We start from the raw sequence: 72089 nt of genomic DNA on the forward strand, positions 1-72089 counted from the left end.
CCAAGGCTATCTTCAACCTACTCGCCGAGTTGTTCTTCCAACTCGTCGAGTTCCAGGCCATCTTCAAGCAACTCGTCGAGTCGCCCTATGTGACTCGTCGAGTACCACCGGTCTGAATCCATACAGAAGCGTCTCAGGCCATGCAATTGATCCAAAGCATAGATCTAGTCTCCTACCACTCATCCATCACGGAAAGTGGCAAACTTTACGTGAATCCAAAGAGATCTAAGCCGTTTGCACATTGGGGCTAGGGTTTGGGACATGTAAGCTTCACTAAACACTCCAACACAGGGACTTTCATGCTCTCTGATTCTTCTCCCTTCCAGATCTGAGGTAGCAACCTCAGATCTAACCTCTAGACTTCCCATTTCATCCATAGACAATTTCTCACAAACCCCAAAATGAAGAAACAACATAACAACAGGTCAAAAACGAGATATTACCTCTAAGTGATGCCCCAACTGCAATGAAATTCGAATCCAAGCAAAGCCCCTTGCTCCAAGCCTTCAATCTTCCCAAAATTTCTTCAACCATTACTTCTCCAAGCTCCAATCCACTCAACAATGGTGCTTCTCCGTGTTTTAGGGTTTTCTGGGGCTCAAGGGGTGATAAAGAGGCTGGGAGGAAAACATAGTGATACTTATATAAGGCTCAACCCCGAGAATTAGGGTTTTCTCCACTCAGCGCCTACTCGCCGAGTCCATTACACTGACTCGCCGAGTCGGCCACTTAACACGCAACCAAGTCGCGACTCTACTCGCCGAGTCCGCACATGGACTCGCCGAGTCACTCTTTCCCAATTTACTCTTTTAGCCCTTCAACTCTACTCTTGATATTTCGGGATGTTACATTTTGATCTACCATAATTAACTATACAAAGATTACTATAAGACCCTTAAATGATTTATTTTTTCTAATTTTCTATTGGTGCATTCATACACATAATAGTTGCTAGAAACATTTGAATCTCTCTCTCTCTCTCTATATATATATATATATATATATATATATATATATATATGTGTGTGTGTGTGTGTGTGATATCTTGAAAAAATTAAGAATATATACATGTTTGAAACCTTATCTAATCACCAAAGTGATTATACGCAAAAGCCATATCTAATAAATTGTAGTATTTTATTAATCTAATAAAAAAATATTATATTTTATTATTTTATGTTTTTTTCGGATTAAACATCAAATTTATTTTTCATCTGATAAAAACCTTATAGTTTTTCATTTTTTCCGATTTGACCCTCTTAATCAGTTTTTTCCATTTTTTTAATGTGAGGTTTTCCTTTCGAGAAAAACTAAAAATATTACGGTTTGTTTTGAAGCAGTTAGAAGGTCTATGGTTTTTTCAGGAAAAAAAAAAGATAGAGAGAGACAAAGTTGAGGGCTTTTTTCGAAAAAATGAAAAAAATACAAAGTCGACAATAAATAAAGTTGATGATTTTTTTCGAAAAAATATAAAATATAAGATATTTTATGATATTAATCCTATTTTTTGTTATATTTTTTAGACATCACATTCCAAATTTTAAAACATTTCTTTGACGTTCTCCAATTTAAAAACAATGAAATCTCATATGATGTCCACTAATTTTAATTATAGAAGTTTGTTTAAAAAAGTTATGATGATGGTAATGATCAATTTAAGAAAGAAATATTATGCTAATTTGATTAAATTAAAATTTACAATATTAGTTATAGTTTTACACACTAAATATTTTCTAGATATGGTTTGGTCGATTGTAAATGATCATAATTCATGTTTTGATTTTGAATCTCAATATAAGTTTTGAATATTGTAACCTCACTTGTCACAATTGATGAGACTCTACAGTATTTTCTTCTTGAGAAATACGAAGGTTATTGGGCTCAAATTCACACAAAATTATTGGAAAGATAAAATATTATGCAGTCCATCTGCAGTAATTTTGTCTTCGTCAAACAAGTGATAATGTAACACGACTTCCAACAAATTCTTAATTAATCAATGAAAACTGTCAAAAGAACACGATACGAAATACTTATAAGGAGAAGAACATAAACTTCCTTCTCTAATCCTAGGAAATGGAATTATACAACAGGGAAAATGATTCTTAAGGGTAATTAACTTTTGCGTTTGTACTTATTTGGTCTTTTTTTTTTTTTTTTTTTTTTATATTCAATATACCATTGAACTTGTTGTTTGCATTCACCAAAACTCTTTTGACCGGATTTTGACTTGTGATAGCCGGTCAAAGGGTTATGGTGAACACAAACAACAAGTTTGATGGTATATTGAGTACAAATAAAGGAAAGGGACCAAATGAGAACAAATGCAACAGTTGGTTACCCTCCTGATTCATTTTCCTTTTACTCATTTACAGCAAATCCCACGTCATTCCCTACTGATATTAATGACTTTATGAAATTCATTCTTACTTCTCTTCAAAACATAACCCACGAAAGAACATTATTCATAAATGTACAACTTTGTAACGCACTTGAATATTTATTAGGGAAATCTTGACTAAGCAGACGCATTTCATGACTACATTTACATTTCCAATCAAATGATTTATCGTATCATGAATTCTAAACAAGTCTACAAACAAGTGGAATCACAAGTACTATGATTTTTGAGTTTACTTAGCTTTAACATCGAATTCATGGGATAAGATACAACATGAATATGTACAAGATAATGTTGTTTTTGTAGATACATTACCATAATATACCTTGAGATAAATGTTTATGCTCATAAATATACCTTTCATACACAGTCATATCCTTTTGCAGAGATGTGTTGACAGCTAACCACAATAAGCATAACGATAGACCATGTTTTAACAAGTTTACCCCTTTGAAAAGCTCTTTATATACGTTATACCCAAAGAAGGTTGCAATCTTTGATAATTTTGCAACTTTAATTTCATTTAAATTTTCGGAAAAAACGACTCAGGAGTGTAACCAACTGTTGAGTTCGTCTCATTTGGTCCCTTTCCTTTTTTTTGTACTCAATATACCATGTAACTTGTTCTTTGTGTTCACCATAACCCTTTGACCGGCTATCACATGTCAAAAGGTTTATGGTGAACGCAATCAATAAGTTCGATAGTATATTGAATAAAAATAAAAAATAATAAAAAAAAAAAAAAAAAAAACTAAATAAGTACAAACATAAAAGTTAATTACCCCATAATCATTTTCCCTTATACAAAATGTAAGTTAAGTTTTGTCTTTACAAACATTGTAGCTAATAATACTATATATAAGGCACATTTTACAACTATTATGCACTTCTATTTATTTCTTTGTTATTTTGCATCTGTATAATAACTGAAATGCCCCATAACGTTTAATATTTATTACAAAACTGGTCCCTAAACTTTTTCCACTTATTGACAAACCATCTTCAAATCCAGATTGTTTCCTTTAAACATTTTTAAGAATTAGATATTTATAACTTTAACACAAGACTTTTATTGTTTATGTGTCGTTCAAATTAATTTACTGCACATATTATTATTTTTTTTATGTATGTGTTGGTATAAATTTAAGTTTATTTAAGTTTCGATATAAATTTGTGTATGTTTACATGTTTTTTTTTTATCTAAGTTGAAGTGGCAGCGCACTTCTTTTCTCAAACATTAGTCCATATGTTTTGATTGTTACATTTTTAGTCTTAATTTTTATACCATTGTATTTTGGTCAATGTAATTGTCTATATTCTTATGAATTATTCAAGAACCATCTAACATATAAAAATAGTCCATAAACGCTTTCTTAACATTTGATAAATCATCTAACGTTTAGTCCATAAACGCTTCTTAACATTTGATAAATCATCCAACGTTTTTTTTTTGTTTTTTTTATTTTTATTTTTAATGTTTTTGAAAGATATGATATGTTATACTAGTTTAATCAATTTTTATGTCAAATACGCATTAAAAACACGTAAGAGCCCGCAACAAAGCTTGAGCTCAAATACTAGTTCTCTACATCAAACATAAAAAATAAAGTTTTTGAAAATTAAAAACAGAAAAACATCATTTTAAGATCTAAATAATCCCGCATGACCGAAAAAATTCATACATCATCGCAAAGCATGGTCAATGTCCCGTTGCACATAACATATACAAATTTCTTCCGATTATGAGTTTGTCGCATCACTACGACAAATTTTCTGAAGATTTCATCACACTTCTATTTATATTAGTGTTATATAATCATGTCATGTATTAGCACTTGTAACCCCTAATCATTTTGTACATTTATATTTTACTTGATATTGTTATTTATGATAAATATTTTTCGAATATATCAAACTATATTCGGATGGCAAACAATTTTATTATTTATGATAAATCTATCAAATCTACATAAATATTTATTGATTTATTTACCTATTCAACTTTGTTTGTTGTATTGTACTGGTTTCAATGTAATTATTAATAATATGATTTCCACAAAGTAGTTGAATGAAATGTTCAATAAATATATTTTTTTATTATATTCCTTTAGCAACAGTGATTTTTTTTTTTTTTTTTTTTTTATCTTTAGACTTTGGCAACATTATTTATTTATTTATTTATTTTTTACAATTTTAGTCTTTATGGACATTTATTTTGCACCTCAACTTTGCTTCTTATTTTTTTAGTCATTTTGACATTTTTGGTTATTTCAATTAGAATTTTTATATTTTTTTAGGAACATTTTAATATTTAAAGTTTGGTCACAAAGCTTTAAATAATTGACAACTTTGGTATATTTTCTAAAAACTTGCTAATTCCAACATTTTATAGTAAACTTGCATTTTTTTGTCAACTTTGGTCATCTTTTTTGGGAGAATTTCATATATACCCTTCTTAAACATCAAAATATCATATTTACCCAACATAATTTCTAAATATCATATTTACCTTTTATAAACTTTCTAAATATCATATTTACCCTTCATAAAATTTCAAAATATCATATATGTCCTTTTTAAACATTAAAATATCATATATGTCCTTCTTAAATATCAAAATATCGTATATGTATTTTTTAAACATCAAAATATCAATGATAATATCTAAAATATCCTCTATCTACAAAATGATAATAATAAAAAACAACAAAAACTAAACAATCAAAATATATATTCCATAGAAAGGGTTAAAGATGAATCTTTTTGTCTGTCAAGAGGCCGACATTCCAACAATTTACAAGTTCACATTCCATTATTATAGACGTAAGGATAATATTGTTAAATTTCTTAATTATTATAATAATTCTAAGGTATAAAAATGATTATAAAATATTAAAAACATTATAAAAAATGATTTGGGCAAATATGATATTTTGAAGGTTTATGAAGGGTAAATATGATATTGAGAAATTAAACTGGGCAAATATGATATTTTAAAGTTTAAGATGGGCATATATGAAATTCTCCCTTCTTTTTTACCCATTTGACACTTTTGGTCATTGGAATAAAAAAAAAATTATTTTGTAGGAACCTTTTAATATTCAAAGTTTGACCACAAAACCTTAAGAAATTGACAACTTTTGCACCTTTTCTAAAAACTTGCTAATTCCAACCCTTTTAATTTTTAATCATTTTGACACTTTTGATTTTGATACTTTTGGTCATTGGAATCAAAATTTTTACATTTTTTAGAAACTTTTTAATATTCGAATTTTGGCTACAAAAATAATTAGCCATTTTGACACTTTTGGTCATTTCAACTAAAAATTTTATATTTTTTAGGAACCTTTTAATATTAAAGTCTTGCCAAAAAACTTAAAAGAATTGACAACTTTAGTCTCTTTTCTAAAAACTTTTTAATTTCAACCAATTTAATTATTTAGCAATTTTAACACTTTTGGCCCTTACAATCAAAACTTTTATATTTTTTCATAAAAACACAAAAAATGATCCGGGGTGAAGCCCAGGTTTTTTCCGTTAGTTAAATTTAAATTATAAGCACGTACGTATTAGAAAACAAAAATAAATTTTTATTAATAAAATTAACTCATAAAACACATTAGGAAATACACAGCTACATCAACAAATCAAACAATCAACTCCTTTATTCATTATGATTTGAAAATACAAGTCTCACTAATATATATATATATATATATATATATATATATATATATATATATATATATATATATATATATATATATATATATATATAGAAAAGCTTGCTAGAGAACAATATGTGTGTTTTAATAGTAATAATCATTGTTCGCCATCTCATAAGCACATTATTATTCGATAACACTCAAAACACTAAGATTGTTTAAAACGTTCTTTTGACTTTCATCTCTCAACGAGATGGTGCTAATTATGTATATGATTATATCGGGATAAAAACCGTGATCAAGGAAGATCCTATGTAATTATTGTTATGAACATCCTATAGTCATGTAAGGTGATGCTTAATTTTACTTTATTTAATTTCCTTAATAATCATTTTAAGCTACTTGTTGATCATTTCTTGCTTACAAATTTATAAAAAAATGCCAAAAATGATGAATTCAATTCAATCTATTGAAACTAATCTATCAATTAACATGTCAGCATGTGTTCTTACGTCCTGTTAATACTGGTCTAGAGAAAATTTGGTGAAAAGAAGCATTGATATTCATTTTATGTTATGTATTATGTGTTCCCTTCAAAGTGAAGATTGTAGTCTTTTGTTTATGAAGTGCGAAATAGCTAATCCGATTTGGGGTAAGGTTTTTAAGTGGCTAGATCTTCCATTCCCCTTGTTTAATCATGTGTTGGAGTTGTTTATTTGGATTGATTAATAGTAATAATCATTGTTCACCATCTCATAAGGACATTATTATTCGATAATACTCAAAACACTAAGACTGCTTAAAACGTTCGTTTGACTTTCATGTCTCAACGTGATGTTACCAATTATGTATATGATTATATTGTTAGGATGAAAATTGTGATTAATGAAGATCATGTGTAATTATTGTTATGAACATCATATAGTCATGTAAGGTGATGCTCAATTCTACTTGATTTTCTTTAATTGTCCTTTTAAGCTACTCGTTGACCATTTCTTGCTTAAGAAATTAAAAAAAAAAAAAAAAAGAAAGCCAAAAGTGATGAATTCAATTCAATCTTTCGAAAAAAAATCTATCAATTAACATGTCCAAATGTGTTCCTACGTCCTGTTCATATCGGTCTAGAGAAAATTTGGTGAAAAGAAGCGTTGATATCCATTCTATGTTATGCTCTATGTGCTCTCTTCAGAATTAAGATTGTAGTCATTTGTTTATGAAGTGTGAAATAGCTAATCATATTTGGGGTGAGGTTTTTAAATGGTTGGATCTTACATTCCAGTGGTTTAATGAGGTGTTGGAGTTGTTTATTTGGATTGATTCGTTGAGAATAAAATAGAAAAAGAAGAATGTTGTAGAGATTATTTGTATCACGGTTATTTGGTTGTGGCAATATTGGAACAGTGTTGTGTTTCAAACGTTCAAAATGAATAAGAATCATATTTTTGAAAGTATAATTATTCATACTTTTAATTGGTTCTCTAAGATATAAAATTTCTTGGATTCAATGGATGAAAAATCCTCTTATATAAGACACTTTGTTATTGTTTTTTCTTGCCAGCGTCTTGCTAGTGTTTTTTTATAAAATTTAGTTATTCAAAAAAAAATATCGATCTAGTTGGCTCCTTGTTAGATGTATGTTTTAATTAATCTCAATATCTTTTATATTCTACACAATACATCACTTAACACAACATCTGATTAATTCGTTAAATATGTTCTTCTTATATCAAGTGTTTTATCTTCTTTCAATATTATATTGGGTATTAGATTGTAGACCTCTTATTTCATTTGGCACAAGACCATAAATTTGTAGTGCAGCGGGACACAAATTGTTAAGACTGAGCTTACAGTGTTTAAGTTTCGTTTTTGGTCAAAACAAACCGTAGAGCTTGGTTTTTGTTTTGTTTTTAAAGTTGGTTTTTCACTATGATATATTTCTTATTTTTCTATATGGTTCAGTTTGTTTCATTTTGGTTCGAGGTTAGAAACAAAATAATTAGGTTAGGTTTTTCGTTAGGATCATTTTTAAAACCGAAAAACTTTAACATATAGACGTAGTCATGAGCATGTGTTGTCATTTTCTTCTGCCTACACATTTGATCAATAAAATAATATTATTCATATTTATGTATATATAACGAATTCCATCACCAAAATAAAATGTGAGCTTAATGATGATAATAATTTGTAGTAATTAGTGACGGAGTAATCAAGCCAAGAACTAAATAAATATGTTTTGTCAACCTTTGTCGTTTAAGTTAAACATGGTTATTATTCTCACATTGATTCTTTTGAGTGACAAAACATCAATTTGAGAATTAAAAAAATGATAAAAATATATTAATATCAATGTTTCAATATGGCACCGAATATATATATATATATATATATATATATATATATATATATATATATATATATATATATATATATATATATATATATATATATGGTTAGGTTATATTGTTTCTAGTAATTATTGTGTGCCAGAATGCATAGATCTGGACTACTGGATAAATAGAATCAACAGCTATGATATGAAGGTCTATGATATTATCATAGGGTAGCATATATCATATAATCACACAAATTTCAGCAAAAAAATATTTTGGTCAATTAATCTATTTTAAAAAAGGAAATTCTCAGATTTTAAGGATCATTAATTCCTTTATTTTTTAAAAATCTGAATTTTTTAAATTAATTCTAATTAAGTTTTAATATTATTTTTAATAATAACCAATTTTATTCAGTCAAAATGACAAAAAGTCAACAATAAATTAGTAAATATATTTGCGGTTTTATTCTTGCAGAATATTATTTCATTCAATATACTTTTTATATTAAACATGTTTAAAGAATTATACAACATATTATCAAGAATAACATTTTTTTGATAATAACAATATTCTGAAAGAATAATAAATGTAAATCTTAAAAAATAACAATATTCTTAAACAATGAGTGTAATCATTCTTTAATTGATTCTTCAAGTCTTTCCCATCAGGTTTTCAAGCCATTTCTATCACATATTCATTGTCAAATATTTTGTAGTGATACACTTGTAACAACTGCACATTAAACATATAAATGATTAACTACAATTGTATCAAAATACAACAATAATATTCTTTACAGAATAAACTATTCTTACATAATTGTTTTGAATATTCGTAAAGAATTTGTATTAACAAGAATATATCCAACGAACAAAACATTTGAAATATAAATACATGAAAAGATCATGTTAACACAAAATGTGACTAAAAAAATAACATTTTTTTTGCTGAATATTCAAACAGAATAATATACTTGTTGCATAATATTCTTAACATTATTTGTTGAATATTCTAACAGAATAGTATACTTGTTGCATAATATTCAGAATCCACAAAAACTTAGATTTCATATATGAAAAAGATAAAAAGATTGCTTAATTTGTTGATTTTCACATTTGTTCATTTTCCAAAAAGGATGGTATGCAGTAAATGCAAGTTCTCATCAACCTTCCTCTTGGACAACTTGTAAGCCACTGAATCAACGTGTAAATTGAGATTTGCATAAACAATATAAAGATATATAAATATTCTTTTTTGAATTGTCTAACAGAATAATATACTTGTTGCATAATATTCTTAACATTCTTTATTGAATATTCTAACATAATAATCAATATGAAAAAACATATCAAACTTGCCTCTTTTACACAAAAACTTTCCTTTTTGACATTATATCAAACACTTGGAAGGCATGTTTTATTATCAAACACTTAGATAGCTTGTAAGCCACTGAAACAACATGTGAATTGAGATTTGCATAAACAACACAAAGATATACAAATATTATTTGATTAATATTCTAACAGAATAATATAATTCTTCCCTCTTTTACACAAAAAAACTTTCTCTTTTGACATTATTGTTGCGTTTTGAGCATTCTAACACTCCTAAGTGTACATGCAGCCCTAAATACATTGGATCTATATTTTCTCTATTATACATGCAAATTAGATCTTTCCAAGGCTTTAATACTAACTAGCGTATTATGAAGTTCTTATACTACAAAGTACTAGTTAAATGACATACCTTTTGATGTAGCTTGATGTCTTCAAGCTTTAAGAGCCTAGCCCCAATAGTGTGGAAGCCTTAAGTGGAATCACAAATCACCAAAACACCTTGGAAGACTTTAGAGAATATGGATACTTGGTTCTCTCTAGTGAAATCGGCTAGCCCTTCATAGTGTACCCACACTAGTGCCAATTTCACCAACCAAGGACATCTTTATATAGTATGGAGACTAGTGTTAAACCCATAACCTTTCATTTCATATGATCCATGGGTTAAAGACTCGATGGACTATCCATGAAAGCATAGCCCAACCTAAATGAACTTGGCCCATTCCATATATATAAGAGTCCATATTTAATTAGTTCATTTTGATCACTTAATTAATTCTAAATTAAGTCTTGATCAATACTAATTGAATAATATGATTCCTTATTAATATATTAAAACTTATAATATACTAATATAAGTCATAAATATACTATTCTCAAAAGACTATCCATATAAATTGTGTCGGTGAAGTGCAACCCAAATGGAACATGCTGGGTCGGGTCAAGTACATACCAAATATAGTTATGGACTTAGACATTAATCCAACAATTATATCAAACACTTAGAAGGCACGTTTTATTATCAAACACTTGGATAAGACAGGTCCAATTCGATTATTGAATTCTCAATCAATGAAATCCAATTATTTTCAAACAAAGACAACAAGGAAATCAAACCAAGGGAGAATCATACCTGACAGCTTGAAGACGGTTAGTTGGAGTAAAACACCATGGTTGTTTGTGATTGTTCATGCTCCATGGTATGAATAATTAGATGAGATTATCATACTTGGTTCAAAAAACAGAGCAAAAAAAGAATTCCATAAATAAACATGCACAAGAAAACTCCTTGAAAGCCCTGATACTCGCCCATCGTGACCCATGAAAATGATGGGTTTTGAGCACTACATCAATCCGATGGTGTACATGCAAACCCTAATGCTTTGGATCTAGTTTGTCTAATGAACATGCAATTGAATACCTAAAGCTATAAACCCTAGATCTAACATATTATAAACTGAATTAGGGTTTAGAGAATACCTTTGATTGTTATCTAGAAATGACAATCTATTCATTTGCTTCGGAAAGCTTAGTGCCTCAAGTGTTGCACCTCTAATGGAGTCACAAACACCATGAGCAACAAGGATGAAGAGGAGAAGAGAGAAGGCAACCAAAAATGTCTAGACACCCTAAAGGAAGTCTAAGCCACGTTTTTGGGGCCATAGGGGTCCTTTATATATGTAGGCTATTAGGGTTTGCAACTAGGAAACCCTAATATGACTGCTTAAGCCCTAAGCAGCCCATGGACTCCTTTAGAATACCTCTTGGACGAATTCTTTATGGGCTTCCCATAGAATTCGTCCAACCTTTATTCCAAGGCGATCCATAGCCCAATTATAATTATCTTATAATTACAAATCCAGTCCCCTAAGTTTAATTATTCTCTTTTAGCCACAAAATTAATTCTTAATTAATTCTTGACTAATATTAATTAAACAATATAATTTCTCCTTTACTATATTATACTTATAATATATTAATAAATCATAATTAAACCTTTCTTTTTCCATAATTCATCCTACAAGTTGCTATGGTGAAGGCAACCCAAAAGGACCATGCTCATAATCAGGTCAAGTACATACAAAAATAGTTACGGACTTAGACACTAATCCAACAGTCTCCCACTTGGATAAGTCTAATAGCTATTTTGCATTACTTCAGAACCTAATCAGCAATCTTAGCTTTCAAAAGCCGTTGTCATCTCTGATCTTATCAGATACGCGTGTCCTTTAGATAAGGGAGCATATATTTCTCCATTCTACAAGATATCGTATAGACACGAGACATGGATTTAAATCATTCTCTCTGTCCATGTATTGTTTCCCAACTTCTGATTTATGACGACTGACAACAGACTACAATTGAACACATCAACTTAGTCCCGACTTGGCCAAGCGCGTAGGGTGTCATCACTAAATCATCTAGGGGCCATAAATATCGCTTTTATCCGACTTTGGGTAAAAGGAATGGATAAACTTAGGTTCAAATGCTCACTTGCTTTTACTCATCAAATCAAACATAAAATATGTTTTATAACACCAAGTTACTGGTGCGTTTACATATTATCAATGTGCAACTGAATCATAATTACAATTCACATGTCTCGGTTTCAAGAATATACAATATTATCGTCTCACAATCACTCATGATAAATCAATGAAGTGATTCAAGAGAGTGTGGGTTTAATCCAATACTCTAATCTTATTAAAGCACTCATGAAATCTGCAGCAAACTTGTGCTATGTCTAAACACTTTAGACAATCTACAGACAGATTCATGATAGTCTTCCTTCATACCTACTTCCAACGTATGACCGACTGTGGAGGTTCGAATAACCAAGTTATTCTGGAAGTCAAAACATGCAAAGTGAAACACAATAATAATACTTAATCCTATATGGCCTCAAAACTTTTGAGTATAAAGAAGACACCTGTTATTTAGTCACCATATTGATTGCTCATTATTTATTATATAATGTTTCAGATAATCAACCTAACACTTGAATTATAACAACAGTTGTCCCATTCCCCAAGCATGCACACTTTGTTTACCTATGGTCCATACTTTGTGAAATAGATCAATTAAAAAACTTTTCCAATGATGCTCATTTCACAATTCCTAATCCTTATTACAAGTGTAAGAATACCAAATTCGTGCCACTATCAGAATATGTGAGATTCTAACATTTTATGCAACTATCATTTCATAATGTCGTAGTACAAAAGCCACCAAGACTCGGCCAATGAAATTACAAAGTGCTTGAAGTATCACATTCAAAGTACAATCTTTTAAACATCCTTCTTTCATAAAAGTTTCTAATCTAAACATAGATTCTTAATCTCCAACTCCCATTTATGGAAACATTTCCATTTTCACCATATGACAACTCATTCCAAATACAATCTTATCTATTCATAATAATGTCGATATGGTCCTTCCAATACTATACTTCCAACTACTCACAAGCAACCAACTGTAACGACCCAATATTCACGTCCAAAAATTTCGTTTTTAAAACATTACTTAGAAAATGTTAATGCATAAAAACATTGTTTGACCAGACTACATCACAACATAACCATGTTCAAAAGTCAAGTCATACAACCAATCGAAACATCAGAGTATAAATCCCAAGGAAATCTAATAAATGCGGAACCCAATGTGTGTGCATGATGTGCCGCTACCGAGCCAGCTCCTTCCCCTTCGATGAAGAGGTACCTGAAACCAAAATTGTAAACTGTAAGCACAAAGCTTAGTGAGTTCCCCCATTGTACCACAAACCATACAATCACATAACATACATAAATTTTCAGGCATATCTGGGTGCCCGACCTACCCCTTCGGTCCTCTCGACCGGATACTACCTAACATATCTGGGTGCTGGCCTCCCCTTCGGTAGTCTCGATCGGATACCGCCTAGCATATCTGGGTGCTGCCCCCCCCCCCCTTTCAGTCCTCTCGACCGGGTACCGGGGACTATTTCACCCCCTTACTACTACCACATAGCACATATATCACATATCATACAACCACATAAACATAACATAGGTAGTAGCAACCCTAGATGAATATCACAGAGACAATCATCTAATCATACATCTCCTATTAGTGGGCCGGCATTGTGGCCTTAGACCCACCGCTACTGGACGGTAACTCACCTCGGAGTAGCTGCTGATCTTCGTGGGAATAGTCTGACTGCTGCTGCTGCTGTTCCGGAAATCCTCCGGCTGTATTCCCACAATCACTTAGTCAAAAACTGCTAACTGGCCTTTGGTTAAAATGACCATTTTACCCCTAATCATGGCCTAAGTCAAAGTCAGAGTCAACTTCCAGTTGACCCGACTCGCCGAGTTGGCTCGCTAACTCGCCGAGTCCATGTCCAAACGACTGACGTGAATTCCATTTTTACTCGTCGAGTTAGGCGTCTACTCGACGAGTTCTCCTTCCAAACTGATGTTCAAGTCCTTCATCCCACTCGCCGAGTTGTATGAACAACTCGCCGAGTTCATCTTCATCCGATGAACTAGTTATACTGTGACTCGCCGAGTTGTATGAACAACTCGTCGAGTCTGATCTTGATCTAAGGAGATTGCCTTGAACTCGCCGAGTCTGGGCATCGACTCACCGAGTTCCACTATGGGTGAGTTTTGGCTTCCAACTCACCGAGTCCCTCCTAGACTCACCACACGACTCGACATAACAAAAAGGGGACAAACCCGGAGACTCGCGACTGGACTCGCCGAGTCAGATGAGCGACTCGCCGAGTCCGCTCCATGCAAGAGCTAAAAATGCGATTTTGCTCGAATCCAATCCATGTCATTCGTAGATCTGGGCTCCTAGAGCATGAATAACACGTAAAGTTTCCAACTTTATGTGTAGATATCCATCTATGGGGTTTTTAGGGTTTAAAATGCACCAAAAGAGTAGATCTAAGGTTTATATGCAATATGGGCTCATAAAGGTAGTGGATCTGAGCTCCTGGAGCTCAACTATGCTTGGATCTAGAGACCAATCAACTTATTTCGAATTATCATGCACATACAAGCTTGGAAATGAGCCAAGAATGTCTTAAATGAAGCCTTAAGCATAGAAACATGGGAAAAATGGGATATACCTCAAAGGAACTGCTGAGAGAACACAATGGTGCTTGGATGGCTTCCCTTCTTCTGGATCTACTTCCATTTTTCTTCAAAACCTTCAAGAACACACAACAATTGCTTCAACCCTTCAAAGAACAAGCTTAAACGAGGGTTGGGAGCTCTAGGGGGTGAATGGGGGCTGGCCTGGGGCGGAAAGGGGGATTAAATTGGGTGCAAACCCTAGAAACTTAGGGTTTCATCCAACAGCGGTGACTCGCCGAGTCGCCAACTTAAACGCGTCCCGGGGTCCCGTCCCTACTCGGCGAGTCGGACCTATGACTCACCGAGTCCAAGGCTTAAAAAGGAAAATACTCAATTAAGATTTACATACCAGAAACTAGGTGCTACAAATCTCCCCCACTTATTTTAGACTTCGTCCTCGAAGTCTGCTGCTCAATCCTGGAACAGCTCGGGGTAATGCTCCATCATCTCATCCACCGGCTCCCAAGTCCACTCCGAACCCTTGCGGTGCTACCATTGCACCTTCACTAACTCCACCCTTTTGTTTCTCAAATCCTTCAACTTCCTGTCGAGGATTGCAACTGGGCGCTCAATGTAATTTAGGTTGTCATCAACCTGAATATCCTCCAAAGGCACTACTACTGAATCATCCACTAAGCACTTCCGTAGCTGAGAGACATGGAAAGTGCTGTGGATCTAGTTGAGCTCGTCCGGAAGATCCAACCTATACGCCACCTTGCCCACCCGGGCTACAACCCTGAATGGTCCAATAAATCTCGGGCCTAATTTGCCCCGCTTCCTGAATCGAATGACGCCTTTCCAAGGCGAAACCTTCAGGAGAACCATATCCCCGACTTGGAACTCCAAGTCGGGTCGACGCTTGTCGGCGTAACTTTTCTACCGACTCTGAGCAGTCTGAAGCCTGCTCCGAACCTGCTGGATCCTCTCGTTCGTCTCGAGCACCACCTCGGTGCTCCCCATGACCCTCTGGCCAACTTCACCCCAACATATCGGGGTCCTGCACCTCCGTCCGTACAACATCTCGAATGGGGGACGGCCGATTCTCGCGTGGTAGCTGTTGTTGTATGAGAACTCAGCCAAGGGAAGGTAGGTATCCTAGCTACCACCGAAATCTAACACGCATGCCCGCAACATATTCTCCAAAGTCTGGGAAGCTTTGTGATAAAATCCATCATGATGTCTTCTTATTTCCACAATGGGATGTCCAACGCTGCATCTTCCCATGCGGTCTCTGATGTTCGGCCTTGACCTTCCTGCAGGTCAAGCACCACTCGACGTACCATGCCACATCCCGTTTCATGTAGGGCCACCAATAATCTAGACGAAGATCCCTATACATCTTCGTCGCCCCGGGATGAATAGAGAATCAGGACTTGTGCGCCTCCTCCATCAAGATCTGACGCACGCCTCCATGATACGACACCCACACCCTGCGGTGTAGTGTCAATAGTCCTCGACTATCATAATCGAAGGAGGAAACCTGATCCACCACATGTTCGCTCTTCCGATGTTCCTCCTTGATAGCCTCCTGTTGAGCCTCCCGAATTTGCTCCAACAGGGGAGTTAACACAGTCATCCTCATGCAAATATCCCTGATCGGTGCCGCCTTGCGGCTAAGCGCATCGGCCACCACGTTGGCCTTTCCCGGGTGGTAAAGGATCTCACAATCATAATCCTTCACCACGTTCAACCATCGACGCTGCCTCATGTTCCGATTGGGGTGATCCATGAGGTACCTCAAACTCTTGTGGTCCGTGTAAATGGTACACCAAACCCCGTAGAGGTAATGCCGCCAAATCTTGAGGGCGAAAACCACCGCCCCCAACTCCAAATCATGCGTCGGGTAGTTCGCCTCGTGAGGCTTGAGCTGCCTTGAAGCGTAGGCAATGACATGCCCTCTCTGCATCAATACCGCGCCCAACCCTGAAATAGACGCGTCACAATAAACCACAAAATCCTCTATGCCCTCTGACAGGGCTAAGATCGGCGCCTCGCACAATCTCTGTCTCAGTGTCTCAAATGCTGTCTGTTGCTTGGGTCCCCACCGAAAGACCACGACTTTCTTTGTCAACCGAGTCAGGGGTACAAATATCTTGGAGAAATCCTGAATGAACCTCCAATAATAGCCTACAAATCCAAGGAAACTTCGAATCTCAGATGGAGACTTCGGAACCTCCCATCTCATCACGGCCTCGACCTTGGCCGGAGCGACCAGAATCCCGTTCTGGTTGATAAGGTGTCCGAGAAATTGCACCTCGCGCAACCAAAACTCACACTTGGAGAACTTGGCATACATGCTCTCCCTCCTCAGGGTCTCCAAAACCTCTCTCAGATGCTCCTCATGCTCCTCCTGCGTCTTGGAATAAACCAAGATGTCATCGATAAAGACTATCACAGACCGATCCAACATTGGTGAGCCCAAACGGCATCACCACGAACTCATAGTGGCCATAGCGCATCCGAAACGTGGTCTTCTGCGCATCCTCTTCCCTGACCCTCATCTGATGATAACCCGAACGCAAATCAATCTTGGAGAACCAAGCTGCTCCCTGGAGCTGATCAAAGAGATCATCAATCCTCAGGAGTGGGTAACGGTTCTTCACCATTACCTTATTCAACTCCCGATAGTCTATACACATCCGGTGCGACCCGTCCTTCTTCTTCACAAACAGAATCGGGGCTCCCCAGGGTGAACTGCTCGGTCTAATGAATCCCTTGTCAAGCAGCTCTTGCAGCTGCGTAGACAACTCCTGCATCTCGGGAGAAGCCAGCCGATATGGTGCCTTGGCTATCGGGGCCACACCAGGAACGAGGTCAATCCTGAACTCCACCTGTCGCTCAGGAGGTATCCCAGGAAGCTCCTCTGGGAAAACATCTGCGAAATCTTGCACCACTGGAACCTCGCTCACGGTCGCATTACTCGCCTCCCGAGTATCCATCACGTACGCGACATATCCTGCGCATCCCTGTTGAAGGTAACGTCTAGCCCTCGCTCCTGAACATACAGCGGGTCCGCACTGTGGCCTCTCGCCGTGGATCACTAACTCTCCCCCACCTGGGGGTCCTGACTCGCACTAGTTGTTGCGCGCAATCTAGCACCGCCCCATTAGGGCTCAACCAGTCCATGCCTATGATCATCTTGTTCCCACACAACAGAATGGGAACCAAATCCACCAAGTAGCGCTCCTTGAACAAACGCAATACGCAGTCTCGAAATACCATCGATGCTCGCACCGATTGATCATCAGCAATCTCTACTTCCAAAGGACAATCCAGCATGCCCGAAGACTCATGAAACTTCTTGCTAAGCGCAAGGGACACAAACGATCGGGATGCACCCGAGTCGAACAACACCTGGACTGGGATACCATTCACATGGAACGATCCTAACACATATACATATACCGTGCACATATCAATATCATAACATCATATAAATAAACGAGAGATAAAAGAATCATACCCGTCACCACATTGGGTGCTGCACGTGCCTCCTCGGTGGTCAGTTGGAATGCTCGGCTCCTCACCACTGGAGCCTCTGCCTTGCCGTGTCGGCCATCAGTGATCCGCAGGGTCGCTGGAGCTGGCGCCTTTACCTGCGCTGAACCTGTCAACTGGGGGCAATTGGCCTTCTTGTGGCTCTTCTGGTTGCAGTGGAAACACAAGAACTCCGATGTCTGAATAACTACTGCCGGAGTAGTGCAATCCCTGCTAGAGTGCCCAAACTTACCGCACTTGTAGCAGCCTGATGATCCCAACCTGCACGCCCCCTCGTGCGTCTTGCCACATTTCCTGCAGCGACCCTGTCCCTGTTGGCCTTTTGGCCCCATATATGATCCCTTGGGCTTCTTCCCTAAAGCCCCTCCTAGCTGCCCCTCCTCCGCTTTCCGTTTCCGGATGTGCTCCAAATCTATCTCCCTCTCCCTTGCCCTGGCAATCATGGAGTCCAAGGTGGGGCAAGCTGGAAAACTAACATGCTCTCGGATGTCAGCCCGAAGCATATCATGATAATGGGTCCGCCTCATATACTCATCACCTGCATACTGGGGCACCAAGAAAGCCCTCTCCCGGAATTTGGCGGTGATTTCCGCCACAGTCTCAGTCGTCTGCCTCATATCCAAAAACTCCCTGGCCAGCTGCTAAAGCTCGACAGCTAGCGCAAACTCTGCCCTAAACCTGGTCACAAAGTCCGACCAGGTCATAGCCTCAATAGCTGAGGCTCCCAAAGAATCACCCACTGACTCCCACCAATCTCGAGCTCGGTCTCGTAAACACCCTGCTGCATACCTCACCTTCGACCCCTCAGGGCAGAAGCTAGTCAACTGTGCAGACTTGATGTCTATAATCCACCGCCTGGCAACAATGGGGTCCTTCACCCCATGGAAGTCCGGCGCACCGCTGCCCCTGAAATCCTTAAAGGATAGCGTGCGAGATCCCGACTGGACAGATCCCATGTCGCTCCTGAATGCCCTGAGGCGATCCTCCATCATCTCGATGATCCCTTCCTTGATCGACTCGAAGATAATGGGGGTCTACTCAAGGACACCTCTGGTGATCTCTGACGCGATGAACTCGCGTAGCCTCTCATCTACTGGCTCGGAACCTGATCCCGAACCCGATCCCTCTCCTGAACTGCCAACTGCTGGTCTCGGGCGTAGTACCACCATTCTGAAATACAAAGAAATAACAACTGTTAGCGATACTGATACCCCTGGAGGGATCCCACCCACTACTAGTTCCCTAGTCTTATCTTAGCCTTCCTCGGTTCGGGTACGGATCCTCTGCTTTCAGTAGTACGGGCCCATACTACCTTCTACATCTATCCATACCTTCCCCAAAGACTGCCTCGACTCGACCAGGTCCCTTCCCCTACTGCTGATCACCGCTACTCATTATCCTAGGCTTACCTTAGGAAACCTCTAACTCCACCCATCCCAGCCCTCAGCTGTTGAAGGCCTCTTGGTGATGCCAATTAACTATTACCTGAATACAATCACATGCGCTGAGGCTCGAATAACCCTTCGAGAAGGGGACTCATCTCTACAACGATTAAGACTTAAACAAGAGCTACGCAATAGAGTCAAATCTAACACTCTGAGATTATTCAACCCTGATCACATGTAACGTAAACGTATTCACCTAACAGTTAACTCCCATCACTTCAAGGCCCACATAGCACAAAGCAAGCAGCATTTGGACGTAAGAAAACGACCTCAAGCAACTTTATCCTCAAAGAGAGAACTGAACTAGCATACAATGCTAAACTCGTACTATCAGGAATAACCTAAACATGCTACCCTACTGCTGTCTACTCAGCTCTAGCATGCAGCTCTTTCATATACAGAAGCACATAAAGCAGGCACATAAGGCATCACTCCTAGATCCTTAGTCCTATTCTAGCATGTTGTTCTACAGAAACTGATAAACATAAATAACTTGTATGGGTACATTGGGGAATACTTACTTGAGCTTGGCCAGTTGCGCACATCACATACATTATTCTTTCTTAAAACCCTTTTTGAAAACATTTTCTCTTTCCAAAATCTTTTAATCCCTCGTTTTGAGTTCGAGCACCCCCGAAGGTGTGTCCGAATCCCTCAAACCAGGGCTCTGATACCAACTTGTAACGACCCAATTTTCACGTCCAAAAATTTCGTTTTTAAAACATTACTTAGAAAATATTAATAGATAAAAACATTGTTTGACCAGACTACATCACAACATAACCATGTCAAAAGTCAAGTCATACAACCAATTGAAACATCAAAGTATAAATCCCAAGGAAATCTAATAAATACGGAACCCAATGTGTGTGCATGATGTGCCGCTACCGAGCCAGCTCCTTCCCCTTCAATGAAGAGGTACCTGAAACCAAAACTGTAAACTGTAAGCACAAAGCTTAGTGAGTTCCCCCATTGTACCACAAACCATACAATCACATAACGTATATAAATTATCAGGCATATCTGGGTGCCCGACCTACCCCTTCGGTCCTCTCGACCGGATACTGCCTAACATATCTAGGTGCTGGCCTCCCCTTCGGTACTCTCGACCAGATACCGCCTAGCATATCTGGGTGCTGCCCCCCCCCCCTTCGGTCCTCTCAACCGGGTACCGGGGACTATTTCACCCCCTTACTACTACCACATAGCACATATATCACATATCATACAACCACATAAACATAACACAGGTAATAGCAACCCTAGATGAATATCAAAGAGACAATCATCTAATCATACATCTCCTACTGGTGGGCCGACATTGTGGCCTTAGACACACCGCTACTGGAAGGTAACTCACCTCGGAGTAGCTGCTGATCTTCGTGGGAATAGTCTGACTGCTGCTACTGCTGTTCCGGAAATCCCCCGGCTCTATTCCCACAATCACTTAGTCAAAAACTGCTAACTGACCTTTGGGTAAAATGACCATTTTACCCCTAATCATGCCCTAAGTCAAAGTCAGAGTCAACTTCCAGTTGACCCGACTCGCCGAGTTGGCTCGCCAACTCGCCGAGTCCATGTCCAAACGACTGACCTGAATTCTGTTTTTACTCGTCGAGTTAGGCATCTACTCGACGAGTTCTCCTTCCAAACTGATGTTCAAGTCCTTCATCCCACTCGCCGAGTTGTATGAACAACTCACCGAGTTCATCTTCATCCGATGAACAACTTATACTGTGACTCGCCGAGTTGTATGAAAAACTCGCCGAGTCTGATCTTGATCTAAGGAGATTGCCTTGAACTCGCCGAGTCTGGGCATCGACTCGTTGAGTTCCACTATGGGTGAGTTTTGTCTTCCAACTCACCGAGTCCCTCCTAGACTCACCACACGACTCGACATAACAAAAAGGGGACAAACCCGGAGACTCGCGACTGGACTCGCCGAGTCAGATGAGCGACTCGCCGAGTCCGCTCCATGCAAGAGCTAAAAATGTGATTTTGCTCGAATCCAATCCATGTCATTCGTAGATCTGGGCTCCTAGAGCATGAATAACACGTAAAGTTTCCAACTTTACGTGTAGATATCCATCTATGGGGTTTTTAGGGTTCAAAATGCACCAAAAGAGTAGATCTAAGGTTTATATGCAATATGGGCTCATAAAGGTAGTGGATCTGAGCTCCTGGAGCTCAACTATGCTTGGATCTAGAGACCAATCAACTTATTTCGAATTATCATGCACATACAAGCTTGGAAATGAGCCAAGAATGTCTTAAATGAAGCCTTAAGCATAGAAACATGGGGAAAATGGGATATACCTCAAAGGAACTGCTGAGAGAACACAATGGTGCTTGGATGGCTTCCCTTCTTCTGGATCTACTTCCCTTTTTCTTCAAAACCTTCAAGAACACACAACAATTGCTTCAACCCTTCAAAGAACAAGCTTAAACGAGGGTTAGGAGCTCTAGGGGGTGAATGGGGGCTGGCCTGGGGTGAAAAGGGGGATTAAATAGGGTGCAAACCCCAGAAACTTAGGGTTTCATCCAACAACGGTGACTCGCCGAGTCCAGGATATGGACTCGTCGAGTCGCCAACTTAAACGTGTCCCGGGGTCCCGTCCCTACTCGGCGAGTCGGACCTATGACTCGCCGAGTCCAAGGCTTAAAAAGGAAAATACTCAATTAAGATTTACATACTAGAAACCAGGTGCTACACCATTCATCAACGAACTTTGGATCGTCCTTTGATAGTTGTTTAATTATTTTAGTCAAAACCGATTCTAGTCCATTTTCCCTCTTAATGCACTAGGCATTTGGAAAATTTTAGAATGGTCAAATATTATAGCATATGCAATTGATCCTATACCCGAAGTGTATGGGACGTGATGTATAATGTCTTACATAAAGATATGATACTTTATCAATCTTCTACCATAACATTTTATGTGTCATGTTCTCACAATTCGAACTATGAAAAGGGATGTCGTAATCATAACCGAATATTGAGAATGCACTGTGTATCCTTCATTAAATTTATTAACATTTCTCAATCTAAGCTTTAGATTTTGAAACGAAGTATAATATTCTCTCCCTTAATTATAGCAAAACAACTTTTCAACCCCTATAACTTTGCAAAGGGAATCTTTGTTCCCTATAATTAATATTGCTAACTTGCAATACTTACCATCATAATCACACTCCCAGTAACATGTTGATTATTTTCTTACCGACATAACACTTATGCTCCCACTAGCTTTGATATGTATTTAGAAAACAGTTGAACTTCCAAAAAACAATGCTTATTGAATTCCTTGAGTTCATATTTTTAATACATGATGCTTTGATAAGTCTTTATCTAAGTTTCTTAAACTCATACACCTTTGCCTTAGAAGATTCACATGTGTATCTACAAAAATTCAGAACTTATGTTACTAAGTCCCAAATGTTCAGACTAATTGCCAAATCTCATAATTTGAATTATAAAAAGGGATGTCGTAATCATAATCGAATTTGAGATTACAATTATCACAATTGCTTTCTTCTTAAAATCTTTCTTAATGAAAGCATGTCCTCACAATCATTTTAATGAAGAAGAGAAACCTTATGACACTTAGATTTTATGGTGTATGTGTTCCTATCCATGTGAATTTGCAAAAACCAAGGTTTGCGACAAATCCAAACTCATATGGACTGAACTTGTTCAATCTTTATTTCTCGCCTCATGGTAGCACGAATGCCCACCATTGCTTCCAGGTTGTCAAGAAGCTCACCCTTACCTATCAATGTACTTTCATTGATCAGGATGCCTTGCGTCTATGCAATCCAATTGAGAACTCATAGAACTCATATGCATAGATGACTTAAACTGGAATGGTACAGAGAACAAACTTGTGTCAACACAATAGGTTGTAAACCTCAATTCGCGTGCTAGTGATGATTGATAAGGTTTATTCTTGATTTATTCTCGAAACTTTTTCAAAATCATTAAAACTCCCACTGACCTCTTGACATATATGATTCTCTTATCAAGAAACATTCCTTGACAAAACAAATATTTAGGAGTTAGTGTAGTTCTTATCAAGACAAAACACTTCACATAATTGGTCTTAGTTGGTCTTTGTCTTATCCAAGACATCACAACTTACCAATTTCAAATGCGCAAGAATAATAAAACCCTTTTCCAAATTACTCATTTGATGAGTGTTATAAACCTTCTTAAGACATGTCACTCAATTCACAATCTTGGAGTATAACTCTAAGACTCAATATTGGCACGAAGTATAATTGACTTCTTGATTTAACTATTTCCATAATTCTCGATTCCTCTTTTTAGACATACAAATGCACTAAGACTCACTTAAAGAATCAATTGAGAAATGGTTCTTAATCATTAAGACTTATCATAAAGCACAATAAAATGTACTCTCCCTTCTTCTTTGAATGGAGAAACTTTTATCTTTCTGCCATATTAATTCTTCTTATTCGTTCTGCCATTCATTGAAACTCTTTCAATCAACTTAGAATTACACTTAATCTTATAAGTATAACCATATTTACTAACCCTTAGTAAATCATGACGAATATTTTATATTTCTTTATGGTGGACTTGACCAGCGCACAAACAAGTGTATCTGATCTCCTAGTCCTTCACTTGACTCTTAGTCAAGGAATTAGTCTTAATTTGCCAAATATGAAAGTTGTTCATCCATCATACAATGCATGTTGCATGATTCCAAGTTTCTGTTCAATTGAAACTTGGCAATGAGAAACTCTCCCTATTTGGTAAACTTTTGACATTTGTTAGAGTTTAGATGCTGTAATATGTCGAAGTGTTAGTTGTTACGAAGGGTCTTTAGTCTTCGTATGAAGATTCTTCAGAAGTAATGTTATTTTTACTAAGGCATTATAATGAATAGCCTTAATGTCTAGTCCTAAGTATTTTTATTATGCTTTTGTACTCCTATAAATAGGGGTCTGTACTAAGTGAATAGGAACTTTTCACTAAGACTTTACAGAATATTCTTTGTACTCTGTAAAATCTAGAGCATAATATGAGTTGAACCAAGATTATATTTACTCTCGTGTTCATCGTTTTTCTTCTTTCTGAATTCTTACATGAATTGATCTTTAAACTCGTTTACAAATCTCATCAATTGGTATCAGAGCAGGAATCCTTTCTGTGATCTGATTTTCATATGATCAAAAAGGTTTTTGAATCTACTGTTTGATTCAAAAAGTTTCCGTCCTTTTTGAATTGAAAATTTCTTCCTGATCTCAATCTAGGATTTGATTCTGCAAAAATATTTCTAAATCGAGTGTTCGTTGTGTGATTCTGAATTGAATTATACAATTTGATTTCAATTTTCTCAAAAGTTTTTGTATCATCTTGAAGTTTTTGTCCGTACAACAATGGCATCATTCAATTTGAATTCGATGACATCATTTTCTCATTTGCTTGGATCATCCACAAAAATTCCAATGCTTATTCCAGAATATTATGATCAGTGGGCAGATAGGATGGAAGATTACTTGAATGGATTGGATGAAGAATTATGGAAATGCATCACAGGAGAAGTCAATCGACCTGCACAAGTTCAGTCAATCGGAATGTCTTCAAGTAGTTCAGAAGTTGATAATCAAACCAATCGTCTAAAACGACTGGAGAAGAAATGCATGAGGGAATTAAGAGGTGCGTTGCCTCCTGTTGTGTACAATTATGTTAGAACATGCAAAGCAGCTAAAGAAATCTGGAACAATCTCAAAGACAAATTTCAAGGAAGTGAAAAGACGAAGATCACATCTGTGAAACAATGCCTGGTGGAACTCAAAGATTTCAGACAAAAAGAAAATGAGTCTATTGAAACATACTATGATAGGTTCAACGAGCTAATCTATCGTTGTAACCGTTATAGTATAATCAGGTCACCAGTGGAGTACAATTTGATATTTGTAATGGGACTTCGAAAGGAGTGGAGAAGTGTGAGTATGATGGTGAAAAATCAACAGAGCTTTGATACTTCGACTTTGAATGACTTGTACAATCAATTAAAATCTCATGAAAATGAAGTTAATGAAATAGCTGAGGAAGCAAAAGCAAGTCTTGGTGGACCATTGGCACTAGTTTCGAAGGTCTCAGAAAGAGAGAATGAAAAATTGAAGTCTGATGAAGAAGAAGGTTTTCTAATGAATTCTGATGATGAGGCTGTTGCATTTTACTCAAACAACAAAGTAAAGAAATTTTTTAAGAAACCTTTTAATCCAAAGAAGTCATCAGATTCGAAGGGTAGTTTTGAGAACAAAAACAAAATGGATGAAAAGAAGAAAGAAATGAAGACAGATTCGAAGAATGAAATGGAGCAAATGAAGATGATGTTGAAAGGTGATACAAGGATTAATTGCCATTATTGCTATGGAGCAAATCATTTGGCAGCAAATTGCTTGTTAAGGAAGAAGGAAGAAAAGAAAAATAAAACAAAAGATGAAGCATACTACACTGAGAAACTGGAGGAAGTAAAGAAGAAAACAAAGGATTTATCATTGATGGCTGATAGAGAAACTGAATCAGATGGCACATATCAAATATGGTCTTCGGGTTCAGATGATGAAGAGATGAAAAATCCAACTCATGGAGCTATGTATGCAAAGATGGAAGAGGATTCAGATGATGAACAGACTGACGAAGTGTGTGGGCAATGCTTCGTTTCGAAGTCTACTGACAGGTCGCCCATGACTACCAAGGTACGTAACATTCTTGAATCTTTTAACATTCCAGTTTCTGCATATAATTCTGAGTTAGTATCTTTTGATGAAACTGTTACTTACTTTGATTCAATCGTTGTGTCTGCTAGCAATGAAGCGAAAAAGTTAAGTGATCATTTACTAGAGACAAGAAAAATGTTGGATTCAAAAGTCACTAGAATTGATTACTTAGAATTGCAAGTTTCAAATATTATGGAGGATAGAGAAAAATTAGCAAAAGAAGTAAATTTGTTGTTAGCACAAAGAAATATTTTCTGTAATTCAACAAAAAGATTGTATGGAAAATTAACTGACTTACATCATTCGTGTGAGATAAGTAAGGAACAACATAGAAAATTACTACCATATTTAGCTTATGATAGAGCTAAGGTTGATAGTATTTCATATGATTGTGAAAAAGAAATTTCTGATTTCAACAAAATTCCAGATGATAGGTTTAGATATGGTATTGCTAAAGTCGAAGACTATCTTGATGCTAATGATTTAGTAAAAATTGTAAATGAAACCTTATCTAAATCAGAACAACTTCGAATTTTGAAAAAGACTGAGAATTCTACGTCTAATTGGGAAACTAATATTGCTGATATTGAAAATAATTATGATAATATTAGTGAAATTAGTGATTTAGAAGATGTAGATTGTTCTCAATTGTCTGTCATAAATGTAGCAAATTCATTTAAAGGGAAAGACAAATGTGAAGATTTATTAATAAAAATTGAAACTGATAAACCCTCAACTTCGAAAGTTTGTGATATGGAATTTGTGGAAATACATGAAAGTTAAACTGATGATAGTGACAATGAGGAAGAAAATACAAATTCGAAGCCTATTCAAAAGGTCGGAAGAAATTGAAATTCCTCGAGTTGTTGTTGATCAAGTCTATTTGAATACACAAGAATTTGAGAAAATTCTTAATGAAAAAGGTGCTCATTATCTTGAATCGAATACTGTTGTTTATCCAATTTTCAAATGCACTGATGATGTTGTCTTCCCAAATCAAGTCTTCGTAACAACAGGTAATGTTGAAAACATAAAGCCTGAATTCAAAAAGATGATTGAGGAAGATAATATGCAAACATAAAATGAAGGATTCTTTTCAAATCAAAGTATAGTTGAAAACAATCTTACAAAGAATTCATATAAATTTCAACATCAAAAATCAAAAAGAGTATGGGTTGAAAAATCAAAAGTTGAAAATGTGTTTAAAAAACACGAAGGTGTTAAAACAGAAGTTAAAGCAATCAACAAAGCAATAAAATTGAATTCAAAGGAATTTAAAGTTCAAGTTGAAATTTTTTCAAAAGAAAATAATATTTCGAAACGTCAAGCGAGAAAAACAATTTTTTGGCAAACTGTTGAGCCATCAAAAATGAGATCAACAAATTTTTCAAAAAGACGAAAAGTTTTTAAAGAAAAATCAGAGTCTCAAAATTTTGAAAAGAAAAATGCTTCGTTTTCAAATAATGAATCAAAAGTATCAAATGAAACAAAAACTACAATACCAAGGATTTTTTTTCAGAAAAAGGCTGCAACACAAAATTCAAAGTCACAAATTAAAACATCTTATCATGAATCATATCTTTCGAAACCAAAAGTTGATTATATTCCAAATTCAGCAAACTGTTATAATCCTTTGAAGAAACAAGCTGACAAAGTCTCATATGCAAAGGGAATAACAACAAAGAGAAATATTGATCATTGGTTGGAAGGAAAAGGAAAAATATACCAATCAAGTAAGTTTTCGAAAGAACAGATACATGAAGCATATGATAAATATGCCAATCCTTCAACGAATGGTAGTTCATCGTCCAAAGAGTCACATATATCAATTAAAGCTTGGCAGCCGGTCATAAAAGCAAAAAGTGAAAAATAACAAACTCAAGAAGAGAACGGTGTAATTAGTGAAATTTTGAAAATAATAAAAACTCATATATCTAACCCTTCGAATGAAAATGTTAACTTTATTGACAGTTTCAAAACCAAAGTTTGTGATTGGGTTAATGGTTGTACATTACAATTGAAACACAAACCTAATATGAATGGACCCAATAAAGATTGGGTACCTAAATTTTTCCAATGATCGCAGGTACTTTGTGACGAGCAATATGATAACAAATGGTATATTGATAGCGGTTGCTTACGTCACATGACTGGGAAGAAGGAAAACTTGCGTGATTTTCGAAGTCTAGAAAATGGAGGAGTGGTTAAGTTTGGCAATAATCACAAATGCAAAGTCAAGGGTTATGGAAAGATAACAAATGGAAATTTCACTATCAACAGAGTTGCATTTGTTGAAGGTTTACAACACAATTTGATAAGTGTTTCACAACTTGTTGTGGGCACTGGAAATCAAGTTCTTTTTAATGAAGAAGGAAGTGTCATTTCGAATGTTAAGAAAAAGGAAGTTTTACTTAAGTCAAAAAGAAAAGGTGATATGTTTACATTGGATATTGTTCCTATTATAGGCAAACATGATGTGTGTTTACTTTCGAAGACTGTTGCCGATGTTAGCTGGTTATGGCACAAGAGATTATCACATCTCAATTTTTGAAACATCAACAAACTTGTCATATAAGATCTGGTAAGAGGTTTACCCATTCTTAAATATGATAATGACAGTTTGTGTGCAACTTGTGAAGTAGGAAAACAACAAAAACAAGGTCATCCTATCACAATAGATTCGAAGATTGTTGAACCCCTCGAACTTTTGCATATTGATTTATGTGGTCCTTCAACAGTTGCTACTCTTAACAAGAAAAGGTACATTTTGGTAATTGTAGATGATTTTTCAAGATTTACGTGGGTTTATTTTCTCAGGTTAAAATCTGAAGTTCCACAAATAATGATTGATTTTATCAAGAAAATGGAAGTTTCATTGAAAAAGACAGTTCGAAAAATTAAAAGTGATCATGGAACTGAATTCAAAAATCATGTCTTTGATTCATTTCTGGTGGAAAAAGGAATTTCGCATAATTTTTTATCTCCTTATACACCACAACAAAATGGTGTAGTTGAGAGAAGAAATCGATCATTATGTGAAGCCGCAAGATCAATGTTGGCTTATTCGAATTTACCTCAATATCTTTGGGCTGAAGCTGTTTCAACTGCTTGTATTACTCAAAATCGATCATTGATTCATAGACGGTTTGATGTTACTCCTTATGAAATCATCAATAATCGAAAACCTAATCTCAATTTTTTTTTCATGTTTTTGGATGCAGGTGTTTCATAATGAATCTTAAGGATAATATTTCGAAGTTTCAAACAAAAGCAGGTGAAGGAATTTTCTTGGGATATTCACACAATTCAATTGCTTATAGAGTGTTAAATAAGAGAACTCGCAAAGTGGAAGAAACTTTTAATTTGACATTTGATGATCATTACATTAAAAAGTCTAATCATAAATTTGCGAATTATCCTATTTTGCAAAATTCTTCAAATATAGATGATTTAATTGAAATGGATGATGTTAATTATGATTCGATTTTTGGTATTTCAGATCAAGCAATTGATGTAGAAAGAAATGCAACTGATAATCAAACATCATAATATTCGAAGAATAACAATGATTCAATTTCGAATTTGAATCTAAACCCAAATGAACAAGCTGATGATCTAGTGGAGGGGGAGCACTTGGATTCAAATAGTTTTGTTGAGGGGGAGCATTATAGTGAAAGAGATAACATGTAAACAAATGTTAATGTCGAAGAGGAGCCAATTCTTGAAGAAGAGTCGATCAATGAACCAGAGCAAAATATCGAAACGGAGTCAATCATTGAGGGGGAGCCTATACTTGAGAATGATCAAAATCATGAAGAAGAAAATTTTGATGATGCTGATGATTCAATTTCCATAATTGGATCAGAAACAGATGTAATGTTCGAAGATGCACTTTTGGATTTTGATCCTAATTATCCACCATTGGATAAATGGACAAGAAATCATCCAAAAGATCAAATTCTTGGAGATCCACAAGCAGGTATAATGACAAGGGCATAACTTCATGCACGAAATGAGGTACTGAATAATCATCAAGAGTTATGCATGTTTAATGTTTTTATTTCCAAAATCGAACAAAAGACAATTAAGGTTGCAATGGAACACTTTGATTGGGTTGTTGCTATGCAAGCTGAATTGTCTGAATTCGAAAGAAACAAGGTTTGGAGATTAATTCCAAAACCTGTTAATGTGTCAATTGTTGGACTCAAATAGATTTATAAAAACAAAACTGACAAAGATGGAAACATTATTCGAAATAAGGCTAGACTTGTTGTTAAAGGATATTCTCAACAAGAAGGAATTGATTACGAAGAAACATTTGCCCCTGTTGCAAGACTCGTGGTTGTTCGTATTTTTCTGGCTTTTGCAGCTCATAAAGATTTTGATGTCTATCAAATGGATGTAAAATGTGCATTCTTAAATGGAGAACTCGAAGAACTTGTTTATGTTGAACAACCTCCAGGTTTTATAAACACAGAACATCCTGATCATGTTTATATTTTAGATAAAGCTGTATATGGGTTAAAACAAGCACCAAGAGCATGGTATGAAACTTTAACATCCTTTTTGAAACAATCTAAATTTAAACAAGGATCAGTTGATCCCACTTTATTTCAAAAAAAAATTGGGAATCATCTGATGCTTGTTCAAATTTATGTTGATGATATAATTTTTGGCTCAACTGACCCTGCTTTATCTAAAGAATTCGAAGATCTGATGAAAAGCAAATTTGAAATGAGTATGATGGACAAAATTAATAACTTTTTGGGTTTGAATATTCGTCAAAACAGGGAAGGCATCTTCATTAATCAGGAGAAATATACGAAGAATTTGTTAGAAAAGTTTGGAATGACGAATAGCACAAGGTTACGAATACCAATGGCAACGGGCATAAAGCTAACTCCTTCGTTAGATAAATCAGCTGTTGATATTACTTTGTATCGAAGCATGATTGGGTCTTTATTGTATTTAACTGCAAGTAGACCTGATATTATGTATTCTGTTTGTAATTGTGCAAGGTATCAATCAAATCCACGTGAACCACATCTCACTGCAGTAAAGAATATTTTCCGATATTTGAAAGGCACTACTTCGTTAGGATTGTGGTATCCTTCGAAAACAGGGTTCTGTGTACAAGCCTATTCGGATGCGGATCTTGGAGGATGCAGTCTTGATCGTAAAAGCACAAATGGTGGATGTCAATTGCTAGATCGAAAGTTGGTCAGTTGGCAAACAAAGAAACAAACATGTGTTTCCATTTCAACTGCTGAAGCTGAATATGTTGCTGCAGCTGCGTGCACATCACAAATAATTTGGATTCAAAGTCAATTAAGAGATTATGCAATTAATATGAAAAAGATTCCTTTATATTGTGATTCACAAAGTGCAATAAGAATTTGTCATAATCCTGTGCAGCATTCGAAGACCAAGCACATTGCTCTTCGATATCATTTCATCAAAGATCATGTTGAAGAAGGAAATATTGAAGTTCATTTTGTAAAAACAATGGAACAATTGGCAAATATTTTTACAAAAGCTTTGGATGAAAAATCGTTTCTTCGTATCTTAGATGGATTGGGAATGATTGATGGAAATTCACTTCAATCTGATAAAAGCGAAGAGTGATGGGTCTAAATCATTTGGTGTATGGACGGAAAAGGAGATTCAGTGTTCAGAGGTTACTGTTCATGGTCAATGCTTTGAACGCTTCGCATTCGGAAGTTTTTGAAATAAATATTCAGAGGTTATTGTTCAAGTCAATGGGTTGCATGCTTCGTATTGGTACACATTTCAACTAAGGTTAGATTTGTAGTTTGTTTATTTTTTTTATTTTTGAAAAACCTGAAAAATCAAAAATATTTTCTTTTATTGAAAAATTAAAAATCCAAAAAGATTTTGTTTCAATTTGTCCTTAATTTTTTGAAAAATTACAAAAATATCAAAAATATTTTTCATTTTTTAGTTTTAACATGTGTATTGTGAGTTTTGTCAAGTTTCAAATACGAAGGATTCATGCGTCTGGTTTTGAAGGAAAGGTATGATCTCGATACATTTTGGATTAGTTAGGATGTCCCTAGAAGCATGCTGTTGCATGTTGTCTCAAGCCTCGAATGATTCTATGTATGAGAGATGAAAGCCTTGATGAAATTATCTCATGAAAATTTCTACCCAACAAGGCTTGTATTTGCATAAATCAACAAGAGCTACCTTACTCTTCTCAAATGAGTTAAGAGTTTTCTGTTTTGTCCAATATAACAGAGGTACCCTTCAATTCTTAACCAATTTTTTAAACCAAACAATTCTTACATTACAAATATTCGAAGATTTGTCCTTGAGGTCTTTGATCAAACCAATCAAAACCTAGACAAATCACAAATCTGTGTTTATGATCTAATATCATGAGTCCGTGATAGTAGTGAAACCCAAAATATCATAAACCTTAAGGAATTGACGGGGAACAATGTTCCAGATCTTACGAAACATTTGTTTCAGTACCTTTTATACTCCAAATCATATTCATTTCTTTTGAGTGATCTTAATCAAACATTCGAAAACTACGATGTTTGTTCCCAACAAGATCAAGCATAAATGTTTTTTTTTTATGAATATGATTTCCGTGTGAGTATATTTTCAAAATACTAGTTACTCTGAACATCATTCGCAACCAAGTTGTCACTGACTACACTGGTTATACAACTAATTTTGTTTACAATTTCTCACCTTATTTTAAGGTTGATATGTAACGAAATTTTCGGAACCACCCGTTTAACCTATAAAAGAAACCCTTCGAAACTTCTCTACAAGTTATCGATTGTAATTCACGGTAAACCAAACAAGCTGTTAATTATCTCTCTTGGTATTTTCGAAGATATCTTTGACTGGGATAGAAGTGTTTTTGTGTCAAAAAGAAATTGTTGACATCACAAGTTTTCAAAAAAATAATTCCTTGTTTCTCATCTAATTTTTTTTGGAACACAGCACACACGAAATCCTTGAGGTTTGAGTGACACCAACTTAAACTGATGATTTCGAAATTCTGGCAAATGACTTCGCTTTTTTAAACCTCAAAGTGAAAGAGCCTGACCTCTATTTCGAAGGCATCCGACGGTTACAATTCTTTTGGGGAATACCAAACAGTCCTATCTCTTGATGACGCATGGTGTATGCTAAGCGTGAACGGCGTGTTGACAGTTACGATTGTTACTTTTTGATGAGTACATTCCGTTTTTCAAGGTGCCATGTCAGCAAGCATTTAATGCATCCCGCGTCAAATTCAAAATTCTAGGGTTACATATAAAAGGGCAAATCAGAACTCATTCACACTTTACGCAATTAAACTCTCTGAAATACAAAATTCTCTGTGCAATTCATCCTCTTCATAAGTTCTTTACTCAAATCATCATCAATGGTGACTACTTCATCACCAACTACAGACGAGATAATCAGTGTTCCGATTCTAAAGATCCAGGGTTCCAACTATCAAGTCGAATCGGATTTGTCAAAATATCCAGAAGAACTTCACATGCTTGTGGTTGCTTTACAGAATTCAGTTCTGTCTAAATCAATGTTTGATTCATTTGCTGCTCTGATGTCCTGGTTGTCAAAGGCGGGTTCTACTGCATCATACAACAAGGAGACAGGTTGTGTGGAATTCACAATGGTTAATGATACAAGAATTAGGGTCTCCAAGCGGTTATTTTGCAAGATTTTGGGAATTCTGAATTCTGGTCCTTATGATGAAATTTCTTCTTCACAAGTGGTGTTCATGTTCAACGAGATGGGTCATCAACCTCCATTGAAGCGAATCAGTGATTTCAAGAAGTCGGGGTTACCAACAATCTGGAATTTTTTATTTGGCATCTTTCTTCGATGTCTTACTGGAAGAACTGTGGGACTTGATAAAGGACGGATGGAGGTGTATGCAATGATAGCTGGGTTGTACTATGATTTGCAAGTCGATTACTCTGAACAAGTATGGACAGAGTTCTTAACAAGCATTTCGAAGACGAGTGCTAAGCAGGGGATTTCTTGTGCAAGATATTGGAGTCTGATAGTCCAATATGTCTATCAGAAAGAAAAAATCAAAGTTCCGGAATACGAATACAAAGCAGTTTTCCACATGTATGGTAGTCCGAAGGAGGTGCATGATGATCCGGCTATCTTTACCACAATTGCTCGCATTCCGTATGCGATGCTCAAGAAGGTGGATCCCACGAATAATATGTTGGTGTCATATTTACAATCTATTGACACAACCGTTGTTACTGGGATGTTACAACAAGAAGAGAAGAAGAAGTCGAAGAAATCAAAGAAGACAGATGGTGAGTCTTCGGAAAAAGGGGTGAAAGCAGAACAAAAGAAGCAAGCGCTAATAGTTACATCTAGAACTGTCGAAGAGGTGTCTCCTGCTTTAACTTCAGTGGCTGATACACCGGTTATTGAAGCCTCTCCATCAAAAGACACGATTCCTTCGAAGACGGGGGTTTTTCGAAGACTAAAAATCAAGAGCAAATCTCAGTTGGTGAAGAAAACACAGGTTACTCATCAAGGGGTTACTGTTCGAGAAATTCCAGCTCCAGTGTCTCCATCTTCTAAGAAACGAAGGGCTGCAGATATGGCAAAATTTTTAAAGAAAACCCAACGTATAGAAGAAGTGGAACAAGTTCCTGAGACTCCTGAAGATGAAATTCCTAAAGAAGTAGAGATTCTTCAGTCTACTGAAATTTCGAAGCGTGATGATATAAAGCTCATTGAACCAACATCTTTACCTCAGGTTACTTCCACAACTGATTCTCGGACATTCCAATCTATTATGGATCAACCTTTCACCACTATATTCTCAACACAATCAACCGATCCACCAAATTCATCATCACCTGTTGCTGAAACCATGGCTGTTGATGAGGAAACTGATAACGAAGGATTTGGAGGAACATTTGAAGCTTTTTCCTTTGATAAAGCTGAAGAAGATTTCCCTGATCATATGCTAATGACGATGAAGCAGTTCAAGACATTGAATTCAAAATTAAATTCTATCTTACAATCTCAAGCAGATATGGGAAGTGCTGGAATCACTATCATGGAAGTTGATTCCATAATGAAGGAAATGGAAAGTAGGATGATTTCAAAGGCATCAGGGTTAATACGTGATTCTGAAAGCCGCATTCTTGAGAAAACTGATCAGAATGATAGTTCTACAGAGTATAGAATCAATTCTCTAAGATTTGATTTTCTGAAGGAAGTGAAGGATTTGAAGACTGTTACGAAGGAGCGTCATGTGCTCTTCGTACAGGACATTAAGAAGGTTCGAGAAGACGTTAATATGCAAATTCGTGAACTTCGTGAAACAATGACGAAGGAGGTTCAGCCTATTCAACAAGGGTATGAATCAGTACATCAGAAGATCGACTATATTTGTGATGCGGTTGTTCAGTGTGTTCAGATGTTCGAACAAGTCAATCCTCAGATGATCTCTCTTTCAGCCACAGAAGAACAACATTTTGGAGAGTTGGTGAAACTGCTGAAAGAACTCCAAGAAATATCTTCGAAAGTTTCTTCACCAATTATTTCTCAAGAATTTCTTTCTCAAAAATTCATTCATTTCGAAGCCATTCTACAAAAACATCTTGCTCCATTGCTTCAAATTTCAAGCCTTTTGCCAAATGTATCAGATGCCCCACCAGTTGTCACATGGGTGCAAGAGGGAGAAAAGGTAGGTCAAACAATGGCTGGTGAACATGAGAAGAAAACTGAAGATATGAAGGTGGTAGGAAAGGTTTATCCTTCGAAAGTTGTTGTTAAGCCAACAATTGTTTCAGCTGCTCCAGTTATTTCAACTGTGACTACAACTGTTCCAATTTCAAGACCTATTGCAAAAGGGATTGTAATTGTGAATCAAAGTGATGTCTCTTCATCAAAGAATGTAGCTCCTCTGAATGATAAAGACAAGGGAAAAGGAGTTTTGGTTGAGAAGTCTAATAAAGAGAAGAAAGCTGAGGTGGCAACTGAAATTGAAAGAATGAGGCAAGTTCAAAGTATAATGAGACAAAGAGCTCTAGAAGGTTCAAATGTTGATAAGGGGGATCCTTCAAAATTGTACAATTACGAAACAATAGAATCCAGGGTGATGTTAGATCACATGTATTCTTTTGAAAAGATTCCGAAGAAGAGATTTGTGGTGACAAATACTGATTTTGGTCAACTTGATTTTCCAATCAACGAAATGATGTTCATTATGCCACAGTTCAAGGCTGAAACAAAGTCTATGGATACCGAAGAGGGAAAGAAGTTGAAGATACGTTTTCATGCAGTATTAGCAAAGGCTCAAGAAGAAGTTTGGTTCTTGGAGAAAATTAAGAAGGTGATATCTATAAAAATGGACGTCATTTTCGAAGATAAGTTTCAAAATGTAAAATATGTTGTGGCAAGGGCGAGTGGAAAGATACAAGAGTTTACAGTGGCGGACTTTCCATTGATGAACACTTATGATATTATCAATGTTGCCCTGATACTTAAAGACAAGTCATTCTCTTTTCTCCAAGATACAGAACCAGATGTTTTCAGTCTTGTGTGTAGGCATATAAAAACATTCTTGGAGAATTATTTTGAGTGCTTAGCTCAAACTGATGTTGAACTTGCTACTGTTAAAGGCTTTGAAATAACTGCACCAATGGCTCCTACGAAGAAGCAGGTTGAGTTGAAAAAATACGAAGATGGTGAAATTTGTTTAAAGCCATTGGGGATTATCTTTGCAGGAAAGGATAAAGCTGGAAAAGCTAAAAGATTTTTGTTTCAAACTTCTGAAGTGGAGAGATATACAAATTCACAATATACGAACTTAATTGTCTGTATGAATCATTGCAAGAAGAACTCAGAAGGAGACAAGAAGGAGATAAAGAAAGTTATATCCTGGTATACGGAAATCCGAAGAGTGTTGATGTATGTCGTTCAATTACTAACTTCATGAAGACTTCGACCTTTATTCCAAAGAGGGGGATTGTTAGAGTTTAGATGTTGTAATATGTCGAAGTGTTAGTTGTTACGAAGGGTCTTTAGTCTTCGTATGAAGATTCTTCAGAAGTAATGTTATTTTTACTAAGGCATTATAATGAATAGCCTTAATGTCTAGTCCTTAGTATTTTTGTTATGCTTTTGTACTCCTATAAATAGGGGCCCATACTAAGTGAATAGGAACTTTTCACTAAGACTTTACAGAATATTCTTTGTACTCTGTAAAATCTAGAGCATAATATGAGCTGAACCAAGATTATATTTACTCTCGTGTTCATCGTTTTTCTTCTTTCTGAATTCTTACATGAATTGATCTTTAAACTCGTTTACAAATCTCATCAACATTACCACATTTAGCAAAAAAAAAACTAAGAATCATATCCAATTTAACATTGCTAAAATTAGAAATACACAAACATCCATTTTCACACATGCCATTGCAAGGATAAATAAATTAGATAAAACTGAAGATTTATTTTATTGCGGAAAAACTTGTCCTTATAATACAAATCAAATGAAAAATATGTTATTACATATCTATAAGCAATCTATTCTAACTCTAAAGTAGCGGCTAAAAAATCTGATGTTTGAATCCACGCGATCGAAATCCATTTCTTCATGATCAGATTCAACACACTTCTTCCTTAAGTTTCCTTTCTTTTCCTCGATCCTGCAAAACATCAACATGTAATCTTATCACATCATGTGTTAAGAATCAAAAAATAGGAACTTATATGGTCAGTTAATGGATTTACCTGAAGTAGAGCCATACGTCTTGACTCTCCCATCTCTTAGATCTCTCAGGTAAATAGGGTAGCTTCGTCTCCAATGCCCTTTCTCTTGGAACTAGAAGCAAATGGACTTTTTTTGGAATAGTACAAGGAGCTATCTCATACTTAGTCCTTTCTGGACTTCCAATGTTGCCAGTGTCCAATGAAGTTTGGGAGTTTGATTTACCAGACAAGTTTGCTCTATCAGCACGCCAAATCATTGATGATTCAACAACTATAAGCAAATAGGTGATATCAATGAGCGTCACGTCGTGGTCCATCATATAGTACTCTCTTAAGAACTCACTATATGATTCAAGAAGCAACTGAAGAACCCAGTCAATAGCCAACTCACTTGAAATTTTGACACCCAACATCCTTAACCTGTTAATGTGTGACTTTATCTCTAAGACGTATGCACATACATGTTTCCCATCTTCGTGTTTACTTACCAAAAGGGCTTGAGTGAGCTTAAACTTTTCAAGCCTTCGAACTTGTGGGTTAGGGAGAACAATTGGAGGAGGTGGAGGAAGTAAAGCATGATCTCTTGTTCCTCGATCATATCGTGGAATATCATCTTCAAAAGATTCAGGAAGACCATGATTGTCAGAACCAGAGATCTAAAAAATGGGAGAAAATTCAAGTCAAGTTGAATGAGTCCTTAATAAACACCCAAATGAGTCATTAAGGCTAGGATCCAACACAATACTATACAACCTATAAGATGGATGCCGTAATCTAGTTGCAAAATATTTGAAGGTAGGAAATGATGATTTTCCAATTTCCACCATGAAAAATGAAAATGAAGTTTAAGTTTTAAATGAATTGAAACTCCTAGATCTTTTAAGATTCATAGAACTTTTCAATGACATGTTTAAATCTTGATTATGCCCTTCAGGTTTGCGACTGGGATGTCGAGGATCACAAACAAGATGTGAATAACCATGCAAATCATGTAGTGCACCCAATGCTACTATCACCTAATCAATGTGTCGGTTAGCTACACACGCTCCATTGATCTATGATAAACATCAAGCCACCATTCACTACCAATGTCAACCCCAAATTAGTGTGCCGATTAACCATACACGCTCCACTAACGTTTGACAAGGGTATGAAGTGTAATTCCATGGATTAGCATACAAGTTCACATTTTGCCTAACGTAACTATGATTTAGGAATTTGTAAAAGCATTTAGTTACTTTGTACTTCATTATAATTATAATGAAAGGTTTCGTCGTATCCTACCCGTTTGGAAAACGACCCTCCACTAGTCAAGAGTACGGTAGGTAAGAGTGGATACTCATTCAATCTCCATTTTATAGGCAATTTCCTTAAACACCCCTTATACACCAGCTTCATGAATGAGGCCTACTAACGATAAGACTGACAGTTTACTCATATATATATATATATATATATATATATATATATATATATATATATATATATATATATATATATAATATTAGACTTTTAATGTTATATATAATATAAGGTGTATTTTAAACTTTTAAAATACTAGATTATCTAATTTAATTAATTATACTTTTAATTTAATTAAATGTAAACCAAACTTTATGAATTTATTAAATCTCTTTTAATTATACACTTTAATTAATTAACAAAACCATAAGCGTGTAATTTGAACTTTTCAAAATACTAGGGTTTTAGAATTTAATATTTTAAAATTAAACTTTTAATCAAATTTTAAATTCCAAAACTTGAGGGAAAGTTTTTGAAACTTTTCCAAAACTATATCAAGAATATTCTAGATCAAAAAATTCAAATAATGCAACTAACAATTAATTGATAATTATCTAATTGTGACCTAATGCAATTTCTTGCAACATAATTCATCAAATAACTCAAATAATTAAATCTTATCTTATAAGGCAACAATAATTTGATTAATTGGTAATTATCAACTATTTTGGTAAGGATAAACACCCAAAATAAATGAAAATCAGATTTTATTAATTAAAAACGTTTTTGGTAATTATCCTAAGCCAAAACAACAAGAAAATCACGAAAATACGCTGCCAGACTCGCTGACTCGTCGAGTACCCAGTGAACTCGGCAAATTTAGTCATTGCCTCAGCGAGTCCAACCCCAAAAAGTCAAAATTTTCAATTTTCAGGCAATATTCGATCAAATAAGCATCAAATTCAATAACAAACAGCCCTAGGCTCTGATACCACTAATGGGTTTTGAGCACTACATCAACCCTATGGTGTACATGCAAAGCCTAATGCTTTGGATCTAGTTTGTCTAATGAACATGCAATTGAATATCCAAAGCTATAAACCCTAGATCTAACATATTATAAATTGAATTAGGGTTTAAAGAATACATTTGATTGTTATGTAGAAATAACAATCTATTCCTTGGCTTCAGAAAGCTTAGTGTCTCAAATGTTGCACCTCTAATGGAGTCACTAACACTATGAGCAACAAGGATGAAGAGGAGAAGAGCGGATACATCCAAAAACATCTAGAAACCCTAAAGGAAGTCTAAGCCACGTTTTTGGGGCCATAGGGGTCCTTTATATATGTAGGCTATTAGGGTTTTCAATTAAGAAACCCTAATCTAACTACTTAAACCCTATGCAGCCCATAGACTCCTTTAGAATACCTCTTTGATGAATTCCTTATGGGCTTCCCATAGAATTCGTCCAACCTATATTCCAAGGTGATCCATAGCCCAATTGTAATTATCTTATAATTACAAATCTAGTCCCCTAAGTTTAATTAATCTCTTTTAGCTACAAAATTAATTCTTAATTAATTCTCGACTAATATTAATTAAACAATATGATTTCTCCTTTAATATATTATACTTCTAATATATTAATAAATCATAACTAAACCTTTCTATTTCCATAATTCATCCTACAAGTTGCTATGGTGAAAACAACCCAAAAGGACCATGCTCATAATCGGGTCAAGTACATACCAAAATAGTTATGAACTTAGACACTAATCCAACAGAATACTCCTAAAAAAACCCAAACTTTGGATGGGAAGTTTGAGACTAGCTTATGTGTGTGTGGGTACTGTATGAGATGAAGAGGGAGCGTAAAACCCTAATCTGTTGGGGTGAGGGTTTCCGAAGTCTTTTCCGCGGCGGTTTTTAGAGAAAGACGAGGAAAGGGTGGTGGTGTAATCGGTTACAGTTATGGCTGTATATGGGATTCTGCTTCACCTGATCGTAGATTTTGAGAGATCATTGTCGGTAACAAAAAGAAAAGAAGGAGACACATATCGACAAAAGAAACATGACAGAAACGAAAATGAGGGATACAATATGCGAATGGTCAATGGTTATAAAGAAGAAATATTAGGTCAACCTATATTAATTTTGTTTCCTTAATTGCAAGTGTAAGAAACTAGAAATGCCCTTTTTGATTTAATTAAATATTTAATTATTTGTTAATTTGTGATTAGTACATTTAGGAACACAATAGTTGCTAAGAACATTTGAACCTAGATCTTTCTTTCTCTCTCTCCCCCCCCCCCCCCTCTCTCTCTCTCTCTTTATATATATATATATATATATATATATATATATATATATATATATATATATATATATATATATATATATATATATATATAAACTCACACTCATCTATATATACAAAGATAGATAATATGCAACCAAAATACAACACACAAGAACACATACATATGAAGTTTATAGGTGAATCAACTTAATTAGTTACATACAAAAGTACTCATTATTTGTATTTTATAAATTCTACCACAATCACAAATTATTAAGGCAAACTAATTACAAATTTTGTACAAAAGTTTTATTATATAAAAATAACAAAATAATTAGACGGAGTGATTTTGGCATCGTCTTACAAAAGCGAAAAAAAAAAATTAAATAGCTAATATTTACACTGATTTTTGTTTTGAATTTAAATTTTAAATTTTTTTTGTTCCAGTTGGTTTTTTATTCAATCTTACAAATTATTTTTTTAACTGATAATCTAAATATATGTAAATATAAAATGTCACTCAATAAAATATAATCAAACCACAAACTACAAAAGTTTTTGATTTTACCAGCAACAATATAACGTTTTATTCATCACAACGACCTCTACTTTATAAACAAGTCTCGTTTGACCATTTATTCATACTTTGTAAGTATATGTAAACAAGCAAAATTTTAGGGAATAAAAAACATACGCTGGAATTATATTCAAAACATATGCAACCCAATGTACAACAAAATATTGAACTTTAACTGAGAAAATGTCTTCTGTTAAAAATTGCAATTAATAATTAACAGATATATTTTTTTTCCTTTTTAGTTACCAAATATTTTTATTAAAAAGCAAAATACACTTGTTAACACGAGGACATGGCTATGATTAATATACAAACATTAGTAAAAAGTACGACAATGAAGATGAAAAACAAGAACTCTTTAGAACCATCGATACGATTTTGGATTTTGTAAGACGGTTTTTTATTCCACCAAAACATTGAAAGATGGAATTTTGAGCTCTACCTGAGATTCTTATAGGAAAGAGTATTGAAATGGTTAGAATAAAGCAGTTGGTTAATAATAATAATTAAATTACGAATATGTGTATACCACCTCATTTTTGTTTCTACTTGTTGCATGCAATGATATGGTAGTCTTGTGACATTGTAGTGATTGACTATATATAAGTCAGTTATAGGAAGGAGAGAGTAATTAATGGTAGAGGAGATGAGACACATGAAGCAAAGTTTCGTTGATGCATTGCTTAATTGTTTGATTTTGATTAGGTCATAGATCGAGCCTATGATTTATATGATAATGTAAGGGGGATTTGGGATCTAAAACATGGGTTCAAAATTTCATAATTAATCCCCATAATTACCTCCAATTCATGATATCCGATTTTAGTAAAGACTAATTAGTGGTCTATTTATGTCTATTTATGTCTAGTGGAGCTGTATACCAAGCTTAATATTCATTTTTTAGAATTGATTTACATAATCATGTTCTGAATTCATGGTGTTCGTTGCATTTGGTAAAGATTAATAGCTTCATTTTCTCCAAATAAAGAGTAGTGGTATTTACATTAGATTATGGTACTTGTTGTTGTAAATATTGTACTTCTTAAATTTTTCAAAAAAAAAATTCAATATACTTAATAATATAGTAAAGATTATCGAAGTAACTATTTTTGTTTTATCGATTATCGTGCCACATAGGATCTTATGTGGATTTGTCACAACTATGTCATCTAGGGTTTTGAATTTGTGGACCCTATTTGGTGCTTGAAACCTGTTAAACAGATCAAGTCACGAAATTAACCAGAAAAAATAGAGTTCATTCCCTTAGAACGTAGGAAAAAAACAATATGAGGGACCTTTTAAATAAAAAACCAATAATTCATAAGGTTTTAATGATATTATCTCTTTTGTTAAATATTAAGCAAACTAATATCAACATAATACATATGCAAATAATACTTACAATAAATTTTCAACAAATTTAACATAATTAAAAACATTTTTTTTAACATGGAGACCAACTTAGGGTCTGTTTAATTTCCCTTTTAATTAGGTCTAAAGGGTGGACTGGGACCAAAAAACTCAATTGGAATGTTTGAACATCTTCTTAAATTTTGGACTCGGTCCAAAGAAATATGTTGATTCGGTCCCTTATTTTAGAGTGAATGAATGGGACATATCGGCTCCAAAATAATCAATTCCTGTTATGGCCTAAACAATCGTCTACAAAGAAGCACAAATCGGAAGTAGAAAGTGATTCCACAGCCTCCGTCGTATTCCTCCACAACCTCCGTCCTCTTTCTCTGTCGGTTTCCTCCGATCACGTAGCCTCCGACCACCCTTCCTCCAACTCAGGTGCCTGCTCTTTCTCCTATGTTTTTTATTATCGATCACCTTCATTGTTTCCCAGATAAGTTTTTATTCAACAACGGTTTTGAATTAACCATGTTTATGTTCTTATGAAATCATTGGTGATTATGAAAGCTTTTGGAGTGAATGTGAATTGCAGGGAAGTAATGAAATGAGAAAAGGGTACATGTGTAAAACAAGAAGTAAATATGGGCATTTTGTTTTCTATTAAATGTATGAGAAATGTGTAATAGTAATATACATCTACCATAAAGTTATTGGGTTGGTTTCAAACTTTCTTGAATATGGAGTTTATATAAAATTGCATAAATGGTTAATTGCATAAGTGGTCCGATGAAATTAAGATTCAAGTATTTTCAGCATCTTTCAGCCTAATGTCATCAAGATTTAAGCATCTTTGATCAACATTTTGGAAAAAAAAAAAAAAGGGGGAAATAGAATATGCATATTTTTCTAGAATCAAGAATAAAATCCATTGCAATTTTTGGTGCAATATAAAGTTTTCCATCAAGGGGTAATATGGTTATTTTTCATCCTTTTTAATGTCTTTATAAAAAAAAATATAATGTTATAATTAAATGGTATATCATAAAGGAATTTTTATAAAAAAAATGTTGTTTGAGGGTAATATAGTCATTTTGCAATGTGTGTTAGATGCAAAATCAAACAACAAGTTTAAATAAGAAGTTAATTTAATCAGAATTTCTAATCCGGTCAGCTTCTAACCCAATTAGCAACTATCAAACGACCCCTTAGTATATTTTCAATCACATATCCTTAGTTTTCTAGCATTTTAATATGAATTTGAGTTAAAAATTCTATTACAAATAGATTACAATAACTTAAATTATTTCACCACTACAACATGAACTTTACAAAAAAAAAGTTATTTTGAAAGTCTTAGTGCATTGGTAGTCGGCAACTATATGTAACATCAATTGGTGTCGCCTCACATGCCACATCACTAATGGTATTATAACACCAAGTAACGAAATGATTTTCATGTTTTAACAAAATGTAACACTAACTTTTTTCCATGTCATTTTCTTTTTTGTATTTTTTTTGAGTTTGTTTTTTTGTTTTTTGTTTTTTTTTTTGTTTGTCTTTTTTTTTTTAATTAATTAAAGAAATATATATTGATAAAATATAATATTTAAAAAACAAAAAAAGACATAATTTCAAAAGATAACATTTTTTTCCACGTCCTAATTAACACAAATAATATTTAAATTAGATCTAAAACCATAACGTTTTAACAATAACATTGTTTTCCTAATTTTATCATTCATTGCTTGTAGTACTGCTAGATCTTCAGGCGCCAAACTCTCCTCACTAGTCCGAAGAATTGACAATTAATGTGTCATTAGTTCTCTCTCTTTTTTGCTCCTACTTCTTTCGTACTTGCCTTTTTAGGAACTCCAAGTGATGACGTTTCAAGTTATTTTTTTTATTAATAAATTGTGTTCATCGAATTTCGCTCTCATTTCTGCTGCCACTTTTGCTTTCACCTCAACCACCTTTGCATGTCATGCAGTGCGCCTCGCTTTTTCGCGTCTAGGCGGTCGTCATGGTGGGATATCTCCTTGATATCATCCGGGATGTCATTAGCGTCGACTTTTAGGTTGATGTGAGTCCGTGCATCCGACACGTCGACCGAGCTCGAATTGGGAGACCTTTTGGATTGAACCCCCGACGATGTAGGAGTTTTATTCCACTTTAGATCCGCTCTCAACAACTCCCATAATTTATCGAACTCGAAAACATGTCCCATTTCAACCCGATATTGTTCTTTTGCATATTTGAACAAATCGAAGTCGTTGGTTCCACTTTGATATTGCACCTCAAGCCGATTGTAAATACCGTTGAATTTGTTGCACCGCTTACTTATTTCACTCCATTTGTTGCTTAACATGTCATTATTATGATACGGTTTTTTCTTCAACATAGTGCGTAATTTTTTGCACACCGCGCCCTAATAAGCACCTTTATTCATTCCATTTTTGTGGAGTTTGTCTTTTGAAGCAGTACACCATGCCACGTCAAAGCATATTCCTCCTTCGTTGTCTGCCATTGTGGAACGTTTGCATTTTCCGTTTCAACCACTATCGATTTCCCTTTAATTTTTCCTTTCCCTTTCCCTCTGCTACTAGCTCCCACTTCCAGTTCAATCTATGGTTGTGTTGGAGGTGGTGGTTGGGTGGTTATTTGTTGCATCGAAGCAAAACTAAGGAAAGATTTTTTTGTAAATTTGAGTTTTGACCAATAGATTTTGTTGAAGGTACAGTGAGTTGGGAAATTGCAGTGATGATGAAGCAGGATTGAAAGCGGTGCCTTGGTATGAGAGGCAAGGTTGTGTTTGATTGTGTGTTTGTGTAACCCGTAAATCTGTAAATCTGAGAGGCAAGGTTGTGTTTGATTGTGTGTTTGTGTTTGATGATGGAGGGGGTGTGTTTGGGTTTTGCTCCTTTTTTTTTATTGAGAAGAAAGTATAAAATGTAGAAAGAATGAGAGAAAGGTGAAAAAATTAGGTTAAAATGTGTATTTATATAGAAGATAAAGGGTAAAAGTTTTTTTTAATTTAAATGTTGCCCGTTGCAAACAGTCCATTACACAACATCCCTTTGTCGCCTTTCAATTTGTGGTAACGAGCACGAGATTCGCCATAAAGAGAAGCAACAAGAAGCGAGGGGGGTGTTCCCCCCGTTACAACGCTGTTATGGCGTGTCTACATCACCCATAACGAGCAATTCCTGATCAATACCTCATTATCTTATAACTTCAAATAAGTAAGGAATTGTTAGAGTTGAAGTATGTTATAAGTTGTCGAAGGTTATTTTGTATTTGATGGTGATGTAATGTTATTATAAAGGCATAGTTATTTCAAAGCTGTAATGTTTTAGTCCTTTGAATTTTTTGTGTGCTTTCTACTTTTCCTATAAATAGGATAGGATACATAAGATAGAAAGAACTTTTGATATTCTTCTGTCTGAAAAATCTTTGTATCGTGAAACCATAATAGAGCTGAAACCAGATTATCTGTGTGTTCTTATTTCATTTCGATTCTGATCTCATTTCATAACTCGATTAAATAACTAATTCAATTGGTATCAGAGCAGGAATCATACTGCAATGATCTGATTTTCATCTTGTATCGATCGTAGTTTGAGTCTCGTTTTGGATTCAAAAGTTTCCGCACTTTTGATACTGAAAATCATCTTTGATCTTCAGTTGTGATTCGATTCTACAACTAGTTTGTTTAATCGAGTGTTCTGTTGACTTTTTCTGGAGAATTCAGTCATTAATTCTTAAATTTCAGAAGCTTTTTGAAGAAATTATCCGCACATCAGTGACGAGTTTTAATATGAACACGATGACACCTTTTCTCATTTTATAGGATCTTCAACAAAGATTCCTATGTTTATTCCAGAATATTATCATCAATGGGCTAATCGCATAAAACACTACTTGAATGGACTGGATGAAGAGCTTTGGGATTGTATTAGTGGAAACATTCTTCCTCCAATGAATGTTCAAAATATTGGTTCATCTGCTTCATCTCAAAGTGTTTCTGATCAAACTGCAAGATTGAAGAAGAATGAGAAGAGGTGTATGAGAGAGCTTCGTGGTGATCTACCTCCAGTTGTTTATAACTTCATTCGTAGTTGTAAATTAACAAAGGAAATCTGGAATACTCTCAAAGAGATGTTTCAAGGGAGTGAAAAGATGGAAATCAATTCTGTGAAGCATTGTTTGGTTGAATTGAAAGAGTTTAAACAAAAGGAAGGTGAATCTATTGAACTTTATTACGATCGCTTGAATGAACTCATCTACAAATGCAATTGTAATGGAATTACAAGGTCAACAATGGAGTTTAATATCACCTTTATTATGGTACTAAGAAAAGAATGGTGAAATGTTAGTGTAATGGTGAAAACTCAACATATTTTTGATACTTCAACTCTAAATGATATTTACAACTTGCTGAAAACTCATGAGCCAAAAGTTCTTGAAATGGCTGAAGAATCGAAGATAAGCTTAGGAGGACCACTTGCTTTAGTTTCGAAAGTATATGAGAAAGAAGTTAATGAAAAAGGTAGTTATGATAATGAAGGTCTGATTGTAAACTCAGATGACGAAGCCATTGCTTTCTACTTGAACAAAAAAGTGAAGAAATTTTATAAAAAGCCATTTAATTCGAAAGTAAGGACTGGAGAAACAAAAGTAAGTTTTGCTGGAAAAGTGAATGAGGAGAAGAAGTTTGAAAAGAAAGAATCAAAGTCTAAAGATTCGAAAGTTGAAAAGAAGCTCAAAGGAGACTCTAGAGTCGACTGTCACTACTATCATGGTGCAAACCACTTAGTGAGTGATTGTATGCTTCGAAAGAAATAAAAGAAGAAGAGTAAGATCAAAGACGAAGCTTACTATGTCAAACGTTTGGAAGAGGTGAGAGCAAAAGCAAAAGGGTTGTCATTAGTGGAGAGGGGAGAAGAGAATGAAGATGGGACTTATCAGATATGGTCCTCAGGTTCAAATGATCAAGAGATGCGTAATCCTATGCATGGAGCGATGTATGCAAAGTTTGAGGAAGAAGATGAGGGGAGCATGACTGGTCGTTGTTTTGTGACAACCAAAGGAGATAAATCACCAATGACCACAAAGGTATGTTTTATACTCCAGTCTTTCAATATTCCTTTGAATGATTATGATTCTGAATTAACTGCTTTTGATGATACTATTGCTTATTTTGATAATTTGGTTATTTTTGCTAGCAATGAGGCTACGAAATCTAGTACACAATTACTAGAGATTCAGAAGCAGTTGGATTCGAAGAAAATGAAAGTAGAATATCTATAATTGCAAATAACCAATCTTATGTATGATAGGGACAGTTTGAATAGTGATGTTAAAATGTTGTTAGCACAAAGAAACATATATTATAATTCGGCAAAAATATTGTATGCTAAGTTGACTGCTTTACATCACTCTTATGACATAAGAAAAGAACAACATAGGAAGTTATTACCATTCTTAGTTTTTGAAAGAGAAAAGATTGATTATATGTCCTATGATTGTGAAAAGACTGTAACTGAATTTGATAGAGTTCCTGATAATAGGTTTGCTTATGGAATTGTGAAAATAGGTGAATATTTGGATGTAAATGAATTAGTTGACGTTGTGAATGATACTTTGACCAAAAGTGAACAAATCAAGATTTTGAAAAGAACTGAGAATTTGAAATCTGACTCTCAATCTAATTTTGCTGATCTCGAAGATAATTATGATAATATTAGCGAAATCAGTGAAATTGAGGAAGACGAAGTTATCAATTGTTCTCAGTTGTCTATCATTAATGTCACTTCAATGGTTAAAGGTAAAGAAAAATGTAAAGATTCTGAGGTTAAAATTGACATTGATCAACCTTCAATTTCGAAAGCTTGTAATCATGACTCTGTTACTGTCGAAGATAGTCAAACAGACTGTGATGATGATGATGATGAAGCTCCAACAGAAACAAATGTTCCTAAAGTTTCGAAAGAAAAAGCCATACCTCGAATAGTTGAAGATCAAGTGTATGGAGAAACAGACAAATTCGATAAAGTGATGAAAGAAAAGGTTCTCATTTTCTCGAAAAAAATAAGGCTGTGTATCCAAATTTTAAATGCACAGATGATGTCATCTTCCTGAATCAGGTGTTGTCACATCTGGGAATGTTGATAACATTAAACCCGAATTTAACAAATTAGTTGAAGAAGATAACAAGCACACATCAAATAAAGGGTTCTTTTCGAATCAAAGCACAGTTAAAAATAACCTTACCAAAAATTCTTACACCTTTCAACATCAAAAACCAAGTCAAAACTGGTCTGAAAAACCAACAAATGTCAAAGTAACTGAAACGTCTGAAAAATCAAAACAAGTTTAGGTTGAAAATCTAAAAAAGTAAAAGATGTTTCTAAGTAAAATGAAGTTGTTTCTCAAAATGTCAAACTCAATTCTCAAGAGTTTAAAGATCAAGTTGAAAAAGTTTCGAAAGATAACAACAATTCAAAGAGGCAAGCTCGAAAGAAAATGTTTTGGAATAACATTAAGTCTCGAAAGAAACAAAGTGTTCTGCTTAACAAATCTTCTGAACATAAAATGTCTAAAAGTGTTGAGACCTCTTTTGAAATGTAACAAATAAATAAGCCAAATCAAAAATCAACATCAAAGAATTTGTTAATTCAAACATCCCGAAAAGAGTCTTTTATCAACAACAAACATGGTTCAAAATCAACCTCAAATTTTAATGTTCACACATCTTTTCATGAGAATTATGTGAAAAACAACCAAACCAAGAATTTTCATAAGAATTCATCAACTCAAACGTTTTCTCCAAATAACTTTCACCAAAATGTTTTTCACTCAAATGCACAAATGATTTTTCCTAAAGTTTCTCATCCAAAACAATTCGTGAAACCTCAGTCTATTTTACAAAGAAATAATGTTGGTTATCATAATCATTTTCAAAATCGTTTTACAACCCATATCTCAACATGAAAACCAAGAAGAAACTTTGAGAAGTTATAAGTTTAAGGAAGGAAGTTGGAATCTTTTAAGCCTACTCCAAGTTCTTTTCCAAATCCACCTTCGAAACAACCTGTCAAATCTTCATTTGTTAAAAGGAAAACGAATGTGAAGAACATCAATATTGGTTGGAAGTAAAAGGAAAGAAATTTAAATCTTCGAAAATTTCACAAGAAATGATTAAGGAAGAGTACGAGAAGTATTTTAATGACTCATAGAAAGCAAGTTCATCTTCACAAGAGTCGAATATTTCTGTCAAACAATGGAAAGCTCTACCAAAGGCATCGGTTATTATAAAACAAGCTAAGAAGCACAAGGAAAAGGTCAATGAAGATTTTAAATCAAAGGATATTTACTTTTCTGTGCCTTTGACTGATGAAGTAGACTTAGTTGATAATCTCAAGTCTAAAGTTTGTAAATGGATTAAAGGATCTTCGTTTCACAATATTTTTCAAACTAATAACCAAGGACCCAAACAGTCTTGGGGACCTAAATTCTTTCATTAATTGCAGGTTTTGTGTGATGAGCAATATGATAATCAATGGTATATCGATAGTGGTTTCTCTCGTCACATGACAGGACGAAAGGAAAATCTTCGTGATTATAATTCTTTAGAGAATGTTGGGGTCGTGAAGTTTGGGAACAAAAACAAATGTCATGTTCGATGATATGGGAAAATCACTAATGGGAATTCCATAGTCAACAGAGTGGCATATGTCGAAGGTCTTCAACATTACTTGGTAAGTGTTTCGAAACTTGTTGTGGGCACTGGCAATCAAGTGATGTTAACAAAGAAGGCAATGTGATTTCGAACATTCAGACGAAGGAAATCTTGCTCAAATCAAAATGAAAAGGCGATATGTTTACTCTCGACATCAATCCCATTGTTGGGAAACCTTCGGTGTGCTTACTCTCGAAAGTTTCGTCAGATGTTAGCTGGCTATAGCATCGAAGGCTTTCTCATTTGAATTTTCAAAATATTAACAAATTAGTGGTTCAAGATCTGGTAAGAGGTTTACCTGTGTTAAAATTTGATAATGATACTTTGTGTGCAGCTTGGGAACAAGGGAAGCAGCATAGACAAGGTCATCCTATTATCATTGGTTCAAACATTGTAGAACCATTGGAACTTCTTCATATTGATCTTTGTGAACCATCAACTATTTAAACTCTCAACAAGAAATGGTACATTCTAGTTATTGTTGATGATTTTTCTCGATTCACTTGGGTTTATTTTCTCAGGTTAAAATTTGAAGTTGCTCAAGTAATGATTGATTTTATTAAGAAAATTGAAACAATTTTGAAGAAGAAAGTTCGAAAAATCAAAACTGAAAATGGTTCAGAATTTTGCAAAATTTCTCTTCAACATATACACCTCAGCAGAATGGTGTTGTCGAAACGAGAAATCGTTCTCTTTGCAAAGCAGCAAGGACAATGCTCACATATGCGAATCTACCTCAATATCTTTGGGCCGCACCAGTATCTACTACATGTTTTATGCAAAATCGAACGATCAATTATCGTCAATTCAACATTACTCCTTATGAAATAATCAATAACCGAAAACCTAATGTCAATTTTTTTCATGTTTTTGGTTGCAGGTGTTTTATCATGAATCTTGTGACAACCCGAAACTTCTTTTTGTACGAGACGTTTAAAAATCAATCAATTCATAATTTATTTCTGCTCGTTAGCATTATTTTGGGTCTAATTGGGTGATCTAAACTTAGTACAATCAAGGTTCAGGTCCAAGAACATGTTTTCCTTAGTCATATCATAGCATTTGGGCCGAACACCCCTTCGAGAGGAGTGTACGACCCCAAACTCGAGTTTACGGCCGTACACCCCCACCCACCCCCATGGTCGAAAACTCCTTCCTATAAATGGAGTGCTTGGCCTTCATTTCACACTTTACTCACTTCAAAGGCTTTCTCTCTCTACTCTCTCTGTCTCTCTCTCTCTCTCTCTCTCTCATCCATCGGTTTTACTCAAGGATCTTCAAAAATGTAAGTGATTCTCCATCTTGATTGTGTTTAAATCTCTTATCTAGTGATGAATCCATTTTCCTACCTCATTTATCTCATCTTTGTCAAGATCTTCTCTCTCACCAAGAACACACACTAGTTCTTAGTGGCTAAAAACCCCATTCCAAGTTTCCTTATAGTAAGTAACTTCTTTTTGTGCTTGTTATCTACTAGAAATGCTTTTTTTCACCTGAAAATCAACCCAAAAGACATGATCATGGAGGTTTTATGGCCGTAAACCCATGTGTATGGCCGTAAACCCCTCATTGGCCACAAACCCTAGTGGTTGGTCTATTGTTAGCTTTAAACTCATCCTAAAGCTAAGTATGGGATGTAGAACACTTCCAAGGGACTAGAAAGGACCTTAAAATGCTACAAATCGCACCCCTCATCATGAGTGTATGGCCGCAAACTTCTTGGCCATACACCCATTGGGCCGTAAACCATGGGCCGTAAACCCATGGGTCGTAACTCAGTTGGGCCAAAAACTCATGATTGTACACCCTTTTTATCGCCACAAACTCCCCTCTTTAAATCACATGTGATTCTAACACTTAGTTACAAGTGTTTCCTTGTCCCTAAGGTGGTTTCATTCCACATCTGATAGTGTTACATCCTAATCTAATACATATATGTGCTATTATATGTTAAATAGGATACAGTTGTGTCCGAGGCATCATTTGACACTCAGCATCCCTATCGACATGACATTCGAATCACACAAGCAAACAGTGAGTTCATACCCCTATGCTTTTAAGGTTTTTAAAGGTTTTCAGGGGGATACAAGCCAAACAGAAAAGGATTTTTGTGAACTAAAACAGAAATGTTATCAACATGTTAAAACTTATGCAATTAATACGATCCAACGCGTTTCATAAAACATATGGACATTTACTCCCTTTTGTATTATGCGAAGCATAAGGGACGTTCAGAAAACATAACTGCATAGTTTTCAGAATAGTACATGAACATAACATATCAGTCAAACTATAATAGGTATAGTTTGGGGAATTCATTACCAGGTTTACAGATTCAAACTACGTACACGGTCGAACATATAAACTATGATAGATTTAGTTTATCCATTTCTACATACAGATAACAAGAGTATTATACTAAATAATTATTTTGCATATGATTATTTATACTCTACACAATACACAAATGATTTCAAACATGAGAACAACATATCAACATGTAAACTGGTTAATACAGGATTGTAGGACATCTCTTCATTGTACCCTTCGGGGTACTGGTAAATCCTATATATTTAGTATAGCCAGAGTCTCCTAGAGGGAGTGCGTGAGATTTGTGAATAGATCTATTCAGGACCGACAATCCCACACCTGAATTGTTAGCAGCAATTAGGTAGGCGTGCCTGGGGTGACAAATTTCGTAACATACGACGCGTGAAGAAACGTCGTGGAGGTCATCAGTCATATTAGCATGGTATACGAACTTAAAATTGTATAAACTAACTTTTGTTTATGGGATTATCATTCATCAATAGTTTTATTTTAATTAATAAGACTACCTACATACTACACTGGACGGTATTCCAAGGATACATCATTTGGTTTTATTTTAAGTAATAAGACTACTTTACATACTGGTGGTAACCCGGGTTTTCAAACACGAACATACATACTGGTGGTAGCCAGGGTTTTCATACAAGAACATACATACAGGTGGTGTAACACCCGTTTATTTATTAGTTAAATAAATAAATTAATGAATAAATGGTAGTCCTAAAATAAATAATTATGTATGAAAGGATGGTCTCGAGGAGCTAATTGTAAAGATTTTAGAAGATAGGGATTGTTTGGTAAAATATGGGACTTAATTTGAAAGGGGTTTTCGAGTTCAACGTTTAAATGGTAACTATGGGGGTTTATTTTGAAAGAAAAGGGAATGGAGGGACTAAACATGGTATTATGGAAAGTAGCTAAGGGGACCGGGTATATAAACCCGTCACCCATTCTTGAACCCTAAACCTAATCGTTTCTTCACCAGCCGCCATCCTTATGACCCCTTAGCCGGCGCCGCTACACCTCCCGTCGACCGAATGGTGTGCCACCAGAGATGTTTCCCCCCTGACGACTGCCGACGAACCCAAAGCATGCCAATGACCAATTGACTACCTCGTAGCCATGGTCGGAGTCGCGATCCAACTACCAAGCAACCTCAACTGTCGCCGCCGGTGGGTGTAATGATCAACGAGGTCGTAATCTTGCTTTCCTCCGGTGCCACCGTGGTTGATGAGGTTGCCAATCAACCGCCACAGCCGTTGTAACTGTTCTAAATCGCTGCTATTGTTCTTCTTCTGCTATTCATCTTGTCGCCGGCCGCCTTGTGGGTGGAGGGACTCATGGCGTTTCCTGTTATCACCGGTGAGTGATGGGTTAGTTCAAGGCTCGTGTGCGATGTGGGTGCGCTGTGGGGGAAGTCCTGTCGAGTTGAGTCATGGAGAACCACCATGGCAACCGGCCATGGTGGCTGTCATCGCAATATGCCGCCTGTTTTCTGTGTTGTTGCCATCGCCACCAACCACAGGTGGGTGTTGGGTGTATGTGTCCGAGCAAAAGGATGTGGGGGCGTGATTCTGCTTCAAGATCTGTGTGGTTTGCGTGTCTACTTGACTGAGAAACAAAAGAGATCACCACCACCACCGTGAGGTGGTGGATACTGTCCCAAAAGCTGTTGTTGTCGCCGCTGTGAGCCACCAGGTGGGTGGCTGGGGTGCATCTCGCAATCTGAAGCATGCATGTGTGTTGTGTATGGTGTTTGTTTGGGTGGAAAATCTAGTATAACCACCATGTGCCGCCGCCGGCCGCCATTAGGTTGTTGTCTATATGTGATTGTAATAGTGTGTGTGTGTGTATGTTTATTTGAGATTTAGCATTGTAAAGTGTAATTACAAATTGGAATAATGAAAAGAAACTCAAACCACCACCGTAGGGTAGTGGCTGCCGCCACTGGCTGCCGTGTCGGGTGGCGGTGTGCTTGTCTTGTGAGTTGACTCCATTGGGGATGCTTGAAACCCTAATGGGCCTTGTCAGCCTAATGGGCCCAATAAAACCCAAATGGGCTTGATGATATTCTAGTGGGCTTGATAGGCCCAATAAAGCCTTAATGGACCTAAAATCCCAACAAATTGATAAATGGACTAATATTTGGGTTGGAAAAGCCATAATGCCAATAAAACCCTAATTTGTGGAAATTACTTAGGATACACACGAGAATTAATTATTAAATCTGAAATAGTAATTAATAATCATTGGCAAACTAGCATAAGGCATAATGGACTTAATGGATTAAGTCCTTAAATGGTTAAGAAAGAAACACTAAACCTTAATCATCATTTCATGTAAAAACTCTAATTTGGGATTATGGGCTTGGACTTATCGAGATCCACATTTGGGCCATTGGAATGGAATTGTGTGATTAAGCCCAGTCACACCATACGACTTATTTTGAAGAATGATGGACTTAATGGATTAAGTCCTTAGAGGAATAATTCCTTAATGGGTTAAGTAGGAAACTTAACCCTAATCGGCATTTTATGTGAAACCCTAACTTCACTTGGGCTTATTGTTGGGCCTTTCTATTGGGCCTTAATGATTGGATTATTAATGGGACATCCAAGAATAATTATATGGGCTAAAATAATTTAATGGGCCTAGGGTAAGTCCCATGTAAGGGGTTGGGCCCAATTTGGAAAATTGGGCCATAGATGGACCATAGTTGGGCCTTAATGATTGTATTATGTTGGGTCATAAGACCACATATAGGATTGGGCCCAATTTGGAAAATTGGGCCATATGCTGGTATTTGATTCCTAGTTCTCTTTGGGCCTATGGTTTGGGCCTTGTGCTTAAATAAAGCCAATCTTAGGGTAATGTAGTAATTATTCAAGTATGTATTTATGGTTATGTGTTGGGACCCAATTATTAATTGGGTGTTATTTTGGTGTTGATAGTTCGGGATTCTGTCATCTAGCAGTTGGGGTTGAGTCTGCGAGACTTCAGCAGTGTGGGGTTGTGTCTACGGGACTTCAGCAGTATGAGGTGAGTTACTTTCTAGTAGCAGTGGTCTAAGGCCACAATGTCGGCCCACCAGTAGGAGATGTATGATAGATGATTGTCTTTGTGATATCATCTAGGTTTGCTACTACCTGATATGTTATATGCTAGCATGATATGTTGTATGTGATAGTAGTAGAGTTCGGTTGTTAGGACCGAAGGGTAGTCAGACACCCCAGATACGTCTGACAGTATGTGATGATATGTTGCATGCTAGCTTGTTATGTTTTATTCGATAGAGGTAGTAGGAGTGGACTAGTCCCTGAGGTTCGGTTGTTAGGACCGAAGGGTAGTTGAGATATCCCAGATATGTCTGATAATATGTTTATGTTATGTTATATGTGATAGTAGTAGTAGGGGTGAAATAGTCCCCGAGGTTCGGTTGTTAGGACCGAAGGGTAGTCAGCGCCCCAGAATGGCTCGACATGGGTAGTCAGCACCCCAGAATGGCTGGACGTGGGTAGTCAGCACCCCAAAATGGCTTGACACGGGTAGGTCGGCACCCCAGAAAGGCCGTACCGGGTAGGTCGGGCACCCCAGAAATGCCTAGCAGTATGTATGTTATGTGATTGTGTGGTATGTGGTATGATGGGGGAACTCACTAAGCTTTGTGCTTACGATTTTCAGTTTTGGTTTCAGGTACTTAGTGTTTAAAGGAAAGGAGCCGGCTTGATCGCAGCGCATCACACTATGGTTTTCCGCACAAGAGATCTTTGGGATTACACTCTGATATTGTTTTATGATAACATGTTTGATTATTTCTACTTTGTTTTTGACATGACATAATATTACAGATGTTTTATTACACTGTTGGTTTTAAAATGACATAATTAAAAATGAAAATTTTGGCCTGTATTTTTGGGATGTTACAAGTTGGTATCAGAGCCTTGGTTTGAGGGATTCGGACATACTATCGGGTGTGTCTGAACTCAAACTAAAGGCTTGGTATGAAAATTTTCAAAAGTAAAACCATTTTATAAAAAGGAGTTTGAAAAGAATCTGAAAAGAGAATAGAACTTTGAGAAGAACAAAGTGTGTGATGCGTGCAATCAACTAAGCTCAAGTAAGTTTTCCCCAAAATACCCATACATGATATGATATGATATGATTATGAGAATTGCATGGTAGCTTAGGGCTAAGGATCTAGGAGGATGCCTTATATGCCTGTTGTATGTGCTTGTAGACTTGGATGCTAGTACTGATCAGTCAGTGATAGGATAGCATGTTTAGGTTATGCCTAATTGTATGAGCCTTTGAATTGCATGTACAGATTCCTGATTAGAGGATAGAATGATCGTATTGGAATATGATGGTTAGATTTCCCATTTTCTGAATGCTGCTTGCTCTGTGCTTTGTGGGACTCTTAGTAATGCGAGTTAACTATTAAGTGAATATGCTAGGTCACATGGGACACAGGCTAGATAATCTCAGAGTGCGAGACTTGATCCTACTGCGCAAATCTTCTTTGAGTCCAACCGTTCTAGGGATGGGTCTTTTACTCAAAGGATTATCTGATCTCTGTTGCATGTGGCTATATTCATGAGGTAGCTAGTTGACATTACTGGGAATCTTTCAGCAGCTGAGGACTGGGTGAGTTCGGGAACCTAGGGAAACCTAGGATATATTTCAGTGAGTTAATAGTGAGGCTCAGTTAGACTTGGGTGTACCAGTTGAGGAAGTGACTTGGAGGATCTGGGAGGATTGCTGAGGAAAGTATGGATAGGTGTGGAAGGTAGTATTGGGCCCGTACTACTGAAAGCACAGGATCCATACTCGAATCAGTGAGAGTCTTGGAGAATCTAAGAAGCTTTAGGGAAGAGTTTGTGACCCAGTTTGGGGACAGAGGATGTTCCAGTAGTTGCAGCTTAGCCATTGGCAAGCGAGCTAGTGAGCGTGACAGGGTGTCAGACCCTGAAGGATATGATTTCCAAGAGTTGCAGATGCGGGATCGATTTGGGAGCACCCTGGAAAGAGAGGTGTGTGCCAGGTGCGTATAGTAGGGGTCTCGGGAAGAGACCCATGATTTCTGATCATCAGGTAAGGGGCCAGCAGGGCCAGAGTCAGTGCAGCACGTATAGGACAGTGTACAAGGGAGTTTGTCGCTCCGAGGATTTAGGCTACTACAGGGCAGCGGGGTTGGTCATGTCAGCAGAAGGTGATTAGTATTCCTTCAGATGTTGCGGGTATGTCATCTTCTATTGCTATTAGATGGATGTTGGGGATACGAATCGCGTTGGAGTTATTACTAAGTTCGGATAAGTTAGATCTCGGGTCGGTTTCCTGCTAGTGTTTGGGTTATCAAGGATCATATATGCCATCCTACAAGCCGAAAAGTCATTGATGAACCCACAAAGGGATGCATCTTGTGGAGCGGGTTCCGCGTGTACCGTTATCATTCCGGATCTTTGTTGAGATCAATGCAGGAGTATTGTTTGAGAAGATCCTCGGTCAGGGTTAGAGTAATAGTTCTACAGTGAAGTCAGCGTTCAGGGGTTCTATCATTGTTCAGGTATGGACGGTAATTGTCTATGGGTGAACTTTAGAGTACAAGGCATTACCGTTGCTAGGTCAGTACTGGTGACAGGAAGAGGGTAGTGTCAGTCACGGGGGTTAGATTCATAAGTGGTTGGTCACTGGATGTTCAAGAGAATTGTGTTTTCGCATGGGTTGTGCTCGATTAGAGTTCAGTGGTACTGCAAGATTGGCAGTAGGAACGAGGATTCGTTAGATAGAGTGAAGATTAAGGTCTTCAATTGATAGCATGTTAAATGGATTGAGGTGTCAGATTAGATCATATTTCAAGAGTACTCATCGAGACTTCTGAGGATGGGAGATCTCATAGTTTAATCGGCGATTAAACGTAAGCATTCGCAGGCACAGGTTGTCATCAGTGGGATATTAAAAAGCGAGAAGGATTGGGAATCCTTAAATCATCAAGTAATGTGAAGACTTAGTCGAATCTAAGTGGGGGAGAGACTTTTTATAAAGTTCTCCAAATGTGAGTTCTGGTTGCGCGAGGTGCAATCTCTTGGCACCTTGTCAACCAGAAGGGTATTCTAGTTGATTCGTCCAAGAGAGAGGTCGTAATGCAGTGGGAGGTTCCGAGGTCTCCATCTGAGATTCAAAATTCCCTGGGTCTAGTAGGTTATTACCAGAGGTTTATGCGGGACTTCTTCGAGATTGAGGTTTCCTTTAACCCGGCTGACCAGGAAGTCGGTGACCTTTCGTTGGGGGCCTGAGCAGCAGGCAGCCTTCGATACTCTTAGGCAACGGTTGTGCGAGGCACCGATTCTCACCCTGCCAGAGGGTGTAGATGATTTTGTGGTTTACCGTGATGCTTTGATCACGGGCATGGGTACCATATTGATATAGTGGGGTCATGTGATAGCAGTTTTCGGGAACTAGGATAGAGTTTCGGTTAGGATTCAAGCTCAATTGTGTGTTAAGTCGAGTGCATGTTTGACTGGTATGGAAAGTGTTGTAAGACTGCGGGGGTAGCCATAGCATTCACTAGCGATCAGATAGTTTGGAAAGTGTTGTAAGACTACGGGGGTAGTCGTAGCATTCACTAGCAGCCAGATAGCGATAGAGTGTTGTGAGTCTGCGGGGCTAGCCGTAGCATTCACTAGGTTGGTAGATAGCATGAGTGCGTTGTTAGGACGCGAAAGGAACAGTAGTACCCACCCATTCGGGTGTAGCAGTGAGAATATGGGAACCCACTTATTGGATTTCGGATTTACCCAAATGGATTAGATCTGGTTAAGCCAGTAATAAGACTGTAGGGACGTCACTACAGTTATGAGATCAGAGAAGCAATGGACTGCTTCAGGACGTGTGAGGTAAGGCTACCATTGGTCAGGTAGCAATCACTTATAGTTTTTGATTGGGTGACGTCGGTATTCAACGCGCGGAACCGATCGGTTAGACCCGAAAGTTGTTTGAGCCATTGTGGCATGATAACTAGTGGCAACTAGTTCCAGGGAAGTATTTCGTTCAGGAGTCGTGAGAGGCGACTAAGTGGGAGTCCTTTGGCTCCGCAACTGGGCTGGAACCCGGAAAATTCAGATGATTAACGGATAAATTGAGACTAGGAAGGTCTCGATAGATTATGGGAAGCAGCTATGTAGCAGCATACTGCTTCCGATAGTTCAGTGTTTAAGCAGTTTTAGCGATGGGCAATGTTAGCAATTGTGTTTCAGGTTGCGAGTATGGATAGAATAGCTAGATGATCTGAGGAGTGACAAGTCACTCACAGCGAGAGTATCCGAGCCTTGCCCAAGTATTAGTGGTCTGCGAGGATAATTGGGCCTATGACCTTGTTTTATAATAGGAACCACAAGTTATCAGAAGTTGAGTAGTTAGTTAAGGGATAAACAGACTAGATTCAACGATAAAGATTCAGTATGAGTGGTCTATTAGGGATTCAGACCATCTCGAGACATCATATTTCAGACAGAATGCATGTGATTTTGCTGTGAGGAATTCGTTCATATAAGGATATTAGGGTTGTAAGAGGATTGGTCATGGATACCCTGGGAAGGCTAGGGCATGCCCAGGTTGGGGACCAAGTTACTAGAAGTGGTTTGGCATATAAGAAATAGTAAGGAGTGATTTCGAAGACGAAATCTAATTTAAGTGGGAGAGAGTTGTAACACCTGTTTATTTATTAGTTCAATAAATAAATTAATGAATAAATGGTAGTCCTAAAATAAATAATTATGTATGAAAGGATGGTCTCGAGGAGCTAATTGTAAAGATTTTAGAAGATGGGGATTGTTTGGTAAAAGATGGGACTTAATTTGAAAGGGGTTTTCAAGTTCAAGGTTTAAATGGTAACTATGGGGGTTTATTTTGAAAGAAAAGGGAATGGAGGGACTAAAGATGGTATTATGGAAAGTAGCTAAGGGGACCGGGTATATAAACCTGTCACCCATTCTTCAACCTTAAACCTAATCGTTTCTTCACCAGCCGCCATCCTTATGACCCCTTAGCCGGCGCCGCTACACCTTCTGTCGACCGAATGGTGTGCCACCAGAGATGTTTCCCCCCTGACGAGTGCCGACGAACCCGAAGCATGCCAAAGACCGATCAACTGCCTCGTAGCCATGGTCGGAGTCGCAAGCCAACTGCCAAGCAACCTCAACTGTCGCCGCCGGTGGGTGTAATGATCAACGAGGTCGTAATCTCGCTTTCCTCCGGTGCCACCATCATTGATGAGGTTACCAATCAACTGCCATAGACGTTGTAACTGTTCTAAATCGTTGCTATTGTTCTTCTTCTTCTATTCATCTTGTCGCCGGCCGCCTTGTGGGTGGAGGGACTCATGGCGTTTCCTGTTATCACCGGTGAGTGATGGTTTAGTTCAAGGCTCGTGTGCGACGTGGGTGCGCTGTGGGGGAAGTCCTGTCGAGTTGGGTCATGGAGAACCACCATGGCAACCGGTCATGGTGGCTGTCATCGCAATATGCCGCCTGTTTTCTGTGTTGTTGCCATCGCCACCCACCACAGGTGGGTGTTGGGTTTATGTGTCCGAGCAAAAGGATGTGAGGGCGTGATTCTTCTTCAAGATCCGTGTGGTTTGCGTGTCTACTTGACTGAGAAACAAAAGAGATCACCACCACCACAGTGAGGTGGTGGCTGCCGTCAGAAAAGTTGTTGTTGTCACCGCTGTGAGCCACCATGTGGGTGGCTGGGGTGCATCTCGCAATCTGAAGCATGCATGTGTGTTGTGTATGGTGTTTGTTTGGGTGGAAAATCTAGTATAACCACCATGTGCCGCCGCCGGCCGCCATTAGGTTGTTGTCTATATGTGATTGTAATAGTGTGTGTGTGTGTGCGTTTATTTGAGATTTAGCATTGTAAAGTGTAATTACAAATTGGAATAATGAAAAGAAACTCGAACCACCACCGTAGGGTGGTGGCTGCCGCCACCGGCTGCCGTGTCGGGTGGCGGTGTGCTTGTCTTGTGAGTTGACTCCATTGGGGATGCTTGAAACCCTAAAGGGCCTTGTCAGCCTAATGGGCCCAATAAAACCCAAATGGGCTTGATGACATTCTGCTGGGCTTGATAGGCCCAATAAAGCCTTAATGGACCTAAAAGCCCAACAAATTGATAAATGGACTAATATTTGGGTTGGAAAAGCCATAATGCCAATAAAACCCTAATTTGTGGAAATTGCTTGGGACACACACGAGAATTAATTATTAAATCTGAAATAATAATTAATAATAACTGGCAAACTAGCGTAAGGCATAATGGGCTTAATGGATTAAGTCCTTAATTGGTTAAGAAAGAAACATTGAACCTTAATCATCATTTCATGTGAAAACTGTAATTTGGGATTATAGGCTTGGACTTATTGAGATCCACATTTAGGCCCTTGGAATGGAATTGTGTGATGAAGCCCAATCACACCATACGACTTATTTTGAAGAATGATGGACTTAATGGATTAAGTCCTTAGAGGAATAATTCCTTAATGGGTTAAGTAGGAAATTTAACCCTAATCGGCATTTTATGTGAAACCCTAACTTCACTTGGGCTTATTGTTGGGCCTTTCTATTGGGCCTTAATGATTGGATTATTAATGGGACATCCAAGAATAATTATATGGGCTAAAATAATTTAATGGGCCTAGGGTAAATCCCATGTAAGGGGTTGGGCCCAATTTGGAAAATTAGGCCATAGATGGACCATAGTTAGGCCTTAATGATTGTATTATGTTGGGTCATAAGACCACATATAGGCATGGGCCCAATTTGGAAAATTGGGCCATATGCTGGGCTTTGATTCCTAGTTCTCTTTGGGCTTATGGTTTTGGCCTTGGGCTTGAATAAAGCCAATCTTAGGGTAATGTAGTAATTATCCAAGTATGTATTTATGGTTATGTGTTGGGACCCAATTATTAATTGGGTGTTATTTTGGTGTTGACAGTTCGGGAATCTGTCATCCAGCAGCTGGGGTTGAGTCTACGGGACTTCAGCAGTGTGGGGTTGTGTCTACGAGACTTCAGCAGTATGAGGTGAGTTACCTTCCAGTACCGGTGGATCTAAGGCCACAATGCCGGCCCACCAGTAGGAGATGTACGATAGATGATTGTCTTTGTGATATCATCTAGGTTTGCTACTACCTGATATGTTATATGCTAGCATGATATGTTGTATGTGATAGTAGTAGAGTTCGGTTGTTAGGACCGAAGGGTAGTCAGACATCGCAGATGCGCCTGACAGTATGTGATGATATGTTGCATGCTGGCTTGTTATGTTTTATTCGATAGAGGTAGTAGGAGGGGACTAGTCCCCGAGGTTCGGTTGTTAGGACCGAAGGGTAGTTCAGACATCCCAGATATGTCTGATAATATGTTTATGTTATGTTATATGTGATAGTAGTAGTAGGGGTGAAATATTCCCCGAGGTTCGGTTGTTAGGACCGAAGGGTAGTCAGCGCTCCAGAATGGCTCGACATGGGTAGTCAGCACACCAGAATGGCTTCACGTGGGTAGTCAGCACCCCAGAATGGCTTGACACGGGCAGGTCGGCACCCCAGAAAGGTCGTACCAGGTAGGTCGGGCACCCCAGAAATGCCTGGCAGTATGTATGTAATGTGATTGTGTGGTATGTGGTATGATGGGGGAACTCACTAAGCTTTGTGCTTACGGTTTTCAGTTTTGGTTTCAGGTACTTCGTGTTTAAAGGAAAGGAGCCGGCTTGATCGCAGCGCATCACACTATGGTTTTCCGCACAAGAGATCTTTGGGATTACACTATGATATTGTTTTATGATAACATGTTTGATTATTTATACTTTGGTTTTGACATGACATAATATTACAGATGTTTTATTACATTGTTGGTTTTAAAATGATGTAATTAAAAATGAAATTTTTGGCCTGTATTTTTGGGATGTTAAAGGTGGTAGCCAGGGTTTTCAAACGGATCATACCATTCATAGTGAAATCAACAAACATGATAGAAAATATTGGATTTTTTGGAAAAGCAAACAAACATTTATACAAATTTAGTGATTAGTTTTTAACTCAAAAACATGCTTATGAACTCACCAGCTTTATGCTGATACGTTTTCAAAATCGCTTGTATTCTCAGGGCATCGGTAGACAGGTTCCGTAGTCGGGTTTTGGAGAAGATGGAGCAATTTGGAGTCTCGTCTTTATCTTATGCTACTTTTGATGTATACAAATCTTATATCAAACAAATGTAAATATTCATATTATAATGTAATGGTTGTGTTTACTTTGATTACTATGATGCAATTGTTGTGATACTACAGATGACGTCATCCAAGGATAATACTTTACTGTTCGGGGGTGTGACAAATCTCAAGGATAATATTTTGAAATTTCAGTCCAAAGCTGACAAATGAATTTTCTTGGGTTATTTTCATAATTCGGTTGCGTATCGAGTATTGAATAGACGAAATTGGAAAACTAAAAAAACATTCAACCTAACTTTCGATGACTATTATGTCAAACAAGTTGAAAAATGGTTTGAATAGAAACCAATTATTAATGAATCAAATGATGGATCTGCTAGTATTAATTCGTCTGATTTTAATTATGATTTAATTTTTGGTGTTCCAGATAGGGTTGTTGATGCTGAAGTCAATGCTGAGGATAATCAACTGCCTAAATCATCAAAAAATTCTGATTTATAGACACTTACTCAGGATAGTGTTGATTTAAATTCGACATCCCATTCTCCTAGAAATAACGAAAGTGTGCCAAATGATCAAGTGGAGGGGGAGCACTTACATTCGAATTCTCATGCTGAGGGGGAGCATTCTTTCGAGGGGGAGAATATGAGAATAAATGATAGTATTGAAGGGGAGCAACCTGAAAATGAAATTTTCGAAGGGGAGCCTAATATGTTGAATAATACTCAAAATGGAAATTTTCATGATATTAATGATACTTTTTCGAATGTAGGTGATGAATCTGAAACTGAAGAGATGTTTGAAGATGAACCATTATATTTTGATCCAACATATCCTACAATGGACAAATGGATTAAAAGTCGTCCTAAAGAACAAGTGATAAGTGATCCACATGTAGGAGTATTGACAAGAGCCCAATTACGTGTAAAGAATGAGGTACTTAATATACATCAGGAATTTTGCATGTTCAATGTTTTTATTTCAAAAAATGAACCTAAATCAGTTAAAGATGTAATGGAACATTCTGATTGGGTTGTTTCAATGCAATATGAATTAGTTGAATTTGAAAGAAATAAAGTATAGAGATTAATTCCTAAACCAAAAGATGTTTGCATTGTGGGCTTAAAATGGATCTTTAAAAACAAAACTGATAAAGATGGTAACATAGTGAGAAATAAAGCTAGGCTTGTAGTTAAAGGTTATTCGCAACAAGAAGGAATCAATTATGAAGAAACCTTCTCCCCTGTCGCAAGACTCGAGGCTGTTCAAATATTTTTAGCCTATACGATACATAAAGATTTCAACGTTTATCAAATGGATGTCAAATGTGCATTTCTCAATAGTGAACTCGAAGAGACTATGTATATGGAACAACCTCCATGTTTTATTAACAAAGAATATCTTGATCACTGCTATATCTAATATAAAGTTTTTTATGGGTTAAAACAAGCACCAAAAGCTTGGTATGCAACTCTAACCAACTTTTTGAAACTTTCGAAATTTAAGCAAGGGTCAGTGGATCCCACTCTTTTTCGAAAGAAAGGGAATCATCTAATGCTTGTTCAAATTTATGTTGATGATATCATTTTTGGCTCTACTTACCCTGGCTTATCTAGTAAATTTGAAAACCTGATGAAAAGTAAGTTTGAAATGAGTATGATTGGCAAAATTAACAACTTTGGGGTTTAAACATTCGTCAAAGCAGGGAAGGCATTTTCATAAATAAAGAGAAGTATAATCACAATCTTCTTCAAAAATTTGGCATGACGAATACCACCAAGCTTAGAGTACTAATGACGGTTGGAACAAAGTTGAGTCCTTGTTTATATAAACCTACTGTGGACATCACTTTGTAACGAAGCATGATAGGTTCGTTACTTTACCTTACGGAAATTCGACCTGATATCATGTTTCTTGCGTCAGGTACCAATCAAACCCAAGAGAACCACATCTCACTGCAGTCAAGAATATTTTTCGTTACCTCAAAGGGACAATTTCGTTAGGATTATGGTATCCTTCGAAAACAAGATTCTTTATAGAAGCATTTTCAGATGCAGACTTGGGGAGTTTCAATCTTGATAGTAAGAGCACAAGTGGTGGATGTCAATTACTTGATGGGAAGCTTGTAAGTTGGAAATCGAACAAACAAATCTGCGTTTCAATTTCAACAGCAGAAGCAGAATACGTGGCTGCTGCAGCTTGCACTTCTCAGATCATATGGATCCAAAGTCAACTTCGTGATTATGTAATCAAGATGAAGAAAATTCATTTATAATGCAACTCACAAAGTGCCATATGCATTTGCCACAACCCTTTGCAACATTCAAAAACTAAACATATTGCTCTTCGTTATCATTTCATCAAAGAACATGTGGAGGATGGAAATATTGAAGTTCACTTTGTAAAAACCACTGATCAGCTTGCTGATATTTTTACAAATCCTTTAGATAAAAAATCATTCGTGAGAATTTTGGCAGGTCTAGGAATGATCAAAGGAAATTCCATTCTTGGATCAGGTTCAAAAGATTGATAAGGCGTACATGGAGGACAACTGTCAGAGTCAACGTTTATTGTTCATAGTCAAAGCTTTGAGGTGCTTCGCTTTCGACATTACGTCTCTCGATTTGATCAAATCTTCGTTATTTTATTCTTGCATAATTTAATATCCAAAATACAAAAAATATTTTCGTTATTTTTGTTTTTTTTCCAATTTTTCGATAGTCAAGTATTTTTTTTCGTTATCAAAAATCAAAACCATCAAAAATATTTTCATTTTCTTTTTGTTTTTACTTTTCAAATATCAAAAATACCAAAAAGATTTTTCGTTATTTTTTTGTTCAAAAACTTTAAAATTCAAAAATATTTTTTGTTTTTTGATAATCTTTTTAGATGCTCGAGTTAGCGAAGATTTGTAGTAGATCAAGCTGGCTGCTTAAGGGACAGGTATATTTTCGAAATTTTGTCCTAGTTAGGATGTCCCTAGAAGCATGATGCAACATGTCGACCCAAGTCACCAAGACTCAATGGGTTTCGAAGCCTTAATGAATTTTTCATTCTGAAAATTCTTCCCAATTAGGCTATATTCCCATTAGTCAATGAGCTACCATACTATACTCAAATGAGTTTAGAGTTATCTGATTGGTCCATAAATAGCAGTGGTACATTCGAATATGTACACCAACCTTTAATATCCTAAACTTCCTACACGCTCACACACTATGACATATGTCCAAGAGATTTCTGGTATAAACCAATCGGGATCTAGACATATCAAAACTCTGTGTTTATGATCTAACATCATGAGATCGTGATGAAAGTGAAACCCTAATTGTCGAACCATCTTAAGGAATTGACGGGGAAATTTGTTCCAGATTTAACGAAACATTTGTTTTTGTACCTATTTTTAATACTCAAAAAACATATTCTTTCATTTGTAGTTATCTTAATCAAATGTTCGAAACCCACGACATTTATTACCCAACAAGATTTAGAAATAATTTTGGTTTCAAGACTATGATTCCAGTCTGAGTATCATTCTCAACCTTCGTTACTTGATGAATTTTCCAAAGCTTACTTGTCACTGACTACACTGGTCAAACAAGTAATTTCGTTTACAAATTGTCACTCTTATGTTTTGTAGTGCATTGTAACGAAATTTTAAGCTACCTTCAAAGCCATGCAAAAGAAGCCCTTCGATACTTCTCAACAAGTATTCGATTGTAATTCACGGGAAACTACACAAGTTGTTGATCATCTCTCTTGATGATTAGCGAATCAATCTTTGCCCGGGATTTATCTGTTTTTATGTCAAAATTATATTTTTGACATCACAAATCCAATTTTTTTTATTTTGTCTCTTATCTTTTTCCTTAGTGCACTGCACTCACGAAATCCTTGAGGTTCTGAGTATTACCAACTCAAGTTGATGATTTCAAAAGTCTGGCATATTACTTCGCTTTTCAACCCAAAAGTGAAAGAGCCTAACCTCCATTCTGAAGGTTTCTAACGACTCTCATTATCTTGGGGCACGTTAATAGGCTGTATGACATAACATTTTATATTCCAATCCAGGTTTCAAGGAAAAGTGATGATCACTTTATCAAGTGTAGATATATTATCGGCAAACTGGTACGAATTTCAAGGAGACACGTCAACTGTAATTAATGCTGAAATCACTGCAAATTCAAATTTATTGGTCACCTATATAAAGGGTTTACGGGGTACATTCCAAGTTTAGTCTTTCAGAATATCCCCCAATCATAACAACTCTTTGTCTTCTTCATTGTTCTTCAAACCCTAATCATGGCTGCTCCTAACACCATTGTTGATCCATCCCAAACCACTGATGACATGTCTTCGCAACATTGATGAAGATCGAGGGTACCAACTTCCAGGTTCAAAGTGATGTTTATGTGTATCCAAAGGAGTTGCAGATTTTGATAGTTTCTCTTCAAAACTCAGTTTTATCAAAGGCGATGTTTGATGTTGTTGTTGTACCGGTTTCATGGCTATCACTTGTTGGGTCTACTACAACTTATAACAAAACTTTGGATACAGTTACTTTTCCTCTTTTGAATGAGAAGAAATTTCATTTGTTGAAGAAGAATTTTGCTCAAATTCTTGGAATCCCTAATACTTCACCTTTCTACAAGGTAATAAATGAGCAAATTCTTTACATGTTCAATGAAATGGGTTATCAGCCAACTCTTACCAAAATTAGTGACTTTAAGAAGTATGGGTTGCCATGCTGATGGAATTTTTTCTTTGGTATTTTCCTTCGATGTCTAACTGGAAGAACTATGGGATTAGACAAGGGTAGGTTGGAAGTGTATGCTATGGTCACAGGATTGTATTATGACCTGCAAGTGGATTATGCAACTCAGGTATGGAACATATTTGTTAAAAGTGTTAGGAACATTAATGTTGTTGACGGAATCTCATGTGCTCATTACTGGAGCATCATATTGGTGTTTGCTTATGAGAAGGAGGGGATTGAAGTTTCTCAAGATGAAGAGACTGTATCATTTTCACTGTTTCACTTTCCTAAAACAGTTGAGGATGATGTTGATGTTTTTCCCACAGTTTCTTGCATTCCGGATGCGATGCTTCGCAAAATCGATCCAGCTCATCCGGTGTTGATACAATATTTTCAAACTATTAATACAGATGTCGAAACTGGAGAGTTGTTATTTCCTTCAAAGACAAAAACGAAGAAAGGATCCAAGAAGAATGTTGAGAGTCATTCGAAACCATCACCTCCCAAAGTTGTCAAGAAATCTAAGAAGCACGAACAAAGTGAGCCACCTCCGATTGTTGTTAAGAAACCATAAGTATCTCAATCTAAGACTACTATTTTACCATCTAGGTCTTATGTTTTCAAGAAATTGAAAAAGAAGGATCGCCAATCATCTCTGACTTACAAAATTAAACCTCAAGTTACTCGAAAAGGAGTTATTTTTCGAGAAGTCCAAGAGCCAGTTTCTCCTACTTCAAATAAAAGACGGGCATAAGATATGGCCAAAAATCTTTCAAAAAAGAAGAAGAATAAACTTCGAAAGTTGGTCATTAATGATGAATCTACAGAAGATGAAGTAATTCCAGATTCACCTTTGCTTAACTCTACGGTTAGATCGAATGTCAAGACTTCTGCTCCTGTTACAATATCTATTGTTTCCATAAAAGTTTCCACACCAGAGCAGATTGTTATTACTCCACATTCGATGTCAACTGTCAAAACTTTCCAAGATCAAGGTACTTCTCATCGTTTTTGTTTCCTCTACCCTCGATACTTCCACAATCGACACTTCTACTTCATTACCTCCATTTGTTTCTACTCCTATTGTTACTCACTCACCTACATTTGATAATATTCTCAATCAACCCATTACATCGTTATTTTCCTCCTAATCCATCGATCCACTTACTACTCATGAAGAAGAGGAAGCTCCGACTGATGATGAAGAAAATGAGTTCGACGGAACTTTTGCTGATATTCCATTTGATTTGGAGGAGGAAAATATTCCATATAATATGCTAGTTACAGGGAAACAATTCAAAATCCTCAATTGAAAGCTTAATTCAATTTACCAAACTCAAGCTGATGGAGGAGGTAAACATTCGATATCCAGTTTAGAGGTTGATTTGTCATTAAAACGTCAAGAACATCGTCTTCATGATGGCATTCAAGATGTCGATAACAACAATGAGACAAGGGTGAAGGCACAGTCATCGAATTTTGCTTCTGACCTAAAAGAGTTGAGGGTTGTGGCAAAGGAGAGACATATCTTGTTTATTCAAGATGTCAAGAAAGTTCGTGAAGATGTCAACTTAAAAATTCAAGAACTCAGAGAGGATATGGGCAAAGTGGTTGCAGTTTTACAACAAGATTATTCTTCTCTTCATCAAAAAGTTGATATTATAGCTGATGTTGTCACAAAGTTTGTTAAATTGTATGAAACTCTTGGTCCGAAGGTCGAGTAGATGGTTGTGGATGAAGTTCAAAGTTTTTCGAATATTAATCAATTGTTAGTTGAGTTGAAAGGTTTGGTGCTCAAAATGAGTTTGGTGTCATCTTTGTTAATAACTTTGGAGCTTCTTACACAAAAGTTTTCTTTGCTCGAATCCACTATTCAAAAGGAGTTAGCCCCTTTGTCGAAATTGTTGACTATTATGCCAACAGATTCCCCACCTTTTTCAACAAGGGTGCAAGGGGGATAGAGGATTGGTGTTGGCAAGGGTTCTTTGTTCGAAACTGGCAGTAGTTCTTCAACGATAAATGATGAAGATGCGATAGTAGTGGGAAAAGTTTCTTCAACTCAAATTCCTATTTCTTTAATATCTGCTTTAGCAATTTCGACTTCCATAACAACAAATACAAGGCCCATAACAAGAGGAATTATTATTGGTGGTTCAGTTTCTGTAGGATCAAGTTCGAAATCACCACCTACCACAGATGAATTACAGAATAAAGGGAAGGGTGTCATGCAAGAACCTTCAGCTGAGGAGAAGAAAGCTGCCATTG

The 72089-nt window shown here is 36.3% G+C and overlaps 1 protein-coding gene across 1 annotated transcript; it reads left to right on the forward strand.

Annotated features, from left to right (window-relative positions):
* The first annotated feature begins 25208 nt into the window (after positions 1 to 25208).
* On the forward strand, positions 25209 to 32183 carry LOC145016290 (uncharacterized). Its single transcript, XM_078974657.1, has 8 exons — positions 25209 to 25974; positions 26074 to 26518; positions 26648 to 27053; positions 28078 to 28420; positions 28530 to 28561; positions 28645 to 28855; positions 30268 to 30537; positions 32095 to 32183. Exons 1-8 carry the CDS (start codon positions 25209 to 25211, stop codon positions 32181 to 32183), a joined length of 2562 nt encoding a protein of 853 aa, XP_078830783.1.
* The last annotated feature ends 39906 nt before the right edge of the window (positions 32184 to 72089 follow it).

The sequence above is a fragment of the Lactuca saligna genome, chromosome 9 (genome assembly GCF_052625555.1).
Source record: "Lactuca saligna cultivar CGN05327 chromosome 9, ASM5262555v1, whole genome shotgun sequence".
In the NCBI taxonomy this organism is placed as follows: Eukaryota; Viridiplantae; Streptophyta; class Magnoliopsida; order Asterales; family Asteraceae; genus Lactuca; species Lactuca saligna.

Coding starts and splice junctions, on each gene's coding strand:
- LOC145016290 (XM_078974657.1), top strand. CDS start 25,209: ATGGCATCATTCAATTTGAATTCGATGACATCATTTTCTCATTTGCTT. Junction 27,054..28,077: donor CTAATGATTTAGTAAAAATT/GTAAATGAAACC, acceptor ATTTTTTTTCAG/AAAAAGGCTGCAACACAAAA. Junction 30,538..32,094: donor TCTTGGAGATCCACAAGCAG/GTATAATGACAA, acceptor TTTTTACAAAAG/CTTTGGATGAAAAATCGTTT.